At 31.9% G+C, this 72,089-nt stretch overlaps 1 protein-coding gene and 1 long non-coding RNA gene across 2 annotated transcripts; both read right to left on the minus strand.

Annotated features, from left to right (window-relative positions):
- Positions 1-15,321: 15,321 nt before the first annotated feature.
- Positions 15,322-22,021, minus strand: LOC127720471 (uncharacterized). The gene is made up of 3 exons (XR_007990808.1): positions 21,853-22,021; positions 17,050-17,156; positions 15,322-15,478 (listed from the first exon to the last, which is right to left on the minus strand). It is a non-coding gene; the product is annotated as an uncharacterized LOC127720471 (long non-coding RNA).
- Positions 22,022-22,954: 933 nt separating this feature from the next.
- Positions 22,955-36,830, minus strand: LOC127719268 (E3 ubiquitin-protein ligase MIB2-like). Its single transcript, XM_052225283.1, has 7 exons — positions 36,772-36,830; positions 33,225-33,265; positions 31,714-31,782; positions 28,319-28,406; positions 27,206-27,424; positions 23,461-23,635; positions 22,955-23,090 (listed from the first exon to the last, which is right to left on the minus strand). Exons 1-7 carry the CDS (start codon positions 36,782-36,784, stop codon positions 22,955-22,957), a joined length of 741 nt encoding a protein of 246 aa, XP_052081243.1. The 5' UTR covers positions 36,785-36,830.
- Positions 36,831-72,089: the final 35,259 nt, after the last annotated feature.

A 72,089-nucleotide genomic window follows, 5' to 3' on the forward strand; every position in this document is an offset into this window, starting at 1 on the left:
GTGTTTCAGGTAACTCCCCTTTTTCATAACATTTAATAAATGTATATACTGCAAATTCTTTGAGCTCACCCCAAAAGGTTTGATAAATTTAAGCACTGAGACCGTTTGACCCTAGAGAACGGTTTAATTTCATCTTAGATAAGGCTTTTGTGCATTCTTCCATACTTATTTCTCCCTCTAAAGTAACACTTTTTTATTCTGTTAGCTTGTGGTCTATTTTTATATCTGCAATGTGTTCTTCGATTTGTTTTTTTATTTGGATTAGAATTTTAGTGCAATAAAGAATTCGTTAATGGTAATGATAAAAAAAAACAGTTAGTTAATACATTTAACACTTGGAAACTACATGTACATATGGAATGTCAAGGCATGGGAAGGACAATTTATTAGTATTCATTGCATGCTCTTCTAAATTACAGTTAGTTTATACATGTAACACTTGGAAACTACATATACATATGGAATGTCAAGGTATGGCATAGTAAGGACAATTTATTAGTTTTCCTTGCATACACTTCTCATGAGCAGTTAGTTCATACATGAAGCACTTGGAAACTACATGTACACATGAAATGTGAAGGCATGGCAAGGACAATGTGTTACTAATCCTAGCATGCTCTTCTAAATTACAGTTAGTTCATACATGTAACACGTGGAAACTACATATACAAAAGAGGGACGAAAGATACCAGAGGGACAGTCAACCTCATAGATCGAAAACAAACTGACAACGCCATGGCCAAAAATAAAAAGACAAACAGACAAATAATAGTACAGATGACACAACATAGAAAACTAAAGACTAAGCAACACGAACCCCACCAAAAACTGGGGGTGATCTCAGGTGCTCCGGAAGGGTAAGCAGATCCTGCTTCACAAGGTATGGGAAGGACAATTTATTAGTATTCCTTTCATGCACACATGTTGAAGTACAGTTAGTTCATACATGTAGCACATGGAAACTACATGTACATATGAAATGTCAAGGCATGGGAATGACTACTTCTTACTATTTCTCGCATGCTCTTCTTATTCACAGTTTGTTCATACATGTAGCACTTGGAAACAACATGTACATATGAAATGACAGTCAAAGCATGGGGAGGACAATTCATTAGTATTCCTTGCATGCGCTCACGATCAAGTACAGTTCGTTCATACCAATTATCCTATCGACATGTTGCGAAACAACATCGACATTTATGAAACAAAACTGGCGGAAGAAAACAATACAATCAGAATAAAATCATATGGTCCTTCCTTGGACAAGTGGAAGACCTAATATGTTAGCATTGCATCAAAAATGAGGCGCTCCAAATACCTGAATAACATCCTTGTTTGTTTTGTAGTGAATAAATACAGAGTTTGATGATCCACCGTAAAACATAATTTGTCTTCCTGCAACAAGGCATGGTAATCTTGTCTTTTCTAAAAAAAAAAAAAAAGAAAGGAGAAAGGACGATCATGGTTCAAACAAAACTTGATATTTTTATATTATTGTACTCGTTTTAATGGCATTCGCAGTAGCTAAAAGTTAAATTACGATACATAAATAGTTGATTACGAATGAATTAGTTGTTGCTTTAGTTGAAATAATGTTTACGTATATGACATTGAAGTCAACTTCATAAGCACAGTAAAAACTGAAATATTTTTAGAAAATAAACATATTTGTCCATGCTAAATAAATTTTATAGCATATGGTCGAAAACAAACTTGCAAATTCCATAACTTCGTCAACCAGTTTCTCCATATTGTCTTCTTTTGGTTGAGTTCCATCTCCTTTTTCAACTTCAGGGTGATCAGCAAATATTATAAACAAGCTGGGTTTAAAAGTTACTTTTTTTTCTTGTTGGATGTTTCGCCAAATTGTTACTTTTATCTGAAAATGTTCGACAATTCAATAACTGATATAAGAACTGAAGACTTTAAACATCAATATGGTCTTATCACGATTGGAATGACTTGGCCTATATTTGAATACTAAATTTTCATCTGCGAAATCACGTGCAATCACTACAAAATAATGCTTACCACTGTGATTATTTATATTTGCCAACGTAGTCAGATTTTGCGAATAAGAACGCAAATTGAAGTTTTTCATTGCCGAATAGAACATTTTATTTTTTATTCAATGTCTATGAACTAGTCATGATTTTGTTATGTTGTGATTGTCGTTGTGTACTGTCTGCAAGTTTGCTTTTCGGTTTGGTTTGGTTTTTTTTTTCATTTTGCTTTTTACATTATCATGATTATACGGTATGGCTTTTGGTTATTTTTGAAGGCTGTACAATGGCCTATAATTGCTATCTTTTACCTGGTTTTACTTACTGGCGTTTAATAATATATAAAGCAAGCAATGACCAGATATTGAACATTTACCTTTTTCTTTGTTTTGCTGTTATCAAATACGAACTCAACGTCAAAATATCCACGAAAATCTAAATATAAAAGAAGAGATGACAATACTGATCGAATTTTGCGCAATACATTTTGATTGTCCAGGTTTTGGGTTAATTGTCCAGTATATTTTGGGGGTGGCAGACACAAGTAAACGAATAAAAGTCATAATAGCTAACTTTGATCTGTACAGCTATTAAAAGACTGAACAAAAAAATATGAAGTAATTTTCAATCATTTGTCAGACTTATCCACTGCACTAAAATCAGTTTTGTTCAGATAATTCGCTTGCAGTCAAAAAAGGTCTGTTCAGTCTATATCTAGAATGTTCAGCAATTGTTATATACATGTTAAGATCAACAACATACTGTATTTGCTGACACATTAATGAAAAGAACTGAATTGACTGCATAGGAATTGTCTGACCGGTACTGAAGTTAAAGCAGTCGAGGAATCTGAAAATGGACTGAACGACTGAACATGACTTAATAATTTATCGTTCAGTTTTTTTTTTCATGATGAAAAGATTAAAATGACCGTTTTAGACTAAGATTTGTTTACAAGTGACAGCAATGACACATCAAAATGAAAAGGTAATTAACTTAAAGAAAGCTTTATGACTCTTTGTTTGATGATTTTGGAAATTGTCAATTTTTACCACAAAATAAAAAGATGAAAATTTCATGAGACGAATGTTGTCTTCATGCACGCATAATGACGTGATTCTGGCATCATTAAATTGAACATCTTCCTTCTGCATTTATATGTTTTTACTGTTATGCATTTATTTGCATCATGCATAAATACACCTTGTTCTAGGCTCTTCGTATGGCGTTACAAATTATATCGATATTTTTAAATATATGTTGACATCAAAAGTTTAATAGAAATCCTTTTAATGATAAAAGAGTACACATTTCTGGATACCTAGACAAATGTCAGAAATTATGTTTCACGTTTAGGTATTAAAAATTTAAAAGATAGATGTATCTTGTAAACGATTGTTTTGATTGGAATGATAAAGCCATTATTAAAATTGTTACATATCTATTATCGTCTTCGACGACCATCTTCAGCTTTTCTGTGATAGGTTTTAATCTACCAGCTTCGAAATTGTTATTTTGAAAACTATTATTTAAAAAAAGAGTGTGCTGAAATATAAATGCAATCAGTATTTTATTTTTAGTGGATTATGTTTAAATACAAGGGTTCGATAGATGATTTAACAGGTTTTGGTACATTTTGAAAAATAGCTGTAACTATTTGGTTTGTCATTTCGCCTGTTGGAATGTTTTTTTATTTTATAAGTTGGTAAAAATAAAGTTTAACAACAATTTACTGATAATGATGGCCTTGATTGATTGATTGTTGGTGTTTTAACGCCACTTTTAAGCGCCACATTTGGGCTATTTCGTGGCGGTCAGTTTTTATAGGTGGAGGAAGCCGGAGTGCCCGGAGAAAACCACCGACCTTCGATAGGAAAACTGACAATCCTAGTCAATTAAGATTGGAGTAGTGTGCTCCCGCACGAGCGGGATACGAACTCACAACCTCAGTGTTGACTGGCTAGTGATTACAGTAGTAGAACTACTTAGACCACTTGGCCACCGAGCCATCCCCCCCCCCCCCCCCCTGATGGCCTTGAAGTATAGATTTTAGGTACTGACGTTGTTTATCATCCTAACTACGTGTTATAATGTTCTTTTATTTGTCTTTGTAAATTATTAACCTTTACTGTTTAGTCCATTTTGGTAATATCGTTTTGGCGTGGCTCGGTACTTATACATCCCGTCATTTTGACATATTATGTCTGTTTCTATTGTTCACACATTGTTGTCAATATAATGGAATTTTATGCGAGTGTCATACAAGTGAGAGGTTTAGCTAGCTATAAAGCCAGGTTTAATCCACCATATTCTACATAAGGAAATGTCTGTTCCAAGTCAGGAATATGACAGTTGTTTTCCATTCGTGTGATGTGTTTGAGCTTTTGAGTTTGCCATTTGATAAAGGACTTTCCGTTTTGAATTTTCCTTCGAGTTCGGTATTATTGTTATGTAATTACTTTTTGGTATTGGTATTATGCATGTTATGTATGTACCAACTTCTATAATACTAAATTAGTATATAATAGAATTAACTTAATGGAGTAAAGTCAATACACAAATTAGTGAATGCTACCCATCCACAGTAACTATCAATAAGCCAAGACAGTTTTTTTTTAAATAGGCGAAACGTTCGTGTTGGAAGAATTTAAATAGAAATAAAGGGAATAGCCTTACTGCAATTTGAAAACATATTAACAACAAGGTGTATGTATAATTTAGATATATTTCTCACCTTTTCCTAGGATCGGAAGATGATCATGATATACATTAAACCAAAACTCCTCTGTGCTTCTCAATTCCAGAAAATCATGTGTGCTTGTAGTTTTGTGTCGGCTCTCATTTCTCACTAACCAATTTACTTCGACCTCGCTTCTTCCATTGTCTATTTTGCAATTACAAATTTCTATTACCGTACCAGTTTCTTCAATTGGTTTTGTTTCGTCTAGAATAAAATCAACCATTAAAAGGTTTATTTTTATTAATCTTCAAATTGATGGTTTTATCGTCAATAGGTAGTGTTTACAAGTTTACCTTTCAGTTATCTTATAGGACTTGACTCGTGTTAAGGAAGATTAAATTGAAAATTTGCAATTTATTATTTGTATCACAGCATAATGGAGGTAATTGCTTAATAAAATACATAAAAAACAAATAAGGGAATCAAAGGAGAGGACTTTGAAATCGTTTCTTTTGTAAATCAATGCATACAGTGTTTATATTTAAGTAATGTAGAAAATGTAGAACAGTTCTATCCTTGAACTATCTTATATATTGAAACATATTGGTTTAGTAATACTTTTGATATGCATGTACGTTAATAACAAAAGGTAATGAAACTAATTAAAACAAGAACTTCAAATTGATAATTATTTTTTTTAAATGAACAAACTTTTTAATCATAAAAAGTAACATTCAATTTGGTATTTAAGAATATTTTTAAATGAAAAAATGCAATATTTAAATATATAATGAATTGATAAATAATTAACCGATCAAATAAAAAAGTAGTGCAATAAAAGAACAATAAATGATAAAAGGACATGAGCATTTATATCGTAGATGGCACACAGTACTCCTTCATACCATAGTTTAAATTAGAGAATTAATTTTTACAGTACATTAACTATATAACGGTAGAAAAGCATTCACTTACCTGTAGTCTCTTTCTCAATTATCTAAACAGAACTTAACGTGACTGAAACATATACTCTCGCAAGCTAAAAAGACGTTCCAAAAAATATATATAGCATGTTCCGTTCATTGAAAAAAAATAGTGAATAAGTTCAATAAGACCGTTTCAGTATAAACTACCAATAAACATATCATCTAGGAATAAATTTTGTTTTTCTGAAATGCGTGAGGAGTAAGAAAAATAAATTTTCGTTTAGTCATTCATTATGAGTATGCAGTGCTTTACCATAATTCTGAGCATCAAATTCAACCACCTTTGCACCCTCGAAAATTCCATACGATTGAACCCTCTTCGAATTTTCTCTAGAAAATTTGGAATCTGAAGTTTGTTCCCTGAAAAAAAATGAATAAATATCTGAATTGCGTCAATCATACAACTCTCACTTACATTGCATATAAGTTTAAAAATAAATCTTAAAAACATTGGCTTGACCAATGAAACGCATACATATTTTTTAAAGGGTATGAAATGTCTCGAGTTTTATTCGGAGGGTCTTTCAAAATCTGAAATAAAATAATTGATTCAGTGTTTGTGAATCATTCGAAAAATTGGAAATAGAACAAAATACTCATATTTCGTTTCAACTGTTTTTCATGAGGTAATATTTTTGTATAAAGTTAAGAGCTAATTCTGTAACTGTAATAGATAGAAAAATGGTAAGCGTTCGAACAAACTGTCTCTTTTTCATTTCTGTCTTATTGTATATCTGATGTTTATTGTGTGTGTCTGTCCAAAGTTAACGTCTGTTGTCGTCATTTTAAATTTTTTTGGTTTTCTTTATTTAAAAAACTTGGAATTGACAGCATATATATATATATATATATATATATATATATATATAAACAAGTCTAAATTGAAAACAACGTTCAAACCTATGATTGCGTTGGATAAAAACCGCAACTTTTATACGTGTGCATGCAAAACAAATTTCTTTGTAGAGGGGTCTAAATACAGCACAAACAACATTTTCCAAAACACCAAAAAAGTGAAAAAGTATATTTTAACAAAACGCATTTGACTAACAGGTCGAACAACAAATGTTCTTAAATCCTGCTGACTGCCATTGGCGATTGCCAAATAAACGGATCACAAGGTGTAATAAACGGATCTTAACTTTAAATTTAATACCAAGCAGAAAACAATAAACTTGCGGCGAATATGGTATACCGCAAACAAAGGTGCAAATATTTTTTGTACACCATATCCGGATTTCGACAATTAATGTCTCTTCAGTGATGTTAGGAATCGAAACGGTATTTGGAAAGCCATATAATTTACCTCAATTTGGAATTGACTCTTGAATTTTGAAGAGTCGAAATAGGATGAACGGATCATATAAACCCGAAGGCAAATATAATACAAGCCCAAACGAAAAAATATAAACAAGTCTAAATTGAAAACAACGTTCAAACCTATGATTGCGTTGCATAAAAACCGCAACTTTTATACGTGTGCATGTAAAACAAATGTCTTTGTAGAGGGGTCTAAATACAGCACAAACAACATTTTCCAAAATACCAAAAAAGTGAAAAAGTATATTTTAACAAAACGCATTTGACTAACAGGTCGAACAACAAATGTTCTTAAATCCTGCTGACTGCCATTGGCGATTGCCAAATAAACGGATCACAAGGTGTAATAAACGGATCTTAACTTTAAATTTAATACCAAACAGAAAACAATAAACTTGCGGCGAAGATGGTATACCGCAAACAAAGTTGCAAATATTTTTTGTACACCATATCCGGATTTCGACAATTAATGTCTCTTCAGTGATGTTAGGAATCGAAACGGTATTTGGAAGGCCATATAATTTACCTCAATTTGGGATTGACTCTTGAATTTTGAAGAGTCAAAATAGGATGAACGGAAAACAACGTTCAAACCTTTGATTGCGTTGGATAAAAACCGCAACTTTTATACGTGTGCATGCAAAACAAATTTCTTTGTAGAGGGGTCTAAATACAGCACAAACAACATTTTCCAAAAGACCAAAAAAGTGAAAAAGTATATTTTAACAAAACGCATTTGACTAACAGGTCGAACAACAATATTATATTCGTAATATATGTTACTTTCATTCACAACGCTTCTAGACTAGGGGTGATAGAAAAGATTAATAACCTGACATAGTGTGTATATGTGTATTTATGTAAATAAAAGAACATGCCCAAAAGAACAGTTAATCAAAACAAAAAGAAAGCATCAGTTATCATGTATTTCACATTTTAATGCAGCTCAAGTTATTATAGGCATTTCCGTGTACTTTAATAGATATAAGACGTAATAACGAAATCCTGTCGTTATGAAAGTTAAATGATAACAAAAAACTTACAGTTCGTATTTTATATTATACAATTATTGACTTTTGATTAGAGTGATACAATTATGTATTAACCCAAGTAATAACATATTCCCCGGGCCAATGGTTTTTTATCTCCAGTTTTCTACTATTTGCTGAAGATCTTTATTTATTCCTTGTTTTTAGAATAGATATAGCATCTGCCTAGGCAGGTGTTTACTTATCTTTTTAAATATTACTCAAAGGAATTAGCACCGAAAAAGAAGAAGAATTTGCATGACATCACAAACCTACATCATTGCCAAGGTCAATTAATATTAGGATACACGTGAGCTGTTCCAAATATATTACTTACTTCTTAAAATTTTTTACAAGGTGAATAATATAATTTTTTACAAAAGAAGATTCCAAATGCGCTCAGCCAGTAGGTAAAGAAAAATTCAATGATCATATGATAAGACATAATTATTGGCAGTTAATGATGTTCTGACAATGACTTATCAACCTTATATAAATGATGTTGAACGAGGCCAGCGTCCAATGTTGTATGTCTTATTTACGGGGTTTATAAACCATTGTATCAACTGATTTAAAAAAACACCAATTATTTTGTAATATTACTTTTTCTCAATCTCCGAATTTCTAGTATCTGCTCAAGACATTTAACTGCTTTGGCAGTTGCTAACTTATATAAGTTGAAACATTCAATCAAATTTACGATAAAAAAATTAACATATCATATACAAACCTTACATTTTTATTAGCGGTTAATATAATGATTTGCACTAGAAGAATCTCTATGGTTTTAGACAATTAGAAAATAGAACATTTAGAGTCATACTTTCGTCTTCACCATGGGAAAGATTTATACCCAAAGCGATACATTGCTTTTTGGGTCTTTAACAAAGAAAAAAAAATGATTTTTAGATATATCAACAACTTACGATGGTCCCGACTTTGAAAAAGACATAATAGGCGTTCAGAAAGATATTTTTGATCAACTGATTTTATGTTCGTAATGATCAGGACAGTAAACATTCTAAATAGATAATATTAACTGAATTTGTCAGAGTACAGCAGATGATTTTTTTTTATTTTGAATGTTTTGTAATCTGATTCAAATGAGAGAAAAAAGGGAGAAGTGAAAAACTGAATGATCGTAGACTGTCAATGTGGCAGACATCCAAGTACACAAGCAAAGCACAAATTTCACCTGGCGGTTACTTTAAAAGCAATATACAGGTGTCTACATAATGCGATAATGATTGTTGTTATCAAGCTTCAGTGTAAAGTATAGCTTGTATCTAAATAATTTAAGGGACAATGATTTTTAGAAGATGTATTAGAATATTGTCGGGTGAAATGTACCATATCAGCATCTCATTTACCTTAACATTTTTGAACAGGTCCAATTTTCTCTATATTTTAGTTGAAAAGAAGTTTGAAAACAAATAAAGTTGAAAATCTAAATCTTTTGTTCACAATAATTAAAATTTTGTAGAAGGATCCCAAATCAAAGAATCGTACGAGTTTAAGATTTACATGTTTATGAGTTATATACCAGCATGTTTTTGGTCAGAACAAAATCGCGATTCTTTCCGCGGTGAGTAGAAAGACATAACTATCAGTATGAAATAAGCAAATCTTTTTTCAAGTCATGATCAAATATTCTTTCTTATATATGCAAATATAGTATCATGTAAAATGAAAAAATTATCATAGAAAGGTCAACGGAAAACGATATAAACAACTCTGTTAGCATCAAACATAGTAAAGAGTTATAAATATCAAAATGGCCATTTGATATGATTAATTTGGACCGTTTATTTTTATTTATTTTTCTAAATATAAATATATATATGATAGTTTAACAAATATGTTAGTAAATGTTTAAAACAAAAATCATATTTTATCAAACTATGTTAGATTATAAATCGCGCATGCGCTGGTATTTAAGACATTTGTGTAATGTAGCATGATACAACGACTTCGAAGTTATTGCAAAGGGATGTTTGATTGTTGAAAAAAGTACGCACGCCAACTTTTTTTTACTAGACTCCAAATTCAAATAGAAAAGGAATTACTAGAATCCATCAATTGACAAAAGGCCAAAAACACCAACACTAAAAAGTAAAGAGAAGAAAAACATTCTACAAAAAAACTACATAGAAAAAAAAACTAAAGATTGAGCAACAAGAATCCAACAAAAACCGTATTGTTCTCAGGTGTTCCAGGAGAGTAATCAGCTCCTGATCCCCATCTGGTAACCGTCGTGTTGCTTAGGGGAAATACAGGATCCATGCAAAGGGGAGGGAACTGTGGCTTCGACAGTTGGAACATGTACGTTGCTATCTTTAATATAATAAATTAAGACGACAGCAGTTTGCCGATGATAAAAAAAATTGTGTCAATCCATTAAAAAGAGACAAATCAGGCACTCAGAAACCAGTGTTGAATTGAAACAGTCATTTAGATCTGAACAGGTCTCAAACTACTAAAAAGAACATTATTAAATCATTTCCAGTCGTTAGGTACATTTTCAGAGTTATCCACTGCGGTGAATTCAGTACTGTTCAGACAATCTGCTTGCCGACACTTAAGATTTGTTCTGTTTATGTTTAGACTGTTCAGTAGTTTGTATTTACCTGAACACATCAACATCGTGCTGATTAGCATGAAAAGCCTTTTTATTTCTTTGTATTCTTAAAAAGCTCGCATATTATTGATTTTTCAAACCGGTTTATTTAATTTTTCAAACCGGTTTATTTAATATTAAGTGTAAATAAGAAATATGCTCAAAACCTTGCACCTTTAATACATCTTTTTGTTTGTGAACATACCAATGATGAGATTTTAAGACATGAGTATAACAATGTGCGAATGCGTTACGTCCGTATTGCTTTTTCAAAGATATTCGTTCATAAGGAACGAACAAATCATTGAAAATCAATGATTATAGTTACCTGAGGGATGTCAAGAACTGTAGGTAACTTTTTACCTACAGAATGCAAACATTTAAAGACATATGCGGATAATGTGCTTCAAAATATATTTGCAAATATTTCGGCTTTTGGCGGAAGTCAGTTTTCGGGTTACTTGCACTAGGCAAACGAACTGCAACATTTGATATTAGACCAGATATTTAACTTTAATATATCCAACAAAATACTTGACTGCCCTGAAGGAAGTTGAAGTATAATATTTATCTAAACTGAGTGTTTACCTGTAAAGAATGGGCGTAATATATATATAAAAAAAATTTTATGAATAATAATTGCCAAAAAATGCGTTAATTATCCGTTAATGCCAGATGTGCAATATTCATTTAAAAGTATAGGCACGTTAGTCAGGAGAAACAAGGTCATGTCTAAATGGTTAAACAATCCATACAAAGCGGATCAGATAAAAAAAAGTAAACTTCAGCAATAACCAGACCATATATTATTCTTAGAAAAGGTCTGGTTCAATTGGTCAACTTGTCCGTTTTCAAGTTGCATGCTAACAAGATAAATGCTAAACTTAATCTCATCTGAGTTTAGTTTCAAAAACGGAACTGTTAATTTGTTTTCCCGAAGACATAAATAAAACAGTCCTGGCACTGTGTATGGTTTTTGGGTTAAATTGACATTGGTTCTAGGACAAGTCAACGGTCGATTTATTTGTTACAAGGTAGCTATTTTCTATTAAACATATCTTGTCATTAGGGTTATATATTGTTTCTTTCTGTACGAACTATATCCTAATCGTACTGTAATGATGTCTGTCTATATTTGATAACGTTTGCTGTCACTTTGTCAAATTCGACTGATCATTGTTAGTTTTCATGTTCACACGGAAAACTTGAAAAAGACATGCAGCCAAATGTCAAAAGTCTATTGAAATTACTATCTATCCGGTACGCTCGTAGCGAAAAAGTCAGGAAACTAAACATTATCAATGTTATACCCTTTTTTAATGTTAAATCAACAATATATAAGTATTGTTTATCAGCTTGATTGTTTGCTGTCTATCATATTTGTGTTCCGTTGGATCAGGCAGTTGTTTTCTGTCTTTATTTCAATTGTTTTACATTTAGTTATTTCTGGGTCTTTTATAGCTAAATATACGGTTTGGGATTTGCTCATTATTGAAGGCCGTACAGTGACCTACAGTAGCTTACATTTGCTTCATCTAACATCTTGTGGATAGTTGTCTCGTTGGCAATCGCACCATATCTCCTTACTTTTAGAAGACATGTTGATGTTTAATTTTAATTAAAATGCAGTTGATGACTACCTTTTACCATTTTATTCATAGACGTACATATACAGTTTTTTTAATATGAAGTTATTTTGTGATGTTTTGTAAAGGAAAGCTATAATAATAGAACTTAATCATGTTAATGTAGAGTTATATAGTAACAAAGTACCATTTGTTTGGTGCAATAACTCTTTGAAACTTGTGAGTTGCGTCATGTTTATCTTCCATATAACAATTATTACATAATTCATAATCCTCACAGTCCAAACACTGCCATCTAAATCCTTTGATGCATGTGTTGAATTCACCTAGGTGATTACATATGTGACAGAAATAGCTTTCATGTTCAACTCCTGCAAAAGAAAGATAATTGAAGCAGAAAAGTAACTTCATGTAATATTGTTAATTGCATGCAACTGATCATTCAACAACGCATATATATTAGAAATACCCCTAACTTTCTGAATCCTTGGCGCAATAAGACATTTACCAGCATATGAGTTTACACACAGACGATACAGGCAGGGAAAAGGTGAAGTAATAAAAGAATTTACAATCCTGAGATGTGAAAACTACCGATCTTAAGTGATGTCTCAGTTTTTGGCAAAGTGTAGCCATTGTTTACTAATATTGCTGTCATCTGTATGATACAAATCATCTAAACTAGAAAAATTATTTGTTAATGACAACGCCATAGAACTTTAATGATGAAGTGCAAATATGGTCAGTTTTGGCTGCTGCAGATAGATAGTTTTGTTTTATTAACCGTCCTGGCATATGAAAACTATTGATTTTAAGTGACATCTAAGTATTTGGAATAAAGACAACAGTAGTATACCGCTATTTCAATAATCATAAATCGATTAAGCGAAAACAAATCCAGATCACAAACCAACACCGAGGGAAACACATCAACTATAACAGGAAAACAACAGAACAATAGAAATACTGAACTGCAACAAAAACAAACGCCAACATACATAGAAGCGGACTGTTTGATAACAAATGCCAAATTCCTTACTTGGTACCGAACGTTTTAAGAAAAAAAAGTGAGTTGAACCTGGTTTTATGGCTAGCCAAACCTCCTGCTTATAAAGATGTTAAAAATAGTGCTACAATGACAACATTACGTGACAGGATTACAGTACAAATAAACGCTCAGGAATAAAAACAGGAAAATGCTGGCCATCTTAGTTGATGCGGAAAAAAGTGTAGTCATTGTGTACCGATATTGCTGTCATTTATATTCTACAAGTCATCCTGAGTTAAGAAATTTTGAATCGCCATATGATTTGTATTATGAAGTACTAATATGGTCAGTTTGGTTGATTCGGTCAAAAAGTCTAATTATACAAACAATCCTGAGATATGACAACTAATGATGTTTAGAGACGTCTAAGTATTTTGAATAAAAAGAGGAAATGTTGGTACACTAAATTGATGCAACATTTTGTAGTTGTACCAATATTGCTGTCGTTTGTATCATACAATCCATCCTGGGTACACAAATTTACTGATTAATGATCCCGCATTTTATTGTTTTGTAATAAAGAGCAAATGTGATCAGTTTTTATTGATTGGGTCAAACAATTTTGCTATACCAACCAATATGATACCGGCAGATAATATTTGTAATAAAGTACAATTATGAAAGATGATATTGCTTTAAAAAATTATGTACCGTGTTTTATGCAATATCTGTACAAATCACAACTTAAACATTTTATATAAATATTAATGATACCATTATACAATGTACGTTAAACGTTTGTTTTAAACTGGATTTTGATTTGTTAAAAGAAAAAATACGGAGATATTTGTATTCCAATCAAATGTGTATGCATGATTGTTTATTTATATCAAGAAACAGATATTTTAAATTTGTTTATATATCGATGTAAAGCGGTCCTGGTTACAAGTTACCTAAATGTTAAACAGACTAGGAAAACAAATTTTGATTTCAAGTATTTTTTGTTTTGCTTTTCATAAAGCAGTGGGCGATAAATGCAATAATGCACGTACTAGTAAACAAATTTTTTTCTGAAACGGTCATGTCGATCTAGATAGCTCTAAAAAGATTGAACAATAAATTATTAATTTAGTCAACCTTTCAGTCAACTTTCAGACTTATACACTGCGGTAAATTCAGTACTGTTCAAACATTTCGCTTGCAGTCAATTACGATCTGTTAAGACTTAGATCAGACTGTTCAGTTCTTGATATTTACTTGTACAGATCAATGATATACTGAATTGCTTGAAAAGCTAATTAACAGTTACTGTACTGAATTGATCGCAAGCAAATATCTGTACAGTACTGAATTTACCGCGTACGATTATTTTGAAAGGGAGAATATGGCTTGACAACTTATATTCCGACTGTACAGATGATGTTTAGATCAAAATGACTGTCTCAGACTAAATATTGTTTACTAGTGACTCAGCTTTAAAATTTCACGTGAATAAACGCCTCATTTTATAAATTCAAGCATTACAATGGAAGTTAGCATCTAGATTAGTACACATAGTGTCTTTTGCTTTCATAACGACACTAGGTTGAAACCTCTGCTTGTGTACTGCTTATCATCAGTCCAGTAGCTCAGTACTTCGGTATGGAATTTAATGTGCATATATAGCTTATTAAAATATAACAGTTGTAGATAATAGAACATTATTCAAAATGAAGGGAAGTATCCCTCTCGTGCATATATTTCTTTCTGCCCCTGACTTCATAATCAGCCGTTATGAATCTTTATTATAGAGTTGCTCGAGATTACGTCATTTAGGACTATCTATTCTTGAACAGTTTATAAACAGAATCAAATAGATACATGCACACTGATTTTCGAAGTTGTATCTTTGTGCAGTTTTGGACGGTTAAAAGCTAGAATAGCTTCTGACAATTATACGTGTACACTAGCTCAAATTAAGCAAAAACAGTTTTAAACAGTTTTTTGCCATATCATTCTGACAGTTTTGAAGAGAGATAACAACTGATTTGTACCATCACTTAACAGGATAGTGGGTTATTAACATTGATAATACCTAATAAACATAATTAACCAATACCTGATGGTCCATTGTCTAAAATTCGAAGCAATTCATTCTGTACATCATAATGACGTGTGTTTCCATTGTCCCATTGAACATGTACGATCTGCGATTTTTTCTTCTGATCTCTAGATGTTCCTTGATCTTGTTTTGATTTATCATCCGTTGTTGTATTTCTTGATGATTTCTACAACGATAGATTGTTGCTCAGCTTTTGATTTTTGTATTTAGTTTATTAGACATAATTCAAATAAATACATAGATTCAAAATATTTTTCAGACTATATATTTGCTTGAAAAATATTTTACACATTTCCCAATTTTCAGAATATCTAATATACTGTTTAATAGTCCGAGATTACTCTGACGTCCAACAGCTGTTTTGCCAGACAAGCTGGGGCCGTGGGACGTCAGAGCTCGTCCCATATCAAAAAGTGGATATTTGCCCGTTCAAAATAGATGCGCTGCTTCGTCGCTTCTGGTGCCAACGGACGGCCTTGGAATTATATAAATCGGGTATCAATTTGTTCATTTTTCATTTATCTCTTCATTTATGTAAGTTTCACCTACCTGCCACCCTTTATTTTCTCATATTTAGACAGTTTTCACAGTGACCCATCAATTCAGACATTTTTACTTTTATTTTCAAATGGACGAGAGATTTTGCGACAGGTCCCAGCTTGTCTGGCAAAACAGCCGTTGGACGTCAGAGTAATCTCGGACTAACTGTTTATATGTATCCCTGACTTAGTATACTTTTTTGCTCAGTCTTTAGTTGCCTATGCTGTGTTTTGTAAACAGTTATTTATCCTTTGATCGTTTTTCGTTTTTTCCCATGGCATTGCCAATTTGTGTCTGACTTTTGAGTAAGGATATCCCTTTGGTGTTTTTCGCTTTTCTTTTGGAACATACATATGTCATAACAATCAAGCAATTTGTCATGGCGTTCGTAAAACATATGAAGGGCGATGACTCATTATTCCACTTGGAACTCTAATCGTTTTCTTGTTAGCAGTAAACTTCTATCAACAAAACCCATGATCGGAACCGCATGTTTTAGAAAATTGTAGCAACTGGAAAATATTTACTCCATATGAAAGCATTACGGTTTCGTTAACACATTTACTGTCAACTACAGCTCACAAATAACCATAAAATTGTTCATTCTTGGTGAAGTATTCGACCAATGTGTATTACACATCTGTCATTCTGTCTTGCATTAACAACGCCTATACGATGTCGGCTAGTGATGGCTTGGTCAAATTTTTGATAATTGAATATCTTAACACCAAAACGCTGGAGCACAAAAATTCGTCATTTTCAAATCAATTATTTCGTTTTTATTTAAGATAATCATTGCCTTAATCATTAAAATACAGTGCGTCTAACAGCTAAGAATGACAGCACTCTCCAAACTATAGCAGAACCATTTGTATTAAATTTCAAGTTATATTTATGTTGTCAAATACTTAAATAAATTCATTTCCGAGCATACATTAATAGATGGAAAAACAAAGAATTATCTTGCTATTAAATAACTTTAAATAGACGTCTTAAACGAAAAGGGATGACTTTGCATTTTGATATCAAAGAGATTGACGTAATGATAACGATTATAATCAACCGTAACGTAGTGTTTCATGTAAATTAAATTGTCAGCAGTAGAAAACATAAACAGTAACATCCCTTGATAAGGTAAAGATAAAATCACAATATTTACCTAAAGACGAACATATGAACATTTTATGATAGTTATACCTTGTGAATCTTTACAATTGTTCCAACATATCCTAATCCTCCATCGTCTTTATCATTTTCCTTCCATGCTGGACCTCTTACAACTCGTAATCCATTAAAAGCAGAGTCTAAGTTATAGCCAAAACATAATTGTACTTTCAAAAACAAGCTTTAGATTAACAATCTTGATAATTGTGTACATTATAATAAACGATTTTGAATGACTTGAAAAAACTATATAAATATGCTTATCAGATCGACATATTCTTTAAAGAAATATCAAATATGAATTATCTTATCTTTTGAGGATATTTTATTTCAAAATTTGTGTTTTTTTTATATTAAGTTTGCTTTTTAAATTTATTTACAAAAAGGGGACGAGAATACATACTAAAAATATGCATCCCTATACCATGCGTCTAAAGGTTTGTTTTCTTTTTAATCACATTTGTCAGTTAGATATTGTTATTTTAATTTGAGTCCTATAATCGTTAGAAAAAATGCTGACATCCTGCATTTCTAAGGGATAATACACTTCTAAAAAACATAGTTTATAGATGATATCATTCGTTTGAATGTTAAATTAGCAAAACGTTTAGGACAGTGATAAATATGTCTTATATGGCATTTTGCATGAAATCGAAACAACGCCATGGCTAAAAAAGAAAAAGACTAACAGACAAACAATAGTACGCAAAACACAACATAGAAAACTAAAGACTGAGCAACACGAACCCCACCACAAACTGGGGGTAATCTCATGTGCTCCGAAAGAGTAAGCAGGTCTTGCTCCACATGAGGCACCCGTCGTGTTGCTCATGTTAGTAAAAACCATGTAATACGTCTAATTCGGTAGGTCACATTCGGAAAAAGGGAACGGGATTGTAGTAACGATATTAGAAACATATCCGTTATCATCTGTGAAACTGATATTCCATAACGGTCAACCAATTCGTGATTGCGTCCGTAAAACATACAAAGGGATGATTTCAACTTCACCACTTGGAACTCTTGTTTAATAGCTTCCTTGTCAGCAGCAACTCTCTATCAAGGAAATCATGATAGGAAATACAACCCCTGGAATACCATATCAACTGGTAGATATAATTCCGTATGCAGGCGCTGCTGGAATGTTGCTACATAGAAATGGAAAGTTCACAATTGAGAAGCTGAAATCATCTCTTTTGTCGAAAAGTTTTGTTTTCAACCCAACCTTCATTGTGAATTTCTAGATGTAAGTCAAGATATGAGACAGACTTAACTGTATCTGTTGTATCTTTTATCTCAAGTCCGATGGGATAGATGCGTTCAACATAGTCACCAAATTTTGAATTATTGTGACGAAATATCGGTTCCCTCAAATGGAACTTGTTTTCCCTAAAATTGTGTGTTGACGTTGTGTTAATCGAACCGATAAATGACTATTGATATCATATATTTCTTGTATAAGTATGTTTTAACATTGTTAACTCTAAAGCTATTATTATCCTTGTCTCTGTTATTACATTTGGAACACCTGAATTGTTTTTTTCAATTGACGTACAATGACGTTTTACCTATTTTGGTAATTACCAGTTCCGGTGTAGGTAATTTTGGTATTTAATAAATGGTAAATGGTAAACCAAATCGGTAAATTGGTTTACCTAAGTATAAATACTGCGGGGGATTCAGATAAGTCTTCAGCACGATTTTACCCTGGGCAAGTAATTCTCGCTAATTCCAAGCGATTTTTATATAAATATAGATATCATTTACCAGACCAAGTAGTAACAAGGCAGACAACATTTTACAATGTGCGAGGAGACTAAGTCCGTATAACGTGCGTTTGATAAATCCTTTACAATTCCAGTTACACTTAGAAAATAACTTCCCAAGTAAAACTATTTTAACGAATGTTTTGGTATCGAATTTTACCATTTACTGAATACAAAATTACAATTAGTAAACTTGCTGAGTATATTTTTCCGCTATCCTTTTACTTTATTTACGGAAGAAGGCTGATAAAATGTCTATTTATTAGAATTGAACACTGTTAAGTTATTTAAAATATATATGTATTGTTGATATTTAATGCATATTAAAGTTAGTATAAGCTGATTTTTATTTAACGAGTCTGTTTTTCTTACAAACATCGATACGGAGAGTTACCATAGAAAACCACGCTTTCACGGACCAAAAACCTACACTCCAATCTACCCTTTTATATCCGAGTCATTACCTTACCAGAGGAGCCAACCTTACCAGGGTGTATACAGAATACCAGAGTACCACGCTACCAAAGAAAGAGTTACTAAATGTACACTTTTATTCTCTTTTTATTACTGCTATAACAAAAACATATTCTTATAGCATTACACTAAGGCCCGACCGCTCGGTTTTTCGTTACATTATTTAATGAGAGAACATCATCTATATAGCGGAAAGTAAAGTTAAAGGATACTTCTAACTTCTTTTCTTTCTTCCTTAGATGGTCCTGTATGAGGTCAGCCTCACATGAATAGAGGAACAAGTCGGCAAGAAAAGGGACACAGTTTAATTTGTTCCCATTGGAATGCAGATTATTTGTTGAAAAAACACGTCCTTCAAACGTAATAAATATGTTGTCAATCAAGAAATTAAGCATCTTGAAAATGTCAGTTTCAGAAAATGTGTTGTTTGCATCCGAGTGATATTTTACAAAGTAGACTTTATCCCTCCTTAAGACAAGATACTTGTATCTACATTTGTCATTCCTTTTTATGAAACAATGCAGGACCAACTCTTTCAGTTTGTCTTTTAGTTTGGAATGGGGAATACTTGTGTAAAGTGCCGAAAAGTCAAATGTTTAAATACTATTGCAAGATTTTGATTTTTATTTTTGGTGTTTTAACGCCACTTTTAAGCACCGCTTTTGGTCTTTTTCGTGGCGGTCAGTTTTTATTGGTGGAGGAAGCCGGAGTGCCCGGAGAAAACCACCGACCTTCGATAGGAAAACGGACAAACCCAGTCAATTAAGATTGGAGTCGGGTGCACCCGCACGAGCGGGTTCGAACTCACAACCTCAGTGTTGACTGGTTAGTGATTACAGTAGTAACTACTTAGACCACTCGGCCACCGAGGCCCCCTACTATTGCAAGATAAAAGAGCTTGAGATTGTATATACTCTAAAAGATCTTTTTTTTAGTATCCACATCTGATTCATGCAACCACTAGAATAACAGATGTTTCACAATAACGTTGGTGCCCGACTTTGATTGTTGATGAAATTGATGTCTATAATTTAGAAAGAGGTTTCGTAGGGCACTTGGAAGACCCAGCAATATACTGTTGTTTGTAAGGACATTTATGTAGTTTGTGTTTCCAATATAGTAATTGAAGATCCAGTTCTTCCTCCTTGGTCGAAATTCCAAAGGAACATGGAACCGATTTGTATCTAATTGTATCGTAATGAATAACAACCAAATATTAGTTAAGGATGCATCCTTGAATCACGTTACACAGAATGAAATCCTTAATTTAATGCAAAAGAATTGTTGACATCATCAATATACTACAATCACGTGTATTGCTTATTCAAAAGATAACCATGACAACTCAAAATGTAAAAATAATAATACAAGAGGTATTCATGCTGTAAATGGGAATTAAGGGGGGAACTTCCTTATTTTTATATGTACTGTAATAAATAAATGTATTTGTCCATTGAAAATACAAAAAGGGCCTTAAGTGTTTTCATAAGCAGGATATTTCAATCTTTGTTCTACCGTATATGAAATAAGAACCAAAAAAAAAGAATACCTCATGTATAATTGAACTGATATATGATGACTTAACGAAAGAAGAGTGTCTTATCATTATTATTATACGAATTCCTTAAAATGTAACAAAAATGGGTAGGTTTCACTCGTTTAACCAGCTCAATGTACGTTTGTTAAAGTAGCGATATTTGTGCAAAACATAGACCGTTTTATGTTACTGTTTATTCAAACTACATCAAACAAATAGTTGCGCATATATGAAATTGTAATCAAGAAAAGTATATAATTTTATATAGATCATTAAGAGCCCACATTTACTTGGCCATGCTATACCTTAAAATTGCAGAAGTGCTGCATAATATTTCTATAAAAAAATATAAAAAAAGTATTACCTTTTAGTAGTAGGTGACTCAAATTAAGGACGAGCAAATCCTTCCAAACGCGGTAACTGGTTTCAAGTATGCCACCGATCTAGAATTTGGTCATGTTGCAATTCTAATGTGATTATCAAAGGTAAATAACTGAGACTTAAACAATGATAAGTTAGCTATAGAAAGCTAACACATTCGTTGTTTCCGCTTTTATTATGCAACCTTTATAGATCAAATTAGATTCTTCATGATATTGTAAACAAGCGATGTGTTATCTGAACACGAAAAGGCAACCATCCCTATTTGTAGATGACCGTATTTTGGGCAGCTGTAACAACTCTAATATAACGATGTTTCCACAACAATGTACATTTATAACAGTATTTACTGTTTACCTTTCCCCAGAACCTGATTGTTCCCCGGTGTTTGGTGGAGTTCATGTTGCCCAGTCTTTAGCGTAATGCTGTTGATGATTGTCCTTCAGTAATTTTCATTTTGACCAATCTATTGTTTGTTATTATTGCACTAATGATTTGTAATAACCTTTGGTAATCTTTTCTTTCTTAAATGGCTTATAAATGATAATGTTTTATTGATATATATGAATAAAACAAATGGATTATAATATTAAATTATGTAACTGATAATATTGTCTTCTACAGGTGAAATAGTTGATAGCATTTCATCCTTAACTAAATCATAACATTTACTCTTACCGCTTGAAACAACAGGCAGGTGATCCGCATAATACTTTGGACCTTTTCCTTCTTTCGTAAATTTCAAGTCACATTTCCCGTCCGTGCCTACAGCATATATTAATTCACAGTCGTTCCATTTCACTTTTGCATCCGATCTAAAGGCTTCAATTTTCTTGTCCAGAAGCTCTTTAACAATACCTTTAATCAATTGACAAACACATTTGTTATGGTTAATCATTTCGATTGAAAACATGGTTTTACTTTGGATCGGTACATTCATGTTTGTGCTTAGATGAATGTATGGATTTTCACGACCTAATGTGATGTAATGAGTTTAGGACACTGCGTAAAATAATGATAGTGCACCGACAACAAAAAAACGATCGAATTACCCGTCAAGAGTGATTATCTGTATGTTTGCAACATCCGTATCTAGACCCTGTTCTACCAATTTTCGGAGGGAATAATAGAAGGACAATGCATAGTATAGATTGTGACAATGTTTGGCGATGCATTGGAGTATCAACTATGATTCATTAAGATGATAAGAAAGTATTTAGCAACCAAAATTTAGTTATTAAAAATTGAGAATGGAAATGGGGAGTGTGTCAAAGAGACAACAACCCGACCATAGAACAGACAACAGCAGAAGGTCACCAACAGGTCTTCAATGCAGCGAGAAATTCCCGCACCGGAGGCGTCCTTCAGCTGTCCCCTTAACAAATATATACTAGTTCAGTGATAATGAACGCCATACCAAACTCCAAATTGTACACAAGAAACTAAAATTAAAAATAATACATAACTGTTTTTCATATGATGCTTCTAATTTTAAATTGGCTATCCACAATTGTAGTACTATAAGATCTTTAGGATGATTTTAATTTATTTTAATTTTTTCTAACCTCAATGTGTTATTTCTACCAATTTGTGTAATGAATCATTGGATATATACTCATACATATAGGTAAGACTTCCTGGGATTGATACATTTTATATTTGGTTTCATAGTCTAGTTGGTTGAACGAAATCATTGTTTTGAAAAAATGGGAAGACAGACGATATTCCATGGACGCCATGTAATTGCAAATAAATGTTCACATTGGCCCATCACTTCTAATCAATACAAATTAAGATCCTGCCTATGTATCTTACCCTCATGTTTATCGTCATTTCGAAGTTTAACAGTTGCACCTTCTCCAATTCCAATTGCCGTAGTGTAATTCTCTAGGCCGCTTCTCGACATCATCTGCTCACTATAAAAAATGGCAGGTTGTATTTATTGTTTAATCTGGAACAACGATTTGAATAGAAAACCAGTTTTTCAAAACAGTTATACTAGTTATAAAGAGATTCCATATGAAGATCACAGATCCAACTGACATTTTGTCTAATATTTTTAGATCTGTTAACATTGTTCATCATGTATCAGTTGTGCATTGTTTACTTTTTGTGATGGCCTGTTTATATTGGAGCCAAGACTTTCTATGTTTAATCGTGGCAAATGAAAATCAGAAGCATTAGTATTTGACTTGTCAAAATGATATTATAAAATGACACTTAAAGACAGATAGATTTTGATGATTTTATGTTCGTTTTGTATACGATTATTTGAAAAAAACTCACCCCTTTGCATTTTCACTTTGGATTCTTTTAAATTTATGACCAGTAAAATCGTGTTCATCTTCCATATAACAACGTGTGCATAGGTCATAGTCTACACAATTACGACATTTCCATCTTATTCCTCTTAAGGGATGTTCCCCACACCCATCACACTGTACATGTGAATGCAAAACACCTAAACGTAAACAAATGACAAAATTGTACGTACAATTTTTATGAATAAAGAAATACGAAATAATTACTCACAGAACAATAGATTTAACAACTGTTTGGAAACTTTTCTATGCCTACACCATGTACGCATGCAATAAAACACAAAGAATAAAATTGAGAATGGAAATGGGGAATGTGTCAAAGACACACCAACCCGACCACAGAGCAGAAAACAGCCGAAGGTCACCAATGGGTCTTCATCACAGCGAGAAAATCCCACACCAGGAGGCGGGCTTCAGCTGGCCCCTAAACAAAAAAGTGTACTAGTTCAATGAAAATGGATGTCACACTAAACTCCAGAACATATAAATGAACTAAAATAAAAAAAACATACAAGACTAACAAAAGCCAAAGGCTCCTGACTTGGGACAGGCGCAAAAATGCGGCGGGCTTAAACTTGTTTTGTGAGATCTCAACCCACCCCTATACCTCTAGCCAATGTAGAATAAACAAACACACAGGAATACACATGCTTTCATTGTTGATTGTTTGACGGCTTTATATATGTTTGCTACTGTGTGTTTGTTTTATTTTTGTTAGTTTTCATCTGTTTTTTAAGTGGATTTATTCGTGCTTATTTTCCGTTTGAATGTAGAACATTTTCGCTTAATCCAAGGTTAAGAGCAAAATTAACCCTACGTAAAGTTTTTGTTTATGATATGAGAATCATACACAAGACAAATGAAACCTCGTAAACACGTTTTGCACTAGAAACCACGAAATTAAATTTCCGCAGAATAAATACATTCCTTTTTATTGAGTTTTCAATTTGTAATAATAATATGCCGACGTCTACAAAATTGGCAGTTCTGGGAAAACTGTAGACAGTTAACATTAGGCAAGGTGTTAAGAAATACCCTAAACTACTGTAATACCACGAAGGTATACACGTTGTGCTGACGTATTGTGCATTATAATACAGATTTGAAGTCTTAAAATGGTCTATGCAGCACTGTTATTTAACCTTATTTCACATGACAATATTGACATGAAAAAAATGCATTATAATTCATTTCGTAAAGTTAAAGGCCATGACGGTTGTACAGTTTGATTATGTTCTGAAAAAAAAACTCTCATAAAAAAGAATCAAATAAAATAGTCACGTGATTAGGATTTTGAATATAAACTTTAAATTTCTCTTAAGAAGAGATAAACAACGCAAGTTGAAGACGAATACTTGTCAGCTTGAATAAGATCTTCATGAATTCTGGAGAATTTGTTTCACTTAAATAAATGCTGCTTCTTGTCTTGTTTATTTCTGATTTCAAATGAAGAGAAAAAGATTATGTGTGTAACTAATCACAATTTGTCAGTATTTCTCACTTTCCCAGTCAAAGAACAGAAGTTGTGAATTGCTTTTCTATAATTGACAATCAGCACCACTTTCCAGAAGGTAAACTACGATATGTTCTGCATTTGTACATCTAAGATATAGAAGGCCGATCTGAAATGCATGTTTTTCATTCGAGACCAATCAAAATATAACAGCATATCATTATATTTGCTTAGACATTGTTACAAATTATTCCGTTCAATTATTCAAATAAAAATTAACTTATATTTTGAAAAAAACTCATGTTTGACAAGCATTGGAAGTGATTGTTTGCTGTTCGCATAGAATGAAATATAAAAAGGTGAAGGCTGCGATGGTTTACTATAAACTTTGAATGTACACTAAATAATGTTTTGCTACAAATGTGGCATCCAGGTACCACGAAACATGTTTCCCCTTTTAAATTAAGTTTATACTATTGGGGTGTGGTATGATATAAATATGTATTATTAATAAAGCAGCTAACTTCTCCCAAAACCCTTGTGATTTCACTATGACGTCACAAAAATGTCGAAAATGACGTATTTGACTTAGAATGGCCATTACAAATATAGATTTGTGCCAACATGTAAATGAGCAATAGCTTTACTTTAAACGATATTTTACACTCATCAACATCTTTGTAAAATATATGTTGTAGCAACATATCCGCTTATATCTTACCCTTTCTTAATTGTGTGATCTCAAATTGAGGTTATTTTGGCTGTTTTAGCTGTGTACTAAATTTAAGAAACTGGAATAACTAATGGTAATATATAAGACAAAATTAAAAAAAAAATATTGACATCCGACAGTCTAACAAACATCCGGAGTATCGGTAGATTTATGATGGTTTTTTTTTCACTTTTTTTCACAAGTTTTATGACACTGCTTTATTTGCAATCACTATTAAATCATCAAGTCAAGTGCAATTTATTTTAGAACAATTTTGATTTATTCTACTCTGTGTTTAACTCAACATCTTTATCAATAAAAACCGGGATGTAGGTGAGGGCTAGTAGTAATCGACGTACGTCAGACCGCTTGCACTAACCCGAGATCTAACTACGAGCTTTTTAAAATTCTTGGAATCGTTGGTGCCTTAGTTAATCTGCTCTTGAAATAAAAATATTTCAAAATCAGTTTTAAATAGTTACTTATAGTTTTAACGTGCATTTGAAGAAATAAATATTTGTCTCATTTACATAAATTTCCAAACAACCTCTCTTAACAAATCTATCTACTGACGAAAACGATTCCCATTGTTTATTGTTTTTTGTTATTGAAAACATGATAAAGGGAATCAAAACAACGGCATGTTTCATGATCGACACGTGACACAAATCATAACCTGCAATATGATCGGATAGTATTACATAATATAAATTCCTTACTTTGCACCTTCTTCATTTTTTGCTTGGGGTAATAATATTTATTCATTAACGAGCAATACTAAGTCCATTTGTATGCACTATGGTATAGTCATGGTATAGTCATTATCATACGTTAACTAGTACGGCAAAACTTAGAACTTTTCGAAAAATTAAGGATTTTCTACCCTAGGAATATAATTAGTTGATTCGTTTGAGTGTTATTTAACCGCAATCTACAGTATATTATTGATAATTTAATAAAATGGTTAAGAATCTCCATTTTATGGAAAGGTTTATTTATGAAAGTGGTTAATTTAGGAACATACTAATCCATTTCGCCATGAATAAATGCGAGGGTAACCGATTATTTATCGTGAAAATTTGTTCATTCTCCTAAAAAATTAAAATACAGTCAAATGATTGAGATCCCCTCTTGATTAGTTTTTTTCCATGATATATCATGGGCTAGTCTGATTGATGTAACGAATGTCTTGTAGTTGACATACGTGTACGGTTAAATGGTGGGAATTGTATTCGGCAACTTATAAATGAAGAACAATCATTTGTTAATTTATATTTCAAATCGTAAAATTGTTACAATCGTATTCTTATTTGACATGCAATGCCTCACTTTACATAAAACACTGCATCGTTATACGATCTGGACATAATTTCCTTTTAAATATTGAAATACAATTCAAAGAAAATAATCTGACTTGTAATGCACATAGTGTTTAACATATATTTTTGTTTTTACCAGTAATCATGGTAATAAAACGTAACAAATTGAATTAAGATTTATTTTTTGGATTCGTATAAACAATACGATGGAAATATGAAGGCTTACCTATTTGCGCATTATCAAATAAATGAAGATCATATTGGCCATTCTCTCCTTTAACACAGTTTTCTATACCATCCGACGAGTCCCATTGGACCTTGACAACACCACCTTTTGCAACATTGATAATAGTACCAATTTCACGATCTTCCTTATCATATTTGTAGTCTTCTGGAGGAATCCATGATCGTGATCTTATTACTCGAAGTCCTGATTTGATTTTTTCTTAATAAAACAAACAAATATTATTATTATGTTAAAAAATATGTGCCAAGACGCATCATTAAAATGGTATTACTAGCATGCTCAAAAGAACACGATGCGCTATGTTGTTAACGAGATTTTAGCTCATGAATTTGTATTACAATAAGATAACTAAGGTTAAATATGTAATACGTATAATATAAGAAGATCTCAATTCTGAGTAAAATTATACGAAAGAAGGCCAAATAAGTATAAAGTATATAAAAGGTCATATCATTCATGTTAGCAGTGGCTACAATTAAATGCATATACCAATTATCACATCAATCTCCGAGAATGTGAATCAACAATATATACAAACTGTTATTGGCAACTCATTTTATTTATTTGCAAAAAACAGAGATGATGACATTAGTGGATCGAAAAGAAAAAAAAATCGCAGATATGACTGCCAAACAATAACCCATAATTCAACGGATGTATATTAGTAGTGACAATGGAAGAGAAATACTTTCATCAAAAATTGATTTACACCTTTTTATGTAAAAAAATGAAAATAACACATTACAAATTTCATGCGTCTGAAGGTCTTTTCTGGATTTACTTTCATCAGTAATGCTCAATGCCGAATATTGGATGGCCCAGGATGTATACGAATAGAAACATTTGAAGAGCTATGCGAAAAAAACTTTGTATATGACTTTTTTTTTTCATTTATGCTAATTGTCCACCTTTGTGGAACAAAAACCCGATTGACATTGGAAACTTTATACGTTTGACCATGCAAACGCATAATTAGATATGCTATGAATTGAGCTCTGTCAGGAATTTGGCTCATTCATTTCATTCGACATTGAGATAAAAACATAAAGTGCGTTATTTCCCAGTTTTCAAATACGCTATTAATTTGCATACCTCCACCATAATGTTTACGAATATGATATCCATGGAACTTTGAATAAAATGAAAACTTCTCCTTTATACATGGATCCTTTTGAATATCCTAAAGGTAGAAAATAAGACTTAATAGAATTATATAAGCAAATTGGACTGCAGTTTTTGCTGTAGATTTATTCATTTTCGTTGGTACCAATTTTCGTGGATTGAGAAAACTTTGTATTTTCATGGATATTTGATTTCGTGGTTAAACTAAGGTGTGTATACAAGCCTATAGAAAATTTGTACTTCGTTGAACATTTAGATTCGTGGTTCACCTGTACCCACGAAATCAACGAAAAATAGTATCCCACGAATAATAATGAATCCACAGTAGCGCTAAAACCTAAATAAGGCTGTGGTACACAGATGATTTGAGTTATTGTCATGCGTAATATCAAAGTATGGTTTATAATGTAAGTGAACTTTTTAAACATGTAGATTTTAATGTAAGAAATGGAAACTTCAAACATTTTGTAAGCGCAGAATAATCATTTTGGATTTTAATAAATTTCATTACGTTAATGTTAACAATGTTGTATAGCAACAACGTGAAAATAAGACTTTATGAATACCGTCCGTCGTCAGTTAATTTCCACATGTATTATGTCTCCCTCGTAAGTCTGATCATATGCTTTATTGTTAACCGTTTGTAATTATTCATCGATCTTCAGATTATAACCAGTTTTGTCTTTCGTCTCAAGCATGTTAAATCAAAATTAATATTTGAATTAAGTACCAATGACGTCTTGAATGTGTGGCAAAACATACTTTTCTCTTTTTTTCTAAATGAGAATAACGATACATATAGATTTTGACATTGGTACCAAAAGATTATTGGATTTATCCAATTGAGATAGTAAAATTGTCGAATTTTAAAGTCCGAGCATCGGCGAGTACTTTAAATTTGATCATTTTACTATCGAGATAGGATAAATCCGAGTAACAATGTAAGAATCTGTTTCTCTAATAAGTATCAAATGAATTTCATTTTTGATAAACAAAAATCCCCTTCGAGTGCCTTCCACATTCCACAAAGTTGTCAATTTCTCTAACACATGTGAACACATTTCGAGTCATCCCGTAAGCTAAAAAAGGTTATGACCCTTAAACCCAACCAATCATCTTCTGAAATCATCGGTTACCACACTTTGATTATGTTTGTTTATACAATGGGTCCAGAAAGATATGAATTACCAAAGAAATTGGAGAAAACATATTATACATACGTTTCTAATAATAGATATTATGTATCATTCATGATTTCGGTTGTTCAAAGGAAAGACTGTATATCACCCATTGTAGTGTTGTATAACATTTACGGTACCAATTGTTCAGCACCAGGTGGTTTTTACAATAATCATCTCTGAAGTGATACCAGGGGCCAAAATATTTGAAAATAAAAAAAATTGTAGCTAGCCATAAAACCAGGTTCAACCCACCAATTTTTCTTAAAATGTTCTGTACCAAGTCATGAATATGGCGGTTGTTATCAAATAGTCCGTTTCTATGTATGTTGGCGTTTGTTTTTGTTGCAGATCAGTGTTTCTGTTGATCTGTTGTTTTCCCTTTATAGTTGATGTGTTTCCTCGGTTTCAGTTTGTAACCCGGATTTGTTTTCTCTTAATCCATTTATTACTTTTGAACAGCGGTATACCTCTGTTGTCTTTATTTGAGTTGGACAGATCGCCGTGTTTAAGACAATTCATATTAGGTTTATAATCATACAAAAGGATTTTATCAGATACTTAAAAGTTATGTATAGTTCTGAATTTAACGAAATGTGCCCTTTTAATAAAACCTTATAACGAAACTAACAGTTATTGAACCACAAACAGTCACCTGTGAACCAAGCGTTGACATTTGTAAAAGGTAAAAAAGACCATGGTATAGCCATAATTTGGGATTTTTCTTTAATCAAATTCAGGTACAACATTTTAACCATCTTTTATATTAAAACGGCTTTCTTTTGATAAGGATCTTTGAGTAACACAAGGCAAAGAAATTCATTATAAAAAGTTGATTGTACTGTTTTTGATAGGGCAATGTCAACGACATTATGGACATTAGAAACTTTATAAGGCATCTGTTAATATGACATGGACAATCTAGCTCTTATTCCGTCTAAAATTAGACAATCGCATAATGAGCTAACTCTGCATTAACCATGTTAACCATATAAGCATGTATTTGTATTATTGTTCTTCTAATTCGACAAAAATTGGTGCAGAACTCTAAGACAAATTAAACTAGTCTTGTTTATTGATTAAAGAACGCTAGACGACCGTTCTTTTTTTTTCAAGAAGAGCATCAAGCGTAAATTAACGTATAACACACTTATGCATATAACTACTGGATAGCAAATTGTAAAAATCAAACTACTATACCACTTGATAAAATGGGTGCGTGCAAAAAATTGTCTAGTTAACCCTCATCTGGAACCTTCAAATCACAAAAAAGTGCAGTCCAAGGATGAAAATATACCTGAACATGTGTGGTGGGGAGGGTCATAAAAATGAGACCTTGACCTTCTTGACTTCCTTTTTTAAGCGCAAAACATTGTTTTAAAAGAGTCCACATGAAGATTTCACTGCATGCATATTCAATGTAAGGAGAAAAAGTGTGTAAAAATTTCATTTTTTATAATAATTTTGTTTTATAAAGCACGTTTAATATTCAGCTCATGATTTGAAAGGTCTTTAACAGAATAAGGCAATATCCGAAACTTTAAAAACAAATTAAGCTACATCACACGTAAATGTTAATAATTTTTTAAACATTGTGTTCGTCCCATATATTACACTCTGAATGAATTGTTGTTTGTTACTGATAGAGCTCTATTCTTCTTTAGTCTAAACATTCCTGCAATTTCTATTTTTTTTTGTTAAAACTGGGTGATAAACTACTATAAACTTCAACGACATTACAATTAATTGCGTCATCAAAACTAACCTAATATTTTTATTTCAATACAGGCTTGCGTTAGAAGGTTACAAATTTAACAAATAAACTTTATCTTCAATTCACAGGGCCACATAAACCATAACTCGTATTTGATCCTTCACCTGAGTTGAAACTTACGTTTCTGAGTAATATTTAATCGGATAATACGGGAAAACCTCGATATATATCATGTCAGTATCGACGCAATAGCTACTGAGCAGATGATACTGTCGTGGAGAGTCAATCAAACCTCGGTTTCACCCTAGTGCTATAAAACAAATACAATGCTTGATAACGTTGATGCGTCATGAGTGATTTTCTCGATTTTTCGCTCAATCTCAATAATTGAAAGGCTAGGCACATATACATTTATGAATAGATGAGAGCCTAACAACCAAGATATACCCTAAAGACGTTGAAGAAGAACGTACCTTTTCCTTGTTGTCTTTATCACTATCACCCTTTTCTGTATCTTCATCGTCACTATCTTCATGATAAGTCTGTTATATCAAATATGTTACATTAAAAAGTGTAGACCGTGAGTATGGGAAAAAACTATTTCAAATGATTTGGAAGTCATTTGTGCATTTCAACCAAGGTGTAATTGAAACAGTTATCATGCAGTATGTTGCAAGAGTTTTTAAGACATTTGGACAAGTTTGACTCCACCAAACATCAAATTAATGAATAGCATTGTTTTTAAAGAATTAAAACATCAAAAGCTGAACAGGTAAAACATTAACATTCATAAATAAGGTTTTATTGCTAAGCTTTTGGTTGATAGGATACACTCAACTGTATGTCTATGGTTTTCAGTGTCTGAGCAGAAATTTGATGAACCAAGGATATGTCAAAGAATGTCTGGTCCTTTTTCGAAAACAAATTCATCGGAAGATACCAAGATCTTGTTGATACATAATCCGTTTTAACTTCACAATTAATACACGATGGTCTTGAAGTATAGATTCTAGGTACTGACGTTGTTTATCATCTTAATAACGTATTATAGTATTCTTTTATTTGTCATTGTAAATTATTACTTTTACTGTTAAGTCTATTTTTAGAAATATCCATTTCACGTGGCTCGGTACTTATACATCCCGTCATTGTGTTATTGTGCTATGGTAAATTTTTGTATTCTTGTCTTTCGTTTTTGCTAATGTGCTTTGTCTATATGCCTTTTTGTTTTTCTTTGTTGACATATTTGTTTGTTTTATAGTGATTAAGATTATAACACAATGGTGACTGCTGTACCCCTATTTTTGACATTTTTACCTATTTTGTCTGTTTGTTTTGTACACACATCGTTGTCAATATAATGGAATTTTATGCGACTGTAATAGAAGTGAGAGGTTTAGCTAGCTATAAAATCCGGTTTAATCCACCATTTTCTACATAAGAAAATGCCTGTACCAAGTCCGGAATATTACAGTTGTTATCCATTTGATTGATGTGTTTGAGCTTTCGATTTTGCCATTTGCTTAGGGACTCTTCGTTTAAATTTTTTCTCGGAGTTCGGTATTTTTGTTATTTTACTTTACTTTTCCTGTACAAACAGCAATAGCCGAGAAAATATGATCTGAACGTTTATCCTAGCACAAGCTAATGCTAACTGATAATCTACATTAGCACAAAGATATCACCAAGATATTGTAGTGACATACTATCAAATGTTGAATTTATTTTGTAGTCTTTGGGAGGGGAACCAACGGAATGGAAACTTGACCAAACTGACTATCCTATTCAGTCATTTTAAAATACAATCATGCTTTTGCGATAAGATTGTCTAAAACCCGGTTTTTAAAATGAACATTCATACTATTCCAGATTTATCTGATTATGTAGCAAGCATGATGCAAGTCGAAGAGTGTAATGTATAATAATAGTTCGGGTATGACCAGATTGGAATTGAAATACTTTACAGTTCTAGTGTAACACTTACCCGCCGTCGACCGAAAGATTTAAGTCTATTCGGTGAAATGTCTGCAAAAAAGGATATATTAATATCATTAGGTATAAGACATTAGTAGTTATTTAATGTTCTAATGTGACGTGTTGCTTTCTCATTAACGTGATCAGATTCGTGATATACCTATATTTAGCACAGACAACCAGGTTGTTGCATGATATCTTCATTTACATTCACATGTATCGTAATCTATGTATAAACAATATGTCGATATCGCTGTGTGGAAAATGAATTTGAAAAAAGTGTTGTTTCTGTTGCAGTGCAAAACAAAAAAAATCATTGCACTTATGCTTGAGAAAATGCATAGACTTTAAATTAAAAAAACATTCCACTTAATTTTATCAATGATCGAATTAACGTTGTGTCAAAATAAATATGAATGAAACTTAACATTTGGCTATCTCATTAAAACTAAAGTTTTGCGGTGGATGTCATTTAATTGTTATTCCTTTGCAATAATCGCACATGTTTGTATTGCAGCAAGACAATATGTCGGCCTACTACTTAGTAACGATGGTAAATAAATGTAATAGCCATGAAAACAAATGTTTATTCAAAATTGCAATATTTGGATTAAGAATTACACTGATTAGACGATTTGTTTTATACAATTTATTCGAAAATGTTTAAATAACTTTCATTCAAGCATTTGTTTCTTTTGCTTTATTCTAGTATTGATCACACAACACGAAGAATTTTTCAATGAAAGTCTCTCATATGCATAATTCGCCTAAAAAACATATGATTATACTTATGTCCTTATCTCTATTATTTCAAAATTCAACATTCATTAAAATAACTGAACTTATTTATATGAACGCGATATTTTTTTAAGTTTACATCAGCATTTACGAGTTAAGATGTCAAAATATCATTTCATTTACTAGTTGTTGTAACGAATGCAATAATTAGAATATAACATTTTACATTGTATCAGTCTTAACGAAAACATTACCATCACGATCCGATCGCGATATGTGGCCACTGTTAGTTACTCTTTCAAGAACTGTTTCTCCATATACGTTATAGCACCACAAAAGTGTCGGTAATCCTATTTTGTTGACATAAATTAGCCGAAAACACATAGCATCAACACTGTCGAATAATGATCTTCTTTTATTTTTTCTGTCTGCATGTTAAATCAATTAATTTTTCTTTTCTTCCGCAAAATGTCAAATATGTCCTAGAAAACCTTCTGTTGTATAAGTCCTTGAGTTTTTATCTGTTAACGTATCTATGTACGCATTTTAATAGCCAAAAACAGGGGAATATTCCTTTATCACTACATACAGATAAACTGATTTATTGGTTCTAAATAAGTAAAAAATATATTTTTTTTAATATTAACAGTCTACTGATTCTATACATGTTTCAAATAAGCCAAACTTAAAAGCTAAAGTTCCACGAACAGATGTGTACATAGATATACAGAAATCCTTATGGGTAAAGTAGATACGTGTATGTCACTACCCTTGATGCAAATATTAGCTTGAATGACCGCATGACGCTAGAATATATAGAGTTATTTTCTTAGTTTTATGATATACATGTATCGAAACTGAGCATACTGGGGCATTTTTAGTTCAGAACTCAGACTATTGAGCTGTCGAATATTTATGTATCATTCTTACAGTGTTTTAAGGTAGGTAACTTAATACTCACAAAATAACACAGGTCTGACAGTTGTTACATAAAGATGGTACTGAGAACCGTTAAATTGTGTTTTGATCATATTGAATTTTGTCATTTTTCTACTTATTTTAAACTGTACTTTTCATTAGTTACGTACTATACTTTTTAATTCTTCAATTTTAACGCTTCCTCTAGATCACAAGAAGAACACATTGTAGGAGAACAACATTTTTAGATGATTATATATTGCTTGATATCAACTCCAGTTATTCAATTTCTGTTTGATAATAAACAAGCATTTTTAACTTATGGTAAACATTGTCTATATAATAAATACAAAAGGTCCGCGACTCGTCGATCTAGTCCATTGCACATATCAGTGAGACGCCGTTAGTCCTGTTCTGATGTCAAACTTTAATATCATACATTTTTGAATCTGTATGTACGATTCGGGGTTTTATAAATTTTGACAATAATGAATTTTTTAGGTGAAACATTTCAGTGTTTTGTATACTTCAGAAAAAATCACAAATTGCCTTTGACATGGAGGAAATAAACATCGTTCTTACCTTCCAAAGTTCTCAATGACCTCACTAATATCCAATAGAAATATGGCAATATTTTTTCTTCATAATGTATGAGCTAATAAATTTAACGCATATAAATTTGTATCACTTTTTCGTATCACACTCCGTAGTGTAATACGAGCAATACCTCTACATTCGATAAATATATAACAGATCACACCATAGCAGAATAAAAATTTCTACATTTTTTAAAACGGACATGGATGTAAAAATAAGTATACAGAAGTAGAAAATATTATTATTTTAATGAAAACCAAGAAAGTGCTGTCAATGTATTTTTGATCATATTAGTGGGTAGTTTTGCATAAAAATAAATACTAAAATATAGATTATCTGTCTCTGAAAAATGTTCAATGACATAGTTTTATTATTATTTTTTTAATTTGTCTTTCTAATTCAATATATTAGATTGAAATAGTTATGTTATGTGTTTAATCGAAAATATGTTCTTCACGATCCCATACCAGATCGTACAAGCTCCGATCGCAATACTTGACCGGCGTTACCAATACATCTTATTGCTATTTATTCCAATCCAGATACATTCTGAAATTACACATTTTTTTCATGACGTCGCTAACCAGTTGAAGCTTTATTGAACAATTTATAGTGCATAAAACTTTCCAAAGAGAAATGTTTAAACGATCACTTACACTTCAAACAAAGCATTTTTATCACTAATTTGTGTTTCAAAATATTGGATCATAATCGATCAACATTCAAAATATTTACTTTCTAAACTTCCCCCCCCCCCCCCCCCCCCCCCCCCCCCCCCCCCCCCCATCAGTTCATTATTGATAACCTTTGAATTTGCGAATCTTGACCAAAACAGGAAGTTGTCTAAGTGACTGTTTTGTCCAGATTGAACTTTATAGCGATAAGGTGTATTCTTTCACGATACTTTTTTTGTCGGCAAACGTATTGACCGCCGTGTAACAATAAATTACAGTTATGTCCTCAAGTCTATCTGGAAGAAATCACATGTGTTATATATAAATTTATCGTTAACTTTTAAATGTAAAGTTAAAGGAAAGATTTTTCTTTTCATGTTTTCAATTCTGGACGGCATACCCCCAAAAACATTGTATCTACTCCAGAAGAAAACAAATACGTGAAATAGGATAACATTTCAAATGAACATGTAATGTGTAAATGAGTAATATAAGGCAATTGCCAATGCTCTAAATATGTTTTAAATTAACATAATTTTGATTGTTTCTTATATATCCTTATGATAGGAACTATAAAAAGATAATATCAAATAAGATAATGAAAGTAATAATACCATTGTTTATACTTACCATATTCACTCATCTCGACGGATGCAATGAACACTCGATAAAATGTTCATGCCAGCATACTGAAAATGAAATAAAATGTTATATCTGTCTCCGAGAAATTTTATATCCATAAGAAGAAATAAACACTTATCTCCGGGAAAAAGAAAGGGTACTTCCCTGAACGGATACTTATATGGTGATTCGGTCTTAAATATGATTAATTTCCAGCCTTGGTTTAATTTAACATTTAAATACAATATACTTGTTTTCTTGATTTTAAGAATATACATTATATTAATAGTGTACGTACAAACGTGTGGCTTTGGACATATGTAGTACACTTTGATATCTTATACTTTATATTTTGAACATAGATATATACCAGTCAACAAAGACAACCATACAAGAAAATGCATTTTCCATATGTAATATTGTTCGACATACAGTACAAAACAACAAAAGTTGTTGTCTTATCAAAACCATTGATTGACTGTAAAAGACACGAAATCCGTTTATTATTGTTGAAATCAAAATAAACTCTTTTGCAATGCGTCTTTGTCAAATTTTCTATCAACTACAAAAACCTTGTTGGAGTCAGTTGATGTATAGTCACATTAATCTAATATGTCTGTTTGGGATGTTGGGTTACTCAACCAATTTTGTCAAAAATACGGAACTATAAACAATTGTCATACAAATGGGAGGTTTACCTAGATATCAAACCAGCAATAACCTATCATTTTCTTTGGAAAATGAATGAACCAAGTCAGGAATATGACCGTTGTTTTACATGTGTCGGTTGATAAAGTATAACGTATGCTTTTATCAGTTTTTATGGACTTCCCCTTTTTTTATTCACCCTGGCAATAGGTATTTTTGATAAATCTTTTGATAACCAGAATATTCAAAAACTAATATCCAAACTCAGCACTTGGAACATAAACCTGATTAGATTAAAATTTTAAAAACCTTCGCAGATATTTGAAAAAAAAATAAATGTATATCTTAGTAAATCGATGTCAATGTTTTTTCATGATCCGCAAACTCAATGTGACATCTATGTTGAAAAACACAGTTGTTGTTTCACTTTTTGTCGTGTCAAAATCCGATGAATCATTTGCACTAGCTTTGAATATGAATGGTTTCTTTTTGATTGGATGATTTAACATTTTTCCAAACAAGAGTTTACACGCTGACATGACTCGCCTGATTAACTGATCATGATTTATTTTATGTTGAAAGTTGAAGATGTTACTACAAGTATCACATAAAAATTATCATTATCAAGTATCCATGTAAATAAGGTCTTGATTAAATGAACCCTGCCCAACGTAAATGTAGTTAACCGACTGTTTGTAGTACCCGAGAAACTACATATCCATCAAACCAAACATTGACTAATGAACCAGGGAAATGAGACAAGGTCAGAAGAATCCTCTAAGAAATAAGTACACTTTACAATCATTCGAAGCATAAAATATAGTTCACATATTACTTATGGTATCTAAAAAACAAATCAAAACACAGAAGCTTAACATTGACCAATGAACCTACCAAATAAGATCCAGGTCAGATAATACCTGTCCAAAAGATATGCACACCTTAAAATTATTCCATACACAAAATTTAGTTAATGTATGATTATATTAGCTGAGAAACAGACCTAAACATAAAAATTTAATATTGATCAATGAACCATGAAAGTAGTAAGACATTATCGTCCTGATCATGCGTGTAATAATGGCTCCCGGGCGTTTGTCAACAATCATTATCATTGCAAAATGTTACCCGATCAAAATGTAAAAGATATGACGCCTTAATCATGTTAATTGTTTAGATTATAAGAGTCTTGTTTTCTTCTCCCCCTTTAACTCCGGCTGTTTCTAATAATATTGATCATTGAACCGCTTTGATTACTTAAACGGACTGGTATTATCAGAAGTAAACTCCATTGAAGTGATATAATTTATATTTGCCGTCTTTGTTTTATTATATTTTTGTGAATAACTTTTTATCAATTCAATTCTAGAATTAAACAATTTCAATTATTTTTGTAGATGAAACAGATAGTTTGAAAGTCTTTTTCATATATCAACTTCACAAGTCCAGCGAGGTTTTTTTTTTCTCATTACATATTAAATTCAAATAAATTATTAACCCGGTATTAAAGAAACATCATTTACACTTTTTTCGATGACTACGAATCAAACCTTTTACACGACAATTACTCATAATAAAAAAAAAAAAATACTCTTGAAATTTTTTTTTATCGTTTTTGTGTTTTTTGAAGGAAAACCGAATGAACGAAATTATAAACATACCTAAAACCAATACCGTCAACGGTCCCGACCTGACATAATATGAAACTATTTTGACCAGAAAACAAGCGGCATGATTAGTAATAACGCAACGCACAAAAAATAAAATATGACTGACAGGAATCGATGCGAACCCATTGCAACTTCTGACTTGTGACAGACACAAGAGACATGAGATACATGGTTAAACTTGTAAGTGAGAATTCATCCCATCCCCCGGGACATTATTGTAACAATAAATCATTTCATCATAATCTCTTGCTGCATAACTTCGCTTGTCTGTTATTTTCACCTATTTTTTTCTTCCGTCCACCGAATGTTAACATACATCAAACTTATAACTAATAACGCCATCACGAGTTGGTTGACCGTTATTGAGAATTTATGTCCCAGATTACTAAATTTATGTTCCAACTGTCGTCCCTACTATCCCGTGCTATCTTGTTTTATTGTGACGTCCCCGAATGATATTTACCACCAAATTTGTATTGATTATGAAAAATATTTCGGATGCGAATGTGAAATATCTAAACAGATCTGCTTAATCTGCCGGAGAATTTTAAACTCTCCAGGTTTTTTGTTTTTTTTGTTTTTCTATTTAATATTTTGTGAACTTCTTTGTCTTTTCGTCGTTGAAATATGAAATAACTAATATTTCTAAAAAAAATGGATCAAACTAAGTACACATGCACAGTTTTAAGAATATATTCATCTGAAAAAGTTCTAAGTCTTTAAAATATAGTGTCATCTGTACTATTATTTGTCTGTTTGTCTTTTTATTTTTGGCCATGACGTTGTCAGTTTGTTTTCGATCTATGAGTTTGACTGTCCCTCTGGTATCTTTCGTACCTCTTTTATGATTTGACCTAATTAATCCATATAACAATCGGTGCCCTTTTTAGCATGTATGGTCTTGTTAACTTACAAATCTCCATTAACACATTGATGGCCTTTAATGCCTTGTAATACTCAAAGAAATTCCCTTTCGAGTTCACCCATTTGATAACTGACGAGGTATTAATGGGGACAGCTGACACGCTTTAGCAATGTACTTAAAATTTCAAAAGACTCAACAACAACTAAATAACAAATTCGTGGAACTTCAGTTTAAATATTTAGAGATCTTATGCAGCCATAGTCTGTTACAGATAGATGATAATATTTAATTGGAAGAGTATCATACTCATACAGTTCAACATGAGTAAGTTAAAAGCCTTTTTGCTACATTTGTTTTGGTTCTTGAAGAGGCAAAGAAATTGCAATATATTCACGAGAAGAGGATACTTCAGTTTATTTGGATACAGTTGACAGTGATCAGTTCTGGATTTTACATATGAAGTTTTTGATATAATCATAACAGTTATTTACATAAGCTCATCATCAACTTCGCATTCGTATGTTGCTGACTACAGTTAAGGTATGATTATTTTTAAAAAAAAACATCCATTATATGTAGATATTTTAATTTGTTGGTTTTTTTTTTCATAAAGATGCCAAACAATTCTTTTTCTGAAGTGATAGTTGAAAAAGAATTGCAGCAATTAATAACAGAACAATCTCCTTTTTAATGGTCTCAATAAGATCACGTATTTCTACGGCAATAAAGAAACCGCTTCAAAAATTCATTTTGCCAACATACTTGCCATATCACAAAGCAACATATATTATATTTTAAAAAGTTTATGACATTAAATGGTATGTATATCTATATATAACACAACACCATTGAGAATAAAAGTATTTCATTATGTGTGATTATATTCTTTTTAAGTGGAGAAATTATCTGAACAAACTTGTTCGGTGCTAATAACATTAATACAATCCTAAATGTGCTTTATCTCTACATATTAAGATTTTTCAAATCTTTTGAGAAATATAATAATTGTTATGGTGAATTAAGAGTTATATTCAATCATTTCCATCCCAGAACATAACATCAATGCAAGTATTTTAGTCAAGTCCGTTTGATCATAGCTTTATAGATAATCTTAATCATTTATGCTTCAATACACATGTAACCTCAATCAATTGCACGCAGTGACTCAAGTCTAGACCCAGTACACGTATTGGTCTTGTTTGAAAAACATAATGTAATGTTTGATAATTTGAACTCATTTCAAGGTTAAAAAATCTTTATCTCCCGCAGTTAAACGTACACGAAATACAATGTTATCAGTAACAGGCTAAACAATACAAGTAACGTAATAAACAATTCAAGTAACAGGATAAAACATACAAGTAACGGGATAGACAAAATGTATCAACAGATGTTTTTAAACATTTTTGTATTGTTGTTCACGAAAAGCTGGTTTTGGTTTGCTGATATAGAGGAAGCTGAAATTTAGTAACTATTATTAGATATTTAAGTTTTAACATTGACATTCTTGTTAAATCACCCATTATACTTAATTATTTTCAGATCAGTTTTGTAATAACTGTAAACAAAAAAAAAGATTTAAAGAGCAATTTGTCAATAGTTAAATAGGTTTAGCTTATTTGATTATTTGTTCAATCTAAGTAAATATGCACTCATAAAGTCTTAAACTGTTTAAAATGTTAATTTAACAAAACATGTTTTAAAATAACTGCATTTAATAACACTACTAACAAAGCATGGGGTAATTATTATTTTAAAGATTAGCCTTGGGGATTGTGAGCGGAAATAATGTCAACATTTTTCCTTTTTCAACACTCTTGTGTATATAAAGCACATATTTTGCTCCTCCATGGTGTCAATAAGGGAAACCATCCTTTATTTGTTATTTGTTTTGGTTTAGTGATTCTAACCAATCTTTATAACGTTTTCGTAAATCTTATGCAATGTATTTATTAAGGCATTTACATTTTCAATGTGATAAACAAGCAATATAGTACTAGGGTATTTGGCAATTATGTTATGAAGTTCAAAAAAACTTAAAAAATGAAAGTACAAAAAAAGTATTTATAAGATCATTTACGGTGTAGTTGATAATACAGAAATCATGCTAACGGAACATATCGTAATCTTCCTTGAATGCTAGAATACTAACAGTAAAACGTCACATTTTGAAACATGTTATAATACATTTCATTCCGCAAAATTATTTAAACACGTTTTTTGTAAGTTAACGAAACTAACCATACATGGTATTTATCAAAACGTCATAGCGGAAATAGTTTTGGGTATTCACGTGCCAGTTTAATCTTTTTGTGTTGATATTTGATATATTGCAAAAACTTTAGTCTTCAATAATATACATGTGTCTGCACAATATGTCAATCACTAAATCGTCCTGAGTTTATCAAAATTGTGAATTAATACAACACAAACAATACAAAATATTAAATCCCTGCTATCTAAATAGCGAACACACACATTTAGGCACGACAATAGATAACTACTTAGAAGTATTTGGGACATTGAAAAAAAACGGCGGTGTTTACGTAATTTTATAAATCTCAATCCTATCCCGGCCCAATTCCCAAATAGCCCGTTTCGATATCTAGCGATAGCTTAACTAAATATACATGTTCATAAACATGATGAAAGAAAATACAAAAGTATTAGAATTCATATCTTTTCTATAATGAAAGAGGTTTACTTTGGTCATGTTATCTTCATTTGAACCTAACATTTTTCATTTCGATTATTGCCAGTCACAGATTTTTCAACCAGTTCGCATTAGAAAAGAAGAAAAGGACAAAAGATCCTTTCTAAAATTTCTAAAATTTTCTTTTGCCAACAAAGGGCTCGATGCCTTCAACTTGGGCAATATCCTTTAGAATAAATCAGTTCACTAAAAAAAATAACTCCTTATTTCAAAGATCAGTCTGTACCTATCATTTTGTATACCTTTACCAAACCAATTGCAACTAACATTTTCAATTACAAGCAACTGTTGTAGGATCTCAATATTGCCGACTTCAAGTCTAAACCTCTAAATTACACCTGAGTTAGCTTCCAATTCATATATATTCCGGCTGGCAACGTTATTTCTGGTGACCTAAACATTGCCAATAACACTTCTTAGGGAAATGTGTTAATCAAAGGCCCAAAATATCGTGAGCCCAAATCCATCAATTCGAAACACAACTTCAAAACACTGATGGATTCAGTCGAGGATTATGACAGACAATGGGTTAAACGCGAGAAAGACGACGTAGATATTCTTTCCAAATGGATTAAGGCTGTAGGTCTTTGATAAAAATCAGAATCTAAAAATTAAATAGGACTAGGAATACACATGTTACATCCATCTCTAAAGACCCAAACGTTGCAAATCACCTGTCTTAACTTCATGCACATTTTTTGTTGTCCTTGCAGAAAAAGCCCCAAACAACATCGTGTTTGTATGTAAATCACACTACATAAACTGCTTGATAAATGAATGAGGTATTGACAATTCACTTCGAAACTCAATATATACCACTACGACACCTACCAAGGAGGAAATCCTGGATAATCATAGGTCTTTTCTATGTTCCTTTTGAATTTCAACCAAAGTTGAAGAACTGGATCTGCCTTCACTGTATAGGATACTAAATTACATAAGTGTCCTTACAAACAGCATCATATTACTGGGTCTTCCAAGTGCTCAACGAAATCTCTTTCTTAATTTTTAAATCAAATTGATCAGCAATCAAAGTCGTTATTCAAATTTATTGTGAAACTATCTTTCTAGAGGCAGTGTATATCAAATGTGGATACTAAAAAATCTAGAGGTTTGTTAGTGTAAATACAATCTAAGACTCTTTCATCTTTTAGTATTAAAACATTTGACTTTTCTACCCTTTAAACAAGTATTCCCCGTCCCAAATAAAAGATACGTAGATACAAGTTTCCTGTCTGTCTTAGGGAGGAATAAATAGTTCTTTGAAGAAAAAAAAAACGTTCTGATTTATACAAAAAATTCCTTTCAAATATGTTAAAGAATGAGCTATAGTATCATAGGAATATGCTATTTTAATATTGTAAAAATTTGCTGTATAACAACAATTTTCAGAAATCGGAAATCAAACCGTTCATACCTTTTGTTTAATTGATAAATATAACTTGAATTCGTCCAGTGTTTAGTTTGGTTGTAATTTTTGTCCTATTTATATAGAAAATTAATTAATATTTTTTTGGACTTTTAGTATAGAAAAGGCAGAAAAAATGCTAATCACAACTATAATCATTGTTAATCGACAAACTAGAATAGTTCTATTATTTCTCAAATATTTTTTTAGTTGTCATCCCTGTCTTTAAAAACAGTAACTCTTATTGTGTCATAGTGACATTTCACGTTTGTACAAAAAAACCCAATTTGATTAATTCATCAGTACTGTCATAAAGGACGTTTAAGTCAGCCGTGGTATTACAAACTTCAAATCCCCTGTTAACTGGATAATATCAGAAAGAAATTATTTAAGAACATTACGACTGAGAAATGTAAACGATATTAATAGTTGCCCTATATACTAAATTAAAGTCTGCAGTTTTCATGTTTAAACATGTCAATAATGTGAAGTGATAATTATGATAATATCTTTCCACATTTAACTACATACCTGAGAATTAGTAGGCATTATAATGCTATAATATAAATACCCTTGTCAGTGTGAAAAATACATTAAAATTATGAAAGAGTAAAAAGTTCAATGAAATCAAAATTATTAACATAACTTTAAACTATTTCTACTTACTGCATTTCTTTTTTTATTCTCAGGCAGAACCAATTATTTTTTCAAGTCAACCACTTGATCGGTTTCTTAGAATACATATAACGATTTAACCAAAATCTTAAATCAATCAGTCCGGGTTTTGTTAATTACTACAGTCATATTGTCCGGGTTTTTTTAATGATCCGTTTTTTTAAAGAAAATATGACCGTGGAATAAGGCATTCTGGACCTTCAAAACTTACCTTCCTAACTGTAATTTAGCGAGTTTTGTTAAAAATAAGAAGACACCATGGAGGCAATTTCGATATTGATGAATATTTTCAGAGAAAGATTTTGCCTAAACATCTTGGTTTCTTCAATAAAATAAACAAGTTACTTATGAAAAGGACATTAACATTAACGTGACGAATAAACTGCCCTTAATACAGTAGTACCGCACTTGTTTCATGATTGTATATTTGTATTAGTTTAAGTTTTTTCCATCAACTAAAGGTACGTGTATGTGCATGTGGTGAGTATGTGGAGCTAAGCCGAGCTGTTGTCTGCAACTACAAAGCACCTAATGAAATGATTAATTGCAGCAAAAAAACGAATTAAAATCTTAGCAATCGCCTACTTCACTTACACACATGATTATTGCTTTTTATGAAATCCAGAATGTTACTTAATTTTCAAGTATTCTTATAAATGATATAGTTAGAGAGCTCTTTACAGGATTTTCACGTATTCGTAATTGATTTTGTGTTGATTTAATCCTATATTGTATTGTTGTTATAAGACCAATGTGTATAGATCGGCAATCACATCGGTTCATTTTGAATAAGGCATTATTGTGATAACAAGACTGAGTGTGAATTCGCATGACTGGTGACGCATACATAGCAGGAGACGCTTACCCTGTCGACGCTCCCAGTCCTTTTATGTTCATGCAATTACCTCTGTCTGTTTTGATTGGTACTAGGTTAATGGGTATAAATCGACTCGACCTTCTGTGCCAAGTGAGCTTAAAATAAACTTAAATTATAACTTCGCCATCTATTTTCAACATATTGCATGGATAACGTTTCCTTTTATATTAAGCATATCGCATACTATGGATTAGTATTGAAAAAATCTCTAATCGAACAATTCTATCATCTACTAAAGGAGATTGAATACAAATAAGTCAAATATAAAAGACCAAAGCAAATACGGAATCCATGAAATCTGACAGACTGAATTCTTATGATTAGATAAATAAGGTAGATTTGTCATTGCTTGTGCATTTGGAATTGAAGAGACCACAAGTGACCTCAATTTTATACCTTCCTCTTTTAAATTTTTTCTCATCGAAGGGCATCCCTAAAGGTGACTGGGGAATAGAAATAAGCTGGACGTCTGTATTGGTGTGAGGAGTGTACCGGTACACAACCACGTCTGGTCAAAATGGGGATGTTAAATCCACTGCCTTGTGTAGAGAGAATGCCACGATCTCTACACTTGAAGAGCTCTTTGAGGGGTCCGTAGGTGGCCTTATGCCATATTTTTCAGTGACAGTCTTAATTCCCACATTCCCTCCAAAACGGTTGACCCTTATTACAGGACCAACCTATTGTATGTATTGTTAATACAATAGGTTGGTCCTGTAATAGCGCCAACGATCAATCAATCATCAAAAGACATCCAAATACACGTTTAATATGGATTTTATACTGCTACGATAAAGTTAACAGGAATCATTTAAGAAAAACGTATAAGTAAGATGGGATTTTCTTACAAAATTGCCTTAAGTAGTCACGAAAGATTATTACAAAATTTTCATATTGAATGGAAAGATACTTTAGTAACACAATATATCTACTTCCATGTCATGTTTTTTAGAATGTAAAGTGTCAATTTAAAATGTAACTATTTTTGTCTCTTTTATTCCATTTCAATAAGAGTTGATTTCCGTGGGAAAGTGAAAACACAATAATTAAAAATGTTTTGTTGATTGTAGTGTACAGTGGATTAACGTTGTAAAAACAAAATTTTTAAGACATTAGCAAGGTCTTAAATGTAAACGAGTTACAACCAACATAACAACTTAGTACAATCACTCATTGTTGTCAATATTATGTAATTCTATATGACTGCCATACGAGTGAGGTTTAATCCACCATTTTCTACATAAGGACATGCCTGTACCAAGTCAGGAATATGACAGTTGTTTTCCATTCGTTTGATGTGTTTGAGCTTTAAATTTTGTCATTTGACAGGGAACTTCCCGTTTTGAGTTTTCCTTGGAGTTCAGTATTATTATTTTGTTATTTTTTTTTTACTTTGTTCATTAACAGTACAGGTAACATGATAAAATTTAGAAATGCATTATGTCTTCAAAACATTAAGTAGTCCGATATAGCTACATGTATGCTACATTGACAAATATTGTCAAAAAATGCGGGTTATCTGGGTAATATGCCTACTCCATCAATTCTATGCGCATATAATAAGATAATGCAATCATGTAAAACTTGTTCAAAGTGAACGGACGTAATAAAACTGGAGAGTTGATGGAAATAAAGCTTTCGTTTGTGTTACAGGGGTATTATACATGTACGATAATAAAAATTACACAGAATTCTATAACTGTTGATATTCATGATAATTTTGTGCGCACGCTTTTCTTTAAATAAATCTTAGTTTCTGAGATGAAATTACCATAGCAGCTGCATAAAAAAAGAGCGCATTATTGTTACAAATGAACTTCATGTCTGTTATATTTGTTTTTCGTAAATTGTTCTGTTATAAATCAGGCCGTTAGTTTTCTCATTTGAAATGTTTCATATTTTTCATGTCGGGGCCTTTAATAGCCGACTATACGGTATGGGTTTTTCTCATTGTTGAAGGCCATACGGTTGCCTATAATTGCTTGCATCCACTTCATTTTACCTTTGATGGATAGATGTCCCATTGGCAATCATACCACATCTCCTTATTTTTTTATCCATATCACACTCTGCATTAGTAACGTTTACTTATATCAAAATAGTTTTAAATAGCCAAGGGTTAATTATCTTTTGAAAAAACTTTCCATTGACTGATAGCTACAAACCAGTAAAAGTCTGAAATGGGAATTTTTTTTAACTCCACTGTACTGATTTTTCATCGACCACCCTGAATTTGTCTGAATTTTTTTCGACATTTTTGACTGTAATCAGTTTGAACTTGTACTAGATCCCTTATCATGAACATACTAAAAAGTCTGAAGTCGTACTCGACTAAGCTCAAAAAGTCTTTACCCATTCTCGACCTGTACTCGACCTGTAGTTAACCAGTTCTCGTCCTGTGTACAATGTCTTAACGATACTCGACTAAAGGACTTTAAGGACTGAACCTTACTCGACCAGTCTGGACCATAACCGACCAATAAACCTCTACCTTATAAGTATAATTATATAATGTTTAACTATAATTTATGCCACAATAAACCACTTTTTTTCATTTAGTTACTAAAACATGGGTTATCTCCCTTTTGAATATTTTTTATTGTACTTAAATTGTTTTGAAATTATTTCTTCGATGGCCAACATGGCCTAGTTTTAGAATGCTACGTAAAGTTTCTGCATTGTTTTTTAAACCAAAAAACTGTTATTATACATGTTATTTTTTTATCTGAAAAATCACTGTCTTATATAATACCTCTTTGTCATATTTCTAGCCAAGGGAAACACAAATAGACTTTAAATTAAAATAAAGATAAGAGAGATAGATTAAGAATAGGTCGGGGATCGTTAAAACTTGGTCGGGTACGGTTCAGGCTTAGTCGAGTATGGTTCAGACTTCGTCTAGTATTGGTCAGACTTCGTCGAATATTGTGCAGACTCTTCAAAATGATTAAGAACTGGTCGTGTACAAGTTCAGACTGTTAAGTATGGTTCAGACTAAAGTCGAGTAATATCAAGTATCAATTCAGGTCAGTTCAGAATGGTCGAGTAAAAATCAGTACAATCGAGTACAAATACTGGCCATTTCTGACATTTACTGGTTTCTAGTTATATAGTACAGCTCTTGTTACCAGTCAGGAAAAGAAAAGATACAAGATTTTTTTTTCCCTGATTAGCATATAATAATTAGACATAGTTATTTACTGCATCAATATGGAAATTATGTAAATTCTTGGTATATCATGACGCACTGTGATAATACGATAGCTCATTTGTCTAGTTGAATGACTCTGTAAGTTCAAACTGTAAATATAGGCAACAGTTGTTTAACGATGTTCGAATCTCGTAAATCAATTAAAAAGATACAAATCAAGGTAACAAACAAACCTGTGGGAATTGCATGATCTCCATAGAGAGCGAAACCGAGAACCTCAACAGAGTGGACGTCTCCTGCTACGCATGCATCCCTCGCCGTACAAATTCATACTGAGGCAAAATGACACAATCAATAAAGGTACAGATCAGTCGACTTAACAGGACTATAAAGATTTAAGACCGCGAAAAACACGTCGCTAGTGAGTGGAGACACCGATGCATTGTATCAGTCAAATAATTCATGTTGGTGACCTTAAAACTTATGTGTCGATTAACGTCGTTCTTTGTCACAACTCAGTTTTTGTGTAAAGAGCACACCCTTGTAATGAATTTTGTAAAGGTGAACATGCACGAGCGTAACGTTTTAATTGAGATGTAAACGACGTACTATGGTGCAGAGGATATGTTACTGCTGAGAAATGGAAAGTTGACAATTGGAAAGCCAATATCATTATTTTTTACAGATTCTCGTTTGAAGTCGTCCATCTGTGTCAATAGTGAGGACAAGATTAAGATATACAGCAGACCTTCTACTTTCGGTAGAATTCTTAATATTAAGCTCACTGGGATATATGAGTTGTAAGCACCCATTGAATTGTGATTTATCGAGAGACAGAAAACATACTGGTAATCAATATATCAGAAAGTGAAGCTGAAAAACTTTATAAGATGCTTTTTCTTTTTGGTCTTTAAGAAGGTTCTCTACACAATTTTTACTCATTGGAATACCAGCTGTCGGATAAAATATCAATGCAAAAAAGTCAACAAGTATATCATCTATCAAAACGTTTATAATGATACCATCTTCAGTGTATCTAGTTTGGAAAGTAAAATAACAAAAATACCGCCATCCAAGGAAAATTCAAATCGGAAAGTCCCTTAACAAATGGCAAAACCTCAAACACATCAAACGAATGGATAACAACTCTCCTATTCCTGACTTGGTACAGGCATTTCCTTATGTAGAAAATGGTGGATTAAACCTCGTTTTATAGCTAGCTAAACGTCTCACTTGCATGACAGTCGCTTAAAATTCCATTTTATTGAGAACAATGTGTGAGCAAAACAAACAGACATTAAAAGTAAAAATGACAAATATTGGGGTACATTAGTCAACATTGTATTTATCTTTATTATCTTAATCACTATAAAAACAAACAACTATGTCAACAAGGAAATCAGTGGGAATAAATATCGTTCTTTTGAAAGTAAGATTTTTTATGATGTAAAACAAGGAATTTATATCCATGTTTCCTATTTTGTAGAAAAAAAGGTCTGTTTAATAAGACGATGTAGTCGATCTTTCAATTCAGCATGGGGATTAGTTGTGTAAAGCATAGAAATTCAAAGGTTTTGAAACTACGGCAAATTGTAGAGATTGTGGACTTATGATTTATGAGTAGATTTTTAGAATATTTGAAATTTACATCTGATTGGCACTGCTGGATTAATAAATATACCTCATCACAATATTTCCGAAGGCCAGCTTTTTTCAAATAGGTAATGATCAATAAGGATTTTGCTATGCATATATAAATCTAAAATATAAACATTTGACGACAGTATTTGTTTTACTGAAATTGAGCAAGGCTAAAAATAGACACAATTTAACGATACATAATTACCATTAGATAATCATACCGACATATAATGAAGTCTAGATTTATTCGTGATATTCGCCATAGCCTACTGTCTTCAACAGAAAACAGTTTTTTTGTGAGATTGTATGTGATGATAATAATACTGCTCTGATGTACGTTGATTTAGTGGTGATCATCACGCCGATACATCTGTATTTAATGATAGAATAATCATAACAAACCTTAGGTTGTCTCTCTTCTTCCAAATACCACGTTAAGTCGGAAAATATTGTTATTATATCATGTGAAGCTGTTATATTCGCCAGCCTTAAAATGAAACAGATAAAATGCCGTAAGAAGCCTTATTTTTTTTTTTGAATTAGGTTAGTTTAATGACACTGCAATAACAATAACATTTAAAACTTTTGGACTAAGGAATAAACGTTGTTGTAAACTTTAAAGTGTATTTCAAAATTACAATATCTTTATATTGTTTTCACTGAAAAATGCAAGTGGTGATTCTCCAAACGATGATCGTTTGAGTAAGTGATGATTAACTATAATATTCCCGTACTGTTTTTACACATTTTTAAATAGCAATGTCTTTATATTGTTTATATTGAAAAACTTCAGTTGGGATCCTCCAAGCGATGATCATTTGAATAAGTAATGATTCACTGTAATATTCCTAACTTGGTACAGTTATTTTGCAAATGGAAGCGGTGGGTTGATATAAAAATAAGAAGATGTGTTATGATTGCCCATGAGACAACTTTCCACCAGATTTCTAATGAAGTGAATGAGAAAAACCCATACTGTATAGTCAGCCATAAAGGCTCCGACATGAAAAATGTGAAACAGTTAATGTGAAACATAGACGTGAACCCTGTTTTACATAACGGCAAAACTCTCATGTGTTTGACTATCATTTCAGTGTCAAAGAACTTGAAATATTGAAGTTTATTTGCTACATGTAAGTTTTTATACTTCCAGTTCGTTGAACCGGGGATCTTCAGCAATAACGTTGTAATGGCTCTCTGTGCTAAAAGATAGAAATTCATACTACAAAGCATACAACATTGTTATAAATGCAGATCGATATAATTATTATACCATGCATTGTGTGTAATTAGTGAAGTTATATGTTACTGCATCATATGCACTTTTCGACAACTAATGTTTCTTCAATGATACACGGGGCCAAATATTTGAAAATTGCAATAGCTAATACAGACGTTGAAGAGCCGATATAACCAGCAGGACCAAAAGTAAAGTCAATGCCAGACAAGGAATCAGAGCTATACATGAGTATGATCTCTAGACGTCTGTAGGTCTTTTCAATTATTTAGTTGCTATCTCATTGGCAAATGTCGCACATCGTTTATTCATATATAAAGTAAGCATAACTTCCCAATTGAGATGAGGTGAGCACAACAGGCTCATTGGAGCTTCTTGTTTACGATAAACGTAATTTACAGAGGTAATTTATTAACAACAGTATAGGCGTGCCTTCCTTGGGTCGGTATGATCGTTCAATCTTGGCTTTAACTAATATTTTTAGTGTTGTGTTTATCACACAGTTTCCGTTTCCCTATGATTTAGTATTACAATACAAAAAAAAATCACAAAGTGAAGAGTTTTACAACTGGAAATCAATCTGACATACGTTCAATCATTTGTAATTGAAAGCTTTTTATTTAAAACACTTATAACCTAATCAATTACTGATGATCTTGATTTTACTTGGAAAATAAAGTCAGTGCTTGAGCCTCACTTCCGGTTGTCCTCAATCATTATTATATAACAGGAAATGGTTAATGTAAATGATAAGTTGCTGTCATCATTATGACTTATATGACGAAATGTCTTGCAGTATCACGCAGAAGCAGTTTTGAATAAAAGTAAGTTGAGCAATCTAAATCTGAAATTGGTGATGTTTTTCTTTTTTCAAGGCAACATTTTCTCTTATACCAGGTTGAGATTGTACATACAAATAATCGACAATTAACATGCACGTTTAGCACAAATGCGGTTGAACTTTTCAAACATGTAGTTTCATAGCAGACTCAATTAAAAAAAAATGCTCTTTTGCACCCGTAAGTTTAAAATAAAGCTCCCCAAAAGAATAAATTTGATAAAGGAGTATGGCCATTCAGGTACAATTTTTGTAAACAAATTGTTGCGTACTTCTTAAAATTTGCACATAATAAAGGGAAGTGCATAAGATCAAGAAATATAAGTAATCATGGTAAAAATTATTTCGTCAAAATTTGTGCATATTCCATGAAAATTAAGAAAACTGCTGAATTTATAAATTATCCATTGATATTTTCTTCGTATGGTAACTTTTTCATTTCCACTAAATTTTATTGCCTCATACCACTAGTTATAATATCTTTCAGAGTTTGGTACACACCGTGATTTTGAGATAAATGTGTCATTCAAATAACCCCTCGATATTCTCGATGCTTATGAAGACATTTTCTACTATGATATAGTCATGCAAATGTTTTCCCGGGAGTTTGCTGAGAATATCCGATGTTTATTCTGATTCGTCGTTTGGTAAATGTTGTACAAATATCTTTTTTTTAAAATGATCACGTAGTCATAAAATTGTACGTTTATTAATTTTAAACAGATAAAATTATTTCGCGGGTTATCAAATATTAACCAAAATTACCATATAAATAAGAAGATGTGGTATGAGTGCCAATGAGACAACTCTCCATCCAGGTCACAATGTATACAAAGTTAACAATTATAGGTAAAAGTACGGTCTTCAAGCTATAAAGGGCCCCAAAATGAATAATGTAAAACAATTCAAACAGGAAAACCAACGGTCTAATCTATATAAAAAACGAGAAACAAGAAACACCTATGAACCACACCAACAAACGACAACCACTGAACAACAGACTCCTGACTTAGGACAAGTGCATAAAAATTCAGCGGGTTTAAACGTTATAACAGTATTGTAACATTACAACATAAAGAGACACACTATGAATTTTAAAAATATCAATTGAAATGGCTTAACTCGATCAAAAAACATTTAAACAAAAACAAGTAAACATACACTGAACAAATAAGTTTGATCTATGACACAATACGAATAAGTTTGATCTATGACACAATATAAATACAATTTTAAAACGTAGGTGCCTATACCATATAGACGTTACAGTAATAAAACAACGTATACAGGTAAATTTAAATATAATTATTGTGTTGTTAGGAGTACGGAAGTAATGAAATGGCTAAATCCCTTCGAACGGACAATCATTTTTTTGGAAGAATTGACAGAAATTAGATATTTAAAGAAACTGTCGATTTTTGAAAATTCAAAATTAATATTAAAAAATAAGATGATGTAGGTAATTTGTTAGCAAAGCATTGATAAAATACCCTGCTAATTCTAATATATGAAAGCTTAGTAGTTTTGTCCTGTTGCCCTTGATAGAAATTTCAAATGGTAGTGGTCCTTCACATTTAAGTCCAATATAGAAATTTATTAATACAGCAGCCAGTCTTGGTGTGTTAGTGTTCATCAAAGACCTGTGATGGATTATATCATGGACATTGGATTTTCCCATACGTCTATAATAATTGTAAAATGTGTTTATGCAAAGAGAGAAATCACAAATTTCGTAAGAAGAAGGCATATCCGGAAATAATGTTTGTGTTCAGATTATTTGGGGTCATGTAGCTCTGACTTCAATGTTCAAATTTTAATCGGAAACTCAACCTAATAGTTTTTACTAGTATGTTTCGTTATCAGAGGGAGGTTGGTTCAAACCCAACGAGACTCAACCATTTAGGATCTTAGCATGAATATAATGCATCGGCATTAAAAACAGATACACTTAAGAACATAATCATACCCTACAAAAGCGCTGATAAAACACATTCTCTAGAGAGCGTGAGCATCTAAAGTAACACTTCTTTCGATAATTATCTGGGGCAGGAAGCCCAAGGGTCGACAGGGGCATAAATACATTGTCACGTAGACTTTTCACGTCCGGCATTGAAATAGATAGCTGTATAAATACGCAGCAGTCGTCCTGATTATATATAAATAAATGCAACTGTACGTTAAACTAACAATTAATTTAACTGACCTAATAAATGGAAACATTAAGGTAGTTCTCATCATACTGTTTATTGTAATGTATTTAAATAACTACAGCAATGAAAAATTATATATATCTGAACTCGGGAAATTTCTCAAATTTTTCAACAGCAATGGTGACAACCGTGATAGACTCACTAATTAAATAAAAATGTTTTTTTTTCAATAGCCTGACGATTAAAAATACTTACTTACTGCGCTCCGCTTAACCTCATCACATTGTGTGCTTGTACCACATCAGGCTTTCGGGAACAAGTTTGATTTATTATTTTTCAGTTCATGCAATAGTCTCAGTTTTTTTTTAGCTTAAATTGTTATTTTGAAATAAATTTATGAGATTTGGACATCGGTAAACTACTGCTACCTCTAATTTTGCTGGCAAATATAATAGGCACATAGGAACATTATATATATATATATACTTAGTTTCAAATTTAGCCAAACAATGTTAATCTACAAATTTGCGTTATCAAATTTTGTTCTTCCTTCAGCGGGATTTGAACCCCTGCATCTGAGACATCGTGGTAACACCGTCTGCAACTAGGCTATAAAGTATATATGTTGAGCACGAAAGTTTAGGTCTCACAAAAGCACTATACAAATGACCTTATAATTACGCAAAAAACTCGTCGTTTGCTTGAAAGTATTTGGTAATAAATTGTATTCCGATATTTAACTAATTTCAACCAAATCACTTTTCCTTCCTCGTCTCTTCAGCAAGCTACAAAGCATGTATTGTTTAGTTATTTTCAACGATTAAATTTCAAAGCAATTGTGGTTGCAAATCTTGTTCGTCCACGTAAACATACAAATGCAATTTTAGCTGTTTTTAGACTTAATGTATGGTCGGTGATTGCATTACATCTAAATCCTCTTAAACATATATCTCATTCAATCAATAGGTATTGTTATGTAAATATACTTAACAGACATGTAAAGAGTTCATGTGGATGTTTTTATATCTTAGAATTACATAACAAAACTTTAAAAGGAAAGTAAGAGTACTTTTATTTTTAAAGAAGGATTTCATTGTCGGACATTATATACAGTATAGAAACTTTATGCAATATGTTAATTTGATATTGTAACTCCAAGGCACTCCGTGCAACCTGTAACTTCATTAATATACCTCCAAGTAATCAGTGGATGTTTTTATCCTAGAATTAACAGACTAAATGTGCAGGACAGTTGGAGTAATTTTGCTTTTAACGGAATTATTTATAAATATATATATATATAAAGATTCTACAACTGCATCGAGTGAGATACGATATGTATCCACTTGAGACAGTTAAATTTTCAAATTTAAAACGCGAGGCTCGCCGAGCGTTTTAAATACCTAAAATTTAACTGTCGAGATGGATAAATATCGTATTGCACGAGATTTGGTGGTGAAATCTGTTTCTCTAATGATTTTTAGACGATATGCAAACAATAATAATCCTTCTTTTCGAATAATCTGCAAAAAGATGTGTTCTTTCTATGTAACGTCATCAGGCATGGTCGCCTTTTTTCATGAAGTCACAATAGAAATTTCAAAGGAAAGCAAGAAAACTTGATAATCGAATTTTGACCAAACGAACCACACAATGATTAGATAAAAATAATAACTTAAACTGACGATGGAAAAGGATAAATCGGGTAAGAATTAGAGAAATATATATATACGCCTAAAAAGTGTACAAAACAACACCTATATCAAAAAAGGAAACAATAAATATCAGTATCCATAAATATTTCGAAAAACAGATATCCTTCATCAGTATGATAATGATAGTGTTAAATGAATCATAGCAATATATACCGTTTTATCTAAAACAATATTTAACGTTATACCAATTTAAAACCGAACAACGCTTGTATAGTTCTAAAATTTCAAAGTTCAAAGTAAAAAACAGACACTGCATAGATATGCAACCCAAAATAATAGTAATATGCGATATGAGCTGGTACAATTCTGAAATTTCACAGGTGACGACAGTTAAGTTGTTACACCAGAAACTGCGTAGATATACATTCTCAATGAATAGAACTGTACGATTTAAACTGATATGGTTCTAAATTTTCAAAGTTGTCGAAGGTTAAGTAATTACAAAAGAGGCTGCAAATTTATACATCCAAAATGGATAGCACTGTGCGATTTAAACTGTAACAGTATGCTGTTAAGTCAGAACAGTCATTTTACAAACGTATGAACGGCCATCATAGTGTCTATGTATGCAAGCCAGACATCCCTCTCAGTCGACATTTGAGGTTAAATGGCCATACTAAGGCAGATCTCCATCGACTGACTGTTACTATCATAGACCACAACACTGCTTGGTATAGTAAGGGAGGATAGAATTCCTCGGGAAAGATTTTGAATAAGAAAATAAAAACGTTGGTCCCAAATAGGATAAATGGAAAGGTGTAGTTCTTATCTTGCAGTGCTATTTATTTGTGTTGTATGACTAAGCTGTCTCTGTTGTAATTCCTTTACGTTCGTCAATTCTAAATTTTATACCAGTTCAAATCCCACAGTGGTATATATTTTGGATATGTAAATCCGCAGCCTCTGTTGTAATTACTTAATCATCGTCAACTTTGAAATTTTAGAATTATGCCAGTTACAATCGAACATAGCTATTCATTTGGTATGTATAAATAGGCAGCCTCTGCTGTAACTACTTAACCCTCGTGAACTTTGAAATTTTAGAAGTATGCCAGTTACCATCGTACAGTGCTATTCATTGGGGATGTATATCTTCTCAGCCTCTGTTGTAATAAATTCACTTTCGTCACCTGTACAATTTTAGAATTGTACCAGCTCATATCGCACATTACTATTCTTTTGTGATTCATATCTACGCAGTCTCTGTTGTAAATACTTAACCTGTGCCAACTTTGAATTTTTAGAATTATACAAGCGTATTTCGGTTTTTAATTTTTATAACGATGAATATAGTTTTAGTTAAATTAGAATATATTGATATGATTCATTTTACATCATCATTATCATACTGATTATGCTGATGACGGATATCTGTTATCCGAAATACTTATAGAAATTCATATTTATTGTTTCCTTTTTTTAATATTGGTGTTGTTTTGTACACTTTTTAGACGTTTTTAAAATTTATTTTTTGTGTACAGTATCGTTACTCGTAACGATGAAGCGCCCACGTAAGAAATTTCGTTGACTAATATCAAGACGTTTTATAAATATATATAATTACACACATGTAGCAGTTTTGCTTATAAGCTATCAATACCGGATACTAACATACAGTGTAGAACCTTATGTAGTATGTTACAAAAGTATATGAACTGTACCTCCAACTGTTTGCGATCTTAATAATATATTCCTTAACCATGCGAAAAACTTACTTTGTAAGTATAGATATTGGATGGTACAGTTGAAAAATTGGACGTATTTTCGTTGCAATATTTCATTTGCAGGTAAAATTGGGACTTTGATTTATCCAATTGTCTTATGTTGGGTATACGACAATATAATGAAATGTAAATTAAAAAAAAAACATCAAGAGATTGAATATGGAATTTAACAATAGACATCATATATGTCAAGATCTAATTCGCCTCTTGTTTAAGAAAATTTGCAAATAGTTATAACAGAGACTTTCAATTAAAAGCTATTCCATTAACACCCAATTTCCAAAACAATGACACCTTCAGATTATACATATATTAGACCACTGACGAGGTTTCAGCACATTTGGGACAGATATATGAAAATAAACCCAGCAAAAAGTGAAAATGTGAAAATCGACAAGTTCATTATTGATACGTTACGCCATGCATATTCACATTATATAGAATTCATTTGTTGACACCAAAAATTGCTCCAGCAGGGTTTCCAATAGAACAATTTTACAAGTCAAAAGTATACAACCTTTAAGGTCATCCATGCGAATTTGTTGATCTGCACAATATGTCTTAAATCACGAGTTGTATATTTTTGCTGTATAAAGATCATTAATTTAATAAAAAGCCGTCTGATCTATATGATTTAAAAGTGAGCTCTATTCTCTATTGTAAGAGTTTGTTTAAGTGTGGATTTGCATGCCGATAATTCTATGTATAGCAAGAGACACTTTCCCTGTCGACGCGTCCGGATGCACCCGGTTTCGAGTTTATGCCATTTATTTGTTTTTTTATACCCCGTCACGAAGAGGGTGGTATGTAGAAATGCACACGTTCGTTTTTCCGTTCGCTCCGTCATGTTTTGTTCCCGGATGATTATAAAAGAACCAATAGACCGAATCTTTTAAAATTTTAACACAATGTCAGGGATTAAAACATACATGTCATGTTCGATATTAATGGTTTTGACATGTACTGTTCTAAAGTACTGTCCCTTATTTACCATAAAAGTTGAGTTTTTTTTTCAGTTTTCTGATAATAATGATAATAATGCTAGACCAAGTCTTTTGAAACTGAATAAATATAATGTCATGGACCATACAATACAGGTCAAATTTTATCTTAATAGTTTTGACGTTAGCTGTTCAATAGTCATGACTTTTTCCGGGTGATAATTAGAGAACCATTTGACAAAACTGTTGACATTTGAAAACAATCTCTTGTACCATAAAATACAGGTCATTTTCGATAATGACGATTTTGACATGTATCGTTTAAGTGTTACCATTAGTACAGAGAATGGAAACGGAGAATGTGTCAAAAAGACAACAAACCCGATCAAAGAGCAGCAAACAACCAAAGGCCACCAATGGGTCTTCAGTGTAGCGAGAAAATGCAGCATCTGGAGGCGGGCTTCAGTTGGCCACTAAACAATAATGTATATTAGTTTAGTTAAATAGACGTCACACTAAACTCCGTAACATTAAAATTAATAAATTTATTTACTTATTTACTTTTAAAGATTTTCGCTTTTTTTCCAGGTGATATAACCATTTCCAAAATTCTATCTTGATTTTAATCATAAAGTTTTGAAACATAAAATATAGGTAACATCAAACATGAATATTTGTTTTGGTATTTATCGTTTAGCATAATTTCTGCAATCGAGAGTATATGTGATCACTAGATCATTTAATTCTAGTTAACTTGAATTTTATTACAAAATTCAAACACTTCTGTTGCCTCAAATTTGAAACTCAGTTTACTGGGTAAACACTGCTTGCTGTTAATGTTTAACTGGAAAGAGGATTTGGAGTATACTTCAATCAATGAGAGAGAAACACAAGGACTGAAATAACCGAACACATCTAGAAGTTAACATTCGGTCTTCCACGAAAAATAGGTGTCTTAAGTATCAGTCATACAAAGGAGTATGATATGTTTTGCATCATGGTATCTTGACTGATTAGTACACAGAAAAGGTCGGGGTCTATCGACCTTCACACGTGAGAATTTTATTTAATTAATAAAATGTTATGATAGAAATCAGGCTTATAATTTGGTACGCAGGTCCGCGTTTTGTCTTCATAAAACTTTAGTTGAGCTCAAATTTAAACACCTGGAATACCAAACCAAATACGAATAGCTTTAATTACTCGAAATTTCAAAACGTTTAGGATGTTCGCTCCTTTTGTTTTGAATTTTTGCCAGATTTTCGGAATTCTCTAGTTTTATCCATGTTTTGCCATTAAAAAATGTTGTTCACTAACCCCTACTTGTCTTTTCATAAATTTATTATATATAGTTTTAAAAGCAACATTTGAAAATCTAATAAAATCCTTGTTATTTTTTCATAGTTTTTGAAAGAGAAAAGCGGACAATGTTAAAAGTATGAAATATCTAGAGAGAATCATTTCCCGCCAAATTATCAATGGCTTATATCTCGAAAACAAGCACACAGACATTTCATTTTTTTCTGCTTTTTTATCTCATATATTTATATATCATCATTTTAAAACAGTCTTTTAAAAAGCTTGTTATTCTGAAACGGAGTAGCGAACATACTTAAAGACAATATATACCTGGAGTAGAATAAACTAAGTGTTTCTAATAAAATAAATACTCTATGGACATTTTACCATTGGAGTGCTAACTTCTGTGTTGGTAATAACCTCGGGAACAATACGTTCGCCGGTGTTTGCATCGACCCAGTAGTTGTAGAAACTCATACCAGATTTATATTGATAAACAACTTGAACGACCAGATTTAACTAAAATACATTTTAGGTATTTTTTTAAACACGTGGCACGTTTAAGAGATTAAAAACAAGGAAAGTGAAAGTAGCCTTGAGTATGGAAAGCTTGGTAAAAAATTCAACAAAGAATATAAAAAAATGATATAAGTCTATATACTGTCTGCAACAATTATAACAAAACATTGTCTGCATAATAAATCAATTATCTTATGGGTAATTACTACTTTGATGGTATTTGCAATATAAGAATCAAGTATGGTGGCACTCAATGACGCAAAAAGGTATCTTTTCATTCTTTCTGTCTTTCTGTCTTTAAACTGAAGATAAATGCCGTCCCTCATTTACGTAATGTGTGTTTTATGTATTATATTTCGTTATTAGTACAAATGTATACAGTTCTTATATTAGCCATGTTACAAGTACATTTTCTGACTTGAGGACACAATAATAGGGACGTCGACAATAATCTTTGAATAAAAATACAATATGACCGTGATTGCTAATATCGGTTTTGTAAAAACTGTAATAACACGTACACTAAAAAAGTTAAACTTGAATGTCATAAGCATGTATTTTGATAACATTAGATCATTAATTAAAATGTCACAATCTACGAAGGTATTTTAAATATAGAATTCAAATGAAAAAAAAATTTGCTTAATAAAGCATTGTAGACTTTTTGTCTTAACTTTTGAACTTAAGAATACGTATTAGCTATTTGTCCTTTCCAAATTGAAAATCATCTCATATCCACCAAACTCTTCATTATTTCATGTTGCAAAAAAATTACTCATGCTCCTATTTGCCCCGTTATTTTTTCGTTGCAGTCTGTTTTTTTTTTCATGGCGTTGTCAGTTGTTATTCGACTTTCAGTTATAGAGAAAGTCCAAATAATTGTCCATTCCTGGGAAATACTGAAGCGGAATCCCGTAGGGCCGACCCCATTATTTCCGAGGAATGGACAGTTATTTGGACTTTCGCTAACATAAAATAAACATTAAATATTAAGAATGAATCTTCAGAGTATAACATTTTATTTTGTTATGGTTTTCTTTTCATTTTCCACTTGTTGTACCCAATAATCCACAGGCAAAACTTAAGATCAAGCTGACCATCTACTCATTTAACGAAGTGTTTATGAACAGTACTTTACAATGATAACTATCAAAAGATCTTGAATAAAGTTCTTCCAGATTTATGTTTTAGGTCATTAGATACGTACGTCTTTCTTGTAGTGTGATTGAAAGTATATGTATTAAGTGTCTTTTAATGAAATTTCGGGAGAGAGAAAATACTTATATTTATACATATATGTTAATGGATTATGCGTATTTTCGTTTGATAAATATTTGATGTAAAATCGTCTGGGAAATATGAAATGGTATGTAACACTTTAGTCTAGGTTTTTTAACTAATAAAGGTGTGCTCAATTATAAGTCATATCGGAATCAGATGAGAAATTAAACAATAAAATAATGTTTCATGCATAACCAAACATTTCTCCCCTTTTTTGTTCATTACCAGGAACAAAAATGTTCTGCATTTTTAGATGAGTCTTTAATAGCTATCCAAGCAAACTGAAATCATTTTTCATTCTTCCCTATTATCAGAAGGGAAACAAAGAAGTTTTAGAAAAACAACCCGCATGATTGAAAACATTTCTGGATTCAAATAGATAAATAAATAAATAAATAATCTTTATTTCAAGAGGATAATTCCATTATTTAAACTAAACTTCCTGAGAAACCTCAAAATAATAATAAGTACATACCACTTTATAACGATATATACACAATATACAACTTTATATAGGTATTTATGAAAAAGCATATTAATCTACCTTCTTCATGATACAATTGTAACATTTTGCATTAAAAGATACGAGTGTTTTACTCATTATTATTTCATTTGGTAAACTTTTCCATTCTTAAGAACTAGAATATATAAAAGTTTTCTTCAAAACATTTGTTTTCGGCTGCGTAAGTTTCAAAAGTTTTTCATCAACTGATTAGTTTTGATTATCAGTCAAATGAAAGTTTTCTCGTAAATAGTTAGGAACCATATCCTTTAATGATTTAAATACAAGTATTGGTTTTTAATATTGCATTTTCCACATTCAACCAATTCAAACTATTAAACAATAAAGTGGAGGATGTCATTATGTAAACTTCTAATATAACTCTAGCAGATTTCTTTAATAACTAATTAAGTTTATTTATTCCACTTTTATTTCAACTACTCCATATGTTGCAACAATAATCAAACAATGGCAGAATATAAGCATTAAAATAAATAATACGTATATGCATAGGTTAATGCATTCGTTTCTTTTGTAATAAGTTGATTCTATCTGATATTGTACATGACATTTCATATATTCGCGCATTCCAATTTAAGTTATTTTCGATATATAAACCAAGACGTTTTTCACACTTTACAGTCTCTAATCGTTCCTCAGAAATATTGATATCTAAATGTTTCCCAGTTGAATAAAGCCTCTGTTTTGAACCGATAATCATTGATTTGCATTTTTTGGCATTAATTTTATACAATTTTCCGAACACCAGTTTTCATTGTTTTAAAGGTTAACATTTAAATCATATACATTTATTTATTACATTTACTATGTAAAGTAAAATCATCTGCATATAAATATATCAGTAAAAGGTCTACGTTCAGTGGTATATCATTGATGTTTACTTGTTGAATTCGTTCAAACACGCATGACTTAAACCAGTCTAGTGTACAGTTTGAAACATTATAATATTCAAGTTTAATCAATAAAATTAAATTTATAACTGTTGTATTTGCCATTGGACATAACACAACAGTGAATGAATTCGATTATGTTATGTGTTTCTGTTGACAATTGAATAAAAACCCCGCCCAGTATTTAACACAAGCCTTATTCATGTGTTATCAATACTCTCACATTCTATTCATTATTACTATATTCAAATTATAACAAAGAACAACCAAATAATATACCAAATACGCAATTTTGACCATATTAATTTTTTAACCTTTTTATACTATTAAACCACAGTTATTGTAGAAACTATCCTAGTGAATCTTCTGTTTTAATGTATATATTGAAATGCAAAAAACAATGTTTGCTGTACAAAATCAAAATACAACATTTTAAATTTCAAGGAAATGATATCTTAAAAGGTAAAATTAGAAGCAAATCTTTAGGTGAAATATGTTTTTTCTCTAATTTTCATTATTGAATAATGCTAATGTGTTCAATATTACAAAAGAATGCAACTGAGTTGGAACATTTAATATTTTTTAGATGCACTGAAGAGGAATGGATCTTACTGGATAATATTCGTTTTACCCGCTTGGATACTATCCGATTTGCTTCGGAAAACAAACTGCGGTAAATGTTGTTGAATTTTAGTGAATACAATACTATATTTCATACGATGGAATGACGACTCGGAAATAAAAGCTGTTTGTTTATAATTAGATATCTGGTGTGTATTGTATTACTATGATCTCATCTTTTTAAAAATTAGCCGCTTAAGTACGTTTTCGTCTTCATTTAATATCGCGTTACGTCCTTTAAAATTATTTCCATGGGTGAACACCTTTTGATTAAAGTCCCCATGGAAATATCCAAAGGGCAAAACGTCCAGATGAATGAAGATGAACAATAGAAAATAACTCTCCTTTCCTAAAAAAATAATGGAGATTTTAAACTAAAGATTTACGTTACAGATGCATTTTAAGAGTTTTTAAGGTGGTACACAGGCAAATTTTGTTCATGTGAATTTCACATGAAATTTTTCACGTGAGATTCACCTCAAACGAGCTTATACATGAAACTCACGTGAAATTTTTCACGTGAAACTCATGTTAAATTTACGTGAATTTCACGTGAATCGAGCTTTCACGTGATATTCACGTGAAATTTTTCACATGAAATTAATGTGAATCGAGCTTTCACGTGAAATTCACGTTAAATTTTTCACGTGAAATTAATGTGAATCGAGCTTTCACATTATTTTTTTTAAATGAAATTAAGGTGAATTGAGTCTCAATCACACAAATTTCATTGTATTTGAGCATATTTTAGATAACTAAATGCTAATCTAGTACACATTCTATTTTGATGTATATAAATATTTTTCTTGGTCTTGAGGATGTATTCATACTTCCATTCTATTTTACTTTCTCTTTGTATCTTAAATTTCTTGGTCCTAAACAATACAAATAATATTTATTTATATAACTCCAACTCACAATATCTTCAATGCAGCAGATAAGATGCAATAAAACCAAGAAGGCAAGCAAATATCCAGGGCACCATAGTTCACTCCTAGAACATTTTTTGTTGTATTCAAGTCTCAATATTTTTTTTAATTTGATGTATGAAAGGTGATTCATTTATAGAAGATGTATGCACTGATGTATATTTCATTTTTAATATGTATGTATTTTTTGTGTTCATCAGTTTTGAGACATTCCAATCACATTATGGAAAAGTCTTACTTGCAAAAGATGCCAATTCTTCTTATGAGAGTTTTGAAGAAAAAAGGTAGTTCACCCTGCCACATACTGATGTACTCTGGTCAATTCAACAGATCATGACATATTGTTTAGACACCTGTCTATTGTTGAGGGCTGTATGTTAGCACCTTAATGCCTTTCAGGTGTTTTTGTTGTTGTGTTACTGTCTGATTGATTTATACCTCATATCTCATTGTATTAATAAACTGAAATAGAAAGTTCTGTGAAATATATTTGATATACCATATTGAAAGTCTTGCTATGATTTACAACCATTTCCTTCTTATTTCATATATGGTTTTCAGTTTTTCATTTTAACACTGATCTTAAGGCTAAGTCAAAAAGAAAATAAATGTTGACAAACAACAGGCATATACCATTAAAAGATCTCAAAGTTTGGCTGCACAATAAGCTAAAAGTTCTTGTTATTTAAAATATTTATTTAACATTCATTTTAAAACAAGCATTTTTCATTTTTAGACAGTAACTGTCATGTTGACACAATAGTTTGAATTTGAATTGTATTATATGCTGAAAGTACTTGTGGTTGAAAAAAAATATACACAATATTTATTCCAGGTGTTTAGATTTCTAGAACGCACCACTCCAATATCATGACTACATGTTAGTAATGTTTAAGTGTTCTCTCCTGCATGTAATTGCTACATATATTTGTACACAAGGCTTCCTTCATACATTTGCACTTATCTTTCTAACATGTTGCTTCAATGATAAAATCCTGTAGTTGCATAATCAGCCATAAACTCGTGGAATACATTTGCTGTAATAAAAAAAAAAACCCAGCATATATTATTTTGTAAAATATACATCAAATTAAATATTGCCTTACCATTCAAGCAAAAATGATAACATCAATTTAATATCCAAACTAACCGGGATATATATATATATATACTTTTATAAATTGTGACTTGGATGGAGAGTTGTCTCATTGGTACTCATACCACATCTTCTTATATCTATGTATATGTGTCGGATTAACTGGAGTGGAATATTAATAGTTGTTGTTTGTTGCTGCACTACTTTTTGATTACCTCTGCTATGGAGGTTGTGGAGGTTTATAATGGTTGAAATTTGCCATATCATGAACTCTGGAAGTTGTAAACATTACAGATGAAAATCAAAATGCTCTGATCATTCTGTTGATATAAACCTATTTAATATTAATTTCATATAGTTCTGGCAAGAATTGTACACAAGAGCCCTTACAATGCAATTTTCCAAATAATTTATGTTTCCAAGGGGCATAACTCTTTTAAAAATGATTGATTGGCACTGATTTTAAACTTGTTAGATATTGTTGATATAACCTTGATTATCAAAATAAGTTTCCTAAAATTTGACAAGAATTGTACAAGACATGCAAGTGAGAGTGCTTATACGACCAAAGGGATAGACGGACTCCAGGTATTTTTATGTCCCAACTGTTTTATGGTGCTTGTCCTAAAGATATAAGAATAATTATAAGTTTACGATAAGTATCAAATAACCTTAACATTACCAATGATTCATGAAAATATACTGTCAAGCAAATATTAAGGTCAAGTTCAGATAAACCAAGCCAGACAGTCATGTGCACCTTACAACATGTACAATTATTGCATACACCAAACTAGAGGCTCCAAGGAGCCTGTGTCTCTCACCTGATATTTTTATTTACAATTGATGCATGAAATAATGCAACCGTTATACTTTTGCTTTAGTTTCAGAGATATAAGTCAAAAACTGCATTTTCCCTCTATGTTCTATTTTTAGCCATATCTGCCATGTTTTTAAGAACTAGATACCCTAATGATGATTGTGGCCAAGTTTGGTTTATTTGTCTCTGTTGTTTCAGGAGAAGTCTTTTGTAAATTAAAAAAAAATTGTTAAATTTGACTCTAAAGGGCAATAACTCCTTATCAGGTCAATTGACCATTTTGGTCATGATGACTTTGTAGATCTTACTTTGCTGAACATTATTGCTATTTACAGTTTATCTTTATCTATAATAATATTCAAGATAACCAAATATGTGGATTGTGTCCATGCATGGACACAGATGATGCCCCGCTTGCATATCATAAAAGATATAAAGGGACATAACTGAAGAACGGTAAAAGTGACTCTGCCTAAATTTGTACTTGATCTGAGTTTTGTGGTAATAAGCATTGTGTATAAGTCTCATAACATTTGGTTGAGGTAAACTAAAGTTAGAGAACGGAAACAAATAATTCAGCAATTTTTATGTTTATGAAGGGGCATAACTCAAGAACAGAAAAAGTGACACCACCCAATTTTTAACTAGATTTGTATTAAGTGGTAATAAGCATTTTGTATAAGTTTCATAACATTTGGTTGAGGCAAACTAAAGTAAGAGAACTGAAACGGAAATTTCAGCATTTTTTATGTTTATAAAGGGGCATAACTAATGAACGGTAAAAGTGACACCACCCAATTTCAAACTTGATCTGTATTATGTGGTATTAAGCCTTGTGTATAAGTCTCATAACATTTGGTTGAGGCAAACTAAAGTAAGAGAACGGAAACAAATTAAACTGAGTTTTGTGGTAAAAAGCATTATATATACATTTCATTACATTAATTTAAGACAAACTCAAGTTAGGGGACGACCATTTGATATTCTGGGGGGGGGGGGGGGGGGGGGGGGGGGTAGGAGGATTTTAAAAAATAAATAACTCAGCCTTGATAATAACAGCTAGAGGCTCTCAAGAGCCTGTGTCGCTGACCTGACTCTACTTTGGTTTTAGAAATCATGTAAAGATAGATAAAAATCATAACAGATACCCAAATAATGATTGAGGCCAAATTTGGTTTACTATTGGTCCCGTTATTTAATCAAATATCCTGGTGGACATCTTGAACAGTAAATCGGCAACAAAGTAGCAACACTTGGTCAACACCTCATAAGGAACATTCATGACAAGTTTGGTTTCATTCCATTCAGTGGTACTTTAAAAGAAGACATTTGTATGTATTTCCCATAGGGTCCTATGTTAAACTAATTCCCCTCCTTGGTGGCCATCTTGGATGATGGACTGACTGCAAAGTAACAACACTTGGTCAGCACCTCATAAGGAACATTCATGCCATGTTTGGTTTCATTCAATTCAGTGGTTCTCTAAAAGAAGACACTTGTATGTATTTCACATAGGGTCCTATGTTAAACTAAGTCACCCACTGGCGGCCATCTTGGATGATGGATCGGCTGCAAAGTAACAACACTTGGTCAGCACCTCATAAGGAATATTCATGCCATGTTTGGTTTCATTCCATTCACTGGTTCTCTAAAAGAAGACATTTGTATGTATTTCCCATAAGATCCTATGTTAAACTAAGTCCCCTGCTGGCAGCCATCTTGGATGATGGACCAACTGCAAAGTAACAACACTTGGTCAGTACCTCACAAGGAACATTAATGCCATGTTTTGTTTCATTCCATTCAGTAGTTCTCTAAAAGAAGACATTTGTATGTATTTCCCATAGGATCCTATGTTAAACTAAGTCCCCCGCTGGCGGCCATCTTGGATGATGGACCAACTGCAAAGTAACAACACTTGGTCAGCACCTCATAAGGAACATTCGTGCCATGTTTGGTTTCATTCCATTAACTGGTTCTCTAAAAGAAGACATTTGTATGTATTTCCCATAGGGTCCTATGTTAAACTAAGTCCCCTGCTGGCGCCCATCTTGGATGATGGATCGGCTACAAAGTAACAACACTTGGTCAGCACCTCATAAGGAACATTCATGCCATGTTTGGTTTCATTCCATTCAGTGGTTCTCTAGAAGAAGTTCAAAATGTAAAAAGTTAACGACGACGACGAACGACGGATGCCAAGTGATGAGAAAAGCTCACTTGGCCCTGTGGGCCAGGTGAGCTAAAAATGAATGGTTTGTTCTGTGATAGTTTGAAAATAAATAACCTGACTTACAATGTATTGAAAATAACTTGGCAGGTCTTTTAAGCCATTTTATAAATGCTATTTTGAAGTATGAGATGGCACCAGATTCTTCCAAAAAACTTTTTTTTTTTTTTTTTTTTTTCGGGAAAAACTTCCTAAATCTTTTAATAATATAAATATTAATGCATTTGAAATGTTTGAAAATGGGTTTCATTTCACTTGAGGTATATTGTCTTGTGAACATTTACCTCACTTTTATTACAGGGCCGTAACTACATTGAGGCAAATGCCTCATGTTGGAAATTTCAAAACAAAAGCTTGTCTTCATATCAAATTGTTTTCACGGCAAGTGTCTTGCAAGAAGCAAGTTCTGTTCACCCTCTGACGTAGCCCCTGTTTTTTTTCTCATTTATTTTTATTTTTCATTGTTGATTGTCTATAATGTTTGTCGTTTTGTGTTTTATCTGTTCCCGGGTTTGTCTTTTGTTCATTGATTGCCCTTTTTTATGACTATTCTCTTAGTGTTGCATTCTATTTGTAATTTAGCAATTATGTTTTAAACTTCGAGTTTTTAGTATATTTAAGGACCTTTTGTCTAATACAAACTACTTTAAATTGTATCCCAGTTAGGAACTACATCAAGTTGTAATTGAAATGTGTTATAAAAACTGACTTGACATAGTTATATCAATGATAATCAGCCCCCTCTTAACTTAATTTGAAAAAAAACATAATTGACAGGTATAAAAGGATTTTCTGCAAACTGAAACATGTTTTGCTTTGTCCTACATATTGGTCTTTTGATGTTGTCCCTAAAAACTAAAAGTCTTACACTGAATCTATATATTTTGCTTTGAGACCAGAATATTGTCAAACAAGAGGCTGTCAGAGAGACAGCAAACAGGATTTTCCTGCAGAGGTCAAAACCCTGAACAGTTGAGCAAATATGGATACAACATTTAAACTTAAAACAACTCTGAATTTGGATTGTGATTGAATATTTGACAAATCATAGGTTTGTGACACAAAATGAATGTAGTCAAAGAACTAATATATTTGAAATTGGACATTTAAATACCTATTATGGTCCAATATCAAAAATCTAAGTACATATTAGAATCAGCATATCAAAGAACCCCAAGAATTCAATTTTTGATGAAATCAGACAAAAGTTTAATCTAGGACCCTTTGGACCTCAATGTGGACCAATTTGATAAAGGAGCCCACAATCCAAAATCTCTCAATATATGGTTAGATTCAGCATTTCAAAGAACCCCATAAATTCAATTTTTGTTGAATCAAACAAAGTTTAATTTTGGACCCTGATTTGGACCAACTTGAAATCTGGGCCTAAAAATCTAATATTTAAACAGAGTTTAGATTCAGCATTTGAAAGAACCCTATATATATATTTAATTTATGTTGAAATGAAATACAGGTTAATGTTATCCATAAAGTTTTCTGTGCAAATGGAAATAACTCAAACTGGATAAATAATTCTCTAAAATAAGATATGATGCAATTTTTCAAATTATAATCAATAATATAATAACAACAACCAGTGATGACTAAGTTCTCTAAAATTAGATATGATTTAACACTCAAACATTGTTAGAATCAGCATATCAAAGAATCAAAGAATTCAATTTTTGATGAAATTAAACAAAAGTTTAATTTAGGGCCCTTTGGACTCAATGTGGTATTATCTTAATAATAATGAAAAGCTCGACTGTTTACAAGTTCTTAAACAGGAGGGGGGTGGGATGACCCAAGGGGACTCACCTTATATTTCATTTGATTTGTTTTATTGTCCCATACAATAATATATATATGGTTTTGGGTTGGGGATCTTGACCTTTTACAAGTTTTCAAAAAAGAAGGGGGGTGGGGGTAACCCCAGGGGACTTCCCTCAATTTCATTTGTTTTTTTTTTTATTGTCCCATTCAAGAATATATATGGTTTAGGGGTGAGGATCTCGACCGTTTACAAGTTATCAAAAAGAAAGGGGGTGGGGGTTACCCCCATGGACTTTCCCTATATTTCATTTGATTTGTTTTATTGTCCATACAAGAATATATATGGATTAGGGGTGGGGATCTCGACCGTTTACAAGTTCTAAAACAGGTCGGGGTGGGGTGACCCCAGGGGACTGGCCTTTTATTTCATTTGATTTGTTTTATTGTCCCATACAAGAATATATATGGTTTCGGGGTGGGGATCTTGACTGTTTACAAGTTTTTAAAAAAAGGGGGGTGGACGCCGACGACGACAACGGGATACCAATATACGATTTTTAATTTTTGCGGTCGTATAAAAACCTAAAACTGTTTTTCAAGCAGTCGCTGAACCATTAAAATGTGATCTAACATGGCCAACCAACATATGAAGGACAGAAACATTGTAACAAAAGGCATCTGTATACAATTTATGAAACATCCAAGTCTACTACCCTATGAAATATACATTGTAAAGCTTAATAATACAAATAGTGAAACCCAGCAGCCACTACCATATGCATGGACTTCCCTTTTTTGAAATTGATTTGAAATTCAGTATTTTCGTTATTGTTATACCATTTGGACTATTAATACTGTAACAAATATGCATACCAGTTACATGTACATGTACTGTACATGTAGCTATAGGATCTCCTCTACGTCTTATCCCATCATTAATCATGTTAATTTCATTGAAACATATGATGTGTATTACTTCCATTCCACTGACATCTGAGGAGCTAATTCTGAAAATTTAAATTCCTGTAATTATCATGTAAAACACTTGAACCTGATGCACTGCTTTCCGATAAAAATAAATTGACAATACAGT

The sequence above is a fragment of the Mytilus californianus genome, unplaced genomic scaffold (assembly GCF_021869535.1).
Source record: "Mytilus californianus isolate M0D057914Y unplaced genomic scaffold, xbMytCali1.0.p SCAF_11, whole genome shotgun sequence".
In the NCBI taxonomy this organism is placed as follows: Eukaryota; Metazoa; Mollusca; class Bivalvia; order Mytilida; family Mytilidae; genus Mytilus; species Mytilus californianus.

What these genes read in the sequence shown, in the direction of transcription:
- LOC127719268 (XM_052225283.1), bottom strand. An exon ending in ATAAAGACAACAAGGAAAAG is followed by an intron (nt 28,407 to 31,713) that starts GTACGTTCTTCT and finishes TTCTACCTTTAG; the next exon opens with GATATTCAAAAGGATCCATG. An exon ending in CAAAGTGAAAATGCAAAGGG is followed by an intron (nt 23,091 to 23,460) that starts GTGAGTTTTTTT and finishes CATTTTTTATAG; the next exon opens with TGAGCAGATGATGTCGAGAA.